Source organism: Cornus florida, unplaced genomic scaffold (assembly GCF_030987335.1).
Source record: "Cornus florida cultivar Cherokee Brave unplaced genomic scaffold, ASM3098733v1 CherokeeBrave_3.0.0_Hap2_Chr08, whole genome shotgun sequence".
Classification (NCBI taxonomy): domain Eukaryota; kingdom Viridiplantae; phylum Streptophyta; class Magnoliopsida; order Cornales; family Cornaceae; genus Cornus; species Cornus florida.
Window position 1 is genome coordinate 77,781,448 of NW_026775578.1, and position 72,089 is coordinate 77,853,536.

At 35.7% G+C, this 72,089-nt stretch overlaps 2 protein-coding genes and 1 pseudogene across 4 annotated transcripts; 2 read left to right on the plus strand and 1 right to left on the minus strand.

Annotated features, from left to right (window-relative positions):
• Nucleotides 1-5,822: 5,822 nt before the first annotated feature.
• On the plus strand, nt 5,823-8,293 carry LOC132268697 (expansin-B18-like). The gene is made up of 4 exons (XM_059769498.1): nt 5,823-6,044; nt 6,365-6,477; nt 7,221-7,414; nt 7,628-8,293. Exons 1-4 carry the CDS (start codon nt 5,870-5,872, stop codon nt 7,956-7,958), a joined length of 813 nt encoding a protein of 270 aa, XP_059625481.1. The 5' UTR covers nt 5,823-5,869; the 3' UTR covers nt 7,959-8,293.
• Nucleotides 8,294-12,110: 3,817 nt separating this feature from the next.
• Nucleotides 12,111-14,290, plus strand: LOC132270491 (expansin-B15-like; annotated as a pseudogene).
• LOC132268163 (Holliday junction resolvase MOC1, chloroplastic-like) lies at nt 14,288-54,585 on the minus strand. 3 transcript variants are annotated; one of them, XR_009469241.1, is made up of 7 exons: nt 53,979-54,585; nt 47,775-47,880; nt 28,813-28,865; nt 27,832-27,963; nt 26,148-26,220; nt 16,898-17,144; nt 14,673-14,764 (listed from the first exon to the last, which is right to left on the minus strand). XR_009469241.1 is itself a non-coding variant. In XM_059768930.1 (6 exons), the coding sequence occupies exons 1-6, from the start codon at nt 54,438-54,440 to the stop codon at nt 14,664-14,666; spliced, it is 927 nt and encodes a 308-aa protein (XP_059624913.1). In that variant the 5' UTR covers nt 54,441-54,580; the 3' UTR covers nt 14,288-14,663. The 3 variants fall into 3 exon arrangements, 2 of the variants coding, with proteins under 2 accessions (XP_059624913.1, XP_059624914.1); XM_059768930.1 differs by lacking the exon at nt 16,898-17,144 and having other exon boundaries at nt 14,288-14,764; nt 53,979-54,580; XM_059768931.1 differs by lacking the exons at nt 14,673-14,764; nt 16,898-17,144 and having other exon boundaries at nt 27,837-27,963; nt 53,979-54,584.
• Nucleotides 54,586-72,089: the final 17,504 nt, after the last annotated feature.

The window sequence follows — 72,089 nt, forward strand, 5'->3', positions numbered from 1 at the left end:
ATCATCTATAAAGTTCTCAATTTTGTAGCAACATTAGTCATCTTAAAAACATACTCATACATGGTAAGAGTACCAACAAAAATGTATAGTAGTGATATAAATTAATAACTTTCATTTTAGATATTTATCTACAATATGAAAAAATTCTTCTAGTCAAATATTGCTTAACACTGTTACTATGGAGAACAATTATTCGCATAACCATAATGCTTAATCTGTTCGATCTTTCCGAAGTTTTATGGAGAAACTTTTCTTCTTCATCGTCTTTATCAGTAATAACAGTAAGTTTCTCAATTTAAAATGCTAAATCAAGATTTAACACATCTAAAATTTGAACTTAACTTACTCATTCCATTATGAGAAATTAGTTCTATTGAGAATCAGAATAGATGTAGCATGCGAATTAAGAGATATAAAAAAGAAATATAATAAGATAAAATATTCATAATAATAATGCTTTGAGTTAACAACACGTATATATAACTTCGAATATAAATACAATGTATAACTATAGTACTCCTTTGGGTGGAAACTATAAAATACTAATAATGATGCTTACGTGTATTTATATGTATACCTTCATTGATGATGCATTATTTAATACCTTCATTGACGATGCATTATTTAATTAAACAGATAACTTACCTTTGGATATCCTATATATCTACCTAATTAAAAATTATATACAACTCCTTTATTTTCATTAAATCACTTGAAAATCAATTCTTTTTGAGGAATTATTTCTCATAATTAAATTAACTCAATATTCATGAATATCAAAAAAAAAAAAATCATAAGCATCATAATTTAAGAAATATTGCAATTATGTTTACTACTAAAATTAATATTCATCAACCATTATGGTGGACCACTTTGTTAGCTACCAACCTTTACATAATATGAATATTAAATTAACTAGTAACTAATTTATTATTATCATTAATTATTTCTACTACAAAATTAATATTCATCAATCATTATGATTGGGCCACTTTGACAGCTACCAACCCTCACATAATATGAATATTAAATTAGACAGTAATTAATTCATTATTAAGTTAATCATTTAACATTATACACACAGACTAATACTAATCGATCCAAATTTAGGTAGGTTAGATCCCAGAAACTTAATAGTCCAGAAATTATATGTTTTATATATACCTAATAAAACATATAATTTTTATTTTCAGACTTAAAGATCATAATTGAATCAATCTAAAATTGATTCTCCATTATGTATGTATGTTTGGGTACAAAATAATAATTTATTTCAATAAAGTCAAATTTTTAGACTCACACATTATTCTAAAAATTTTAATTTGTAATAAAATAAATAAATACACATGCTTTATGTATTTAATAATTTTTTAATTTTTAAAAAATTAAAATTAGAACACTCATTGCTTGAAAAGTCAGTCAACTAAGCAAATATTTAATAGACATTCGGATATTCATGGTCACTTGTATATGGTTATAACTAAAGCATGAATAATATATATATATATATATATATATATATATATATATATCAATTATATATACATATGTACACACAGGGCACATGTATCAGTTACTTCCAAGTGAAAGTAAGTTAACTTTCACGCAATTCATTAGGCTCAAAAATTGAGAAACGCAAACCGAAATTGTTTGGTCCAAACCAAACTGATTAATATAATAGTAAAATTACAGTACTATATTTCTAGTTCTTTCCGGGGTCACATATATTAGAGGACATACTTATAACAACAATTAAAACATACCTAGCGTGTGTCCATATATATGTGTGTGTAGCGATTCCAGACAACTAGATTATACAAATTTTATCTTAAATTTATACATATTATTAATGCAAAATTATAGGAAAAAAAAAATGAGTTTGTAAACCATAAGCTCTGATATTACGTATAAATTATAATTTATTCATGCAAACTATTCATCACAAATTAATAAACACGAATCTCAAATCTTAGAACTTCATTATTCTCACATACATATAGTGCATAAATAAATATAGTTAGATATAAATACCTCGATTTGTGATTGCAAATATCGTAGAGATCAAGTCCAACGTCGAGATCCTTCCTGCGAAGCAATAGTTAAAGCGTGAAAACCGATTTATCTCTCTTGGCCTTTTGTATACATAAACATTATACGTATTGTTTTCATTAAAGTACATAATTAATGGGAATATGTACTTTTATAAAAGAAGAGAGATGATTAGTTTTCCTTTTAGTAACTTTACTTCCACTTTCCATCAAAGTAAGGAATAAATAGGAAAACACTTCTTCAATAATTAGTTACTAAAAAGGTAATTTATAAGTAGACCAAATAATATAATATTAATCTGATATCTATTTTATTTAACCACTAAATAATAAAAATAAATCACATAAATATAAAAAAATATCTTACAATACGAGTTCAAATGCCATAGGTCTACCCACCGAAAGCGTAGAATAAAATATTCTTGACATTTTTCAATCTCTAACCATTTTCTATGTACTTTTGTATTCATTACATTACATTAATTTACTTTAAATGAGACACACACATAAGCACATGCATGTTTATGTCAACAGAATGACATTCTTATCATACCATTGTTATAATCAACATTTTACACGCAAATGATTTGCGTGACCTTTGTCATAATCAATATTTCTACTTTAGCAAAGTCATTATCTTATTACATATATATATATTTTTTTAATTTTGGAGGGCTTAATGAATTGGGCAACTTTAACATTACTCATTTTGAAAGATTAAAGCAAGATTTGACAATTATTAGAAACGATGCCATATTTCTACTATCCTCATCCTAGTGTAAAATGCTCTTACCAATATGAATTCAAACTACAATCTACAATAACCTGATTTTTCTTGGAAAATATCCAACACAAAAGTCATTCTCAAGAAACAGAAATATATTTCAACGCAGAAATGACTAAACAAAATCAAAGAGGAAAAGGAAAGACGAAGAAAGATTCGGTGGGTGAGATTTCCATGTCAATGTAATCTATAAGATTATAGATTAGATGAATAAATACAAAATATACTTGTATCAATATATAGATTACATTTGAAATAACGTCCATTTATAAGAAGGGTCCAAGCTGGTATAAATACAATATCAAATACGTCAATCTCATGGGTATTAAATTATTGTCACGGTCCCATTATGACTCAATCGTGGCCGTCCAATCAACAAAATTCAAAAAAATCACATATAAATTTAAAGAAATTCAAGGACCAATAACCACCATTAACGGCAGGATCAATGGGATTTTATTTTATTCAATGAGGGGCAGACGGTTCTAATAGAAAGATCATTTGGGACCCACCTCTGCCGACAAATTCATTTTTCTTTGTGATTTATTGACGTTACAAGCCATACAAATTAATTATGTGATTTATATCTCAAGAGATGGATGGGTTAATCAAATTTGCTCCCCAAAGTCTACTGAGAAATTTGCAATGCTGTCGTTATTGTAAGATATGAAAGGGTAATCAAATCAAATTTCACTCGGGAAGTGCAGTTTCCACGTATAGCTTTCAAGTTCTCTTTAAACTATTTTGTAATTTTTATTATTCTTAAATTATTTTTACAAAATATAATAAAGTCTTTCAAGTTTTGAATGGAATAGATATTTTTTTTCAACCATTTCCTTATTTGATATAATATTTAAAGTGAGAAGTATCATTCCTTTCATTTCACGTCTGAACTGATGGAATAAAAATTCATTACAACGAATGAAATTCTTGACCACTGTCACCGTCTTCTATCACCATTCACCATCGCCACCACTGCCACTGCCATTCGCCGCCACCATCACATTTTGCCATCTCTACCTTCCACCGTCATCGCCTTCAACCACCACCACTTAGAATTGTGATTAACATTTCATTTTTATACCATTTCATATATGCAATCAAATAAAAAAATGAGAATAACCCCCCATCCCATTCTCATTTCATTGAAAGAACCACTAAATTATAGCACTTATTAGTAATTAAATACTTTACTAACTAATTAAGCCACATCCCCGTATTTAATCATAATGTCAAGGGAACGGATATTCACTTTTTTACACTTTTTAAATCATTAACATTTATTTACAAGTTTTTTTTTTTTTTTTTTTTCTTTTTCTGGTAAGTAAATTTTTTACAAGTTGTTTAATGCTTCATTTGGTAGGAATGATGAAAATTAGATCGAAGGGAGAGAAGAAGAGCTAAATGGAACATTCTTAGGGAATAGATTACGTCTTTCCCTCTTTCGGTTTGGTTGGATGGAAGAGAAAAGAGTAAGATAATACCTTATGTAAATTAATTCTTGGACCGAATAGTTACATTGAATTGTTAGACATACTCTTTTAATTGATCAATTATGTATAACAAATAATGGAATAGAGTCCTCTACTTAGTTATTTTTGGTATAAATAGCCCATTAAAAATTATTTAGTTAAGTAATTTACTGCAAGTGTTCAATATGATTATCACTACTCATCTTATTTTGTTTGTTAAGAAAGAAGAAAAGGGAAAATGTATAAGCAAAGTTTTGTAATTAAAAAACATTTATAATAGCTTCACTATTGTTCCTTCGTCTCTTTTGTCTATATTCGACAAGATGAAACTAAAGCAATTTTTTTCTTTCTTCCTATTTTTCTTCCACACCCTCTTCCTTCCTTAGTACTAAAACAGAGCATAAATATATTATTTAATTTACTGAATAAAGAAGCAAAAGAAACATAATAGGTTTTTTTTTTTTTTTTTTAAGTTAAAACAAGTAACTGATGGAGTGAGAATTTGAACCTGAGCTGATCAGGAGATGGCACATGCCTGGACTTTCACACCACGTCCAAATATAATAGTTACTATAACTATATTCCGGGCACTGATTAAGGATATATAAAAGTAGCCGTTCAAATCACCAAGTATGACCCATGGGAGAGAAGTAAACAGAGTAAAGTGTTTTTTAATGCTGTCCCAGTGTTCCATTCTTTCTATGTCATCATTAGCTCCATAGACAATTGAGGCAAAAAAAATTTAGTGTTGTCAGAGATAGTGGTCACTGCACAATGAATCACTTGTCTATTTGCCTTGATATAACAGCTCCACCTTGAGCATGTCAGGATTCCACAAAATTCATATCCTTCCCAAGTTTGAGAAGCCATAGTTGTGTAGGATAGGAGAAATTATTATACGATTCTGGATCATTAATATTTGGTTAACTAGTTAAATATAGATTTTAAGATTGAAAAAATGATTTCACAAGAATGTATTAATAAATTACTAAGTTTTATAATTAGAGGGTTCTCATTGAATTAGTCCATCAAGTGTTAAATTAGATCAAAACTATCTTGTAATTTCTCGTAGGACAGACCATTCAGGGAAGATGAACCTATGTATTTGATTAATATTATTAGGGGCACTTTTGTTTCCAGAACATAATAGTTACTATGGCTATATTCCGGGCACTGATTAAGGATATATACAAGTAGCCTTTCAAATGTATTTTGTTTTTTTGTACAAGTTTCTTTGTTTGAAAAATTGAAAAGATACCATTCATCTACCTACGGTTTTCCATATATTGCACTTATGGTTAGCCTCAGCTTATATAAGAGCCAAAAACTTATGCAACTGCAATCGTAAAGAAACAAAAATGGAAAAGCTTCCTAATATATATATACATATATATAAATAAATAAATAAATAAAAACAAAATGGTGAACACGGAGTGATAGCAACAGAGCACATGTTCTACATCTATAAATACCATTGATCATTAATTCCGATTATACATACTCATTTAAGTTTGCAAAACACTTTATCTTTGGGTAGTGACGAGTGAGAGTTTAGCAATTAATTAATGGCCATTTCATATTACTCATCTTTGTCCCATTTCTTCTTCCTCTTCTTTTTTTGCTTCTCCAAGTTTTGCTTCTGCTTCAACCCCAAACACTTGAACTTGTCAACTGGGGCAACCCATTGGTCACCTGCTGGTGCAACTTGGTATGGCCCTCCCAATGGTGCTGGAAGTGATGGTAATGTAGAGAAAGATAGTTTCTTATGTTACATTCGAATAGTTGCAGTGAATTGTCAGACCTACTGATCATCTATTCAAGAAATAACCAATCAAAACCTTTAGGTTAGGCAATTCACGGCAACTCTTCGACCTAAATTTCGTTGTACTCATTTACACATGTTGTGTTTGGGAGTAACGAATTAGCGTCTTGAGTGAAATTTGAATCGGATGAAATTTATTTTAAAGATGCTCTCAAACATTACATTAATATTGATTAATGATTTTTTTAATAATTGATAAATATATGATATTTATATATACATTCATGGAATGATGCAGGAGGAGCTTGTGGGTATGGAAGCACAGTGTCACAATCTCCTTTTGCTTCCATGATAACAGCAGCAGGCCCTTCTCTTTACAAATCTGGCGAAGAGTGTGGAGCTTGTTACCAGGTAGAAAAATAGGTTCACCAAGGTGGTTGCATTGTATGAAGCACCATTAATGAGTACTTCTAAAAGGAAGTCCTATCTCTATACCATTTAAATTATATATATATATATATATATATATATATATATATATATATAAATGATGTGTGATTTGCGGGTGGATGATTACACATTTTCGGAATTTGCATATTATGCAAGAGTTCAAAGTGACTAACGGGTGAGTTAATTATTCATTAAAAATTAATAATAATAAATAAAATATTGCTTTCCCAAGTATAATATTACACTATTAGGAAAAGCACTCTAGAAGAGTTAGAAAGATTGAACATTTTTTTATAAAAAGAATAATTGAGTTATAGTGAGAAAATACATGTCTAATTAATTAAGTCAAAAGTTTACGCCCATAGGACATAACTCATAGCTTATTGTTATGTCTAATATTTAATAAATGAATTTGGTGCTTATACATTCCGAGGTGATTTGGATATCCCATTTCGTTGTACATGCTTTATATGTTACACTCTACTGTGTCGCTCACAATAGTTTATATATATTAACTACTTCTATTGATTAATTTAAAAGTTTAATATCGCCAAGGTTCTAGCCTAGTGGTCCCCTTAAAAAATTTATGGGTGAAACAATAAGAAAATCTAAATATGTTCAACGAAATTCATTGATAAGATAAATTAATTAATTTGGTGCTTGATATACATTCTGAGATGATACAAAAATTGTCTATTTATTAGATAAAATGTACCACACACCCATCTTGTTCCGGCAAGCCAGTGAGGGTGGTCATAACAGATTCATGCCCGGGAGGTCCCTGCTTGACTGAATCGGCTCATTTTGATCTTAGTGGAACTTCATTTGGTGCCATGGCAATTCCCGGCCAAGAATACAAACTTCGTGATGCCGGAGTTCTGCAAATTAGTTATGCACGGTAAGCTTAACTTTTAACTTTATTTTCGGAAAATAATTTTTTTTTTTTTTTTTTTTTTTTTTTTTTTTTTTTTTTTTTTTTTCAGTTCTCTCAAAACAAAAAAACAAAACTGGAACCAAAAAGACCCATAATCTTGAAAGAAAAAAAAAATTTGTACCACTATTTTCTTGTAGTGAATTAATAATTAAAAAAAGTAACATTGTTTTGTTCTAGTGTTGCATGTGATTATTCAGGAAAGACCATAGTGTTCCACGTTGATCAGGGGTCTAATCCTGAGTACTTGGCGGTGGTGGTGGAATTCGAAGGAGGAGATGGTGATCTTGCTGGTGTTGATCTGAAGGAGGCGTCGAGAGGGACAGGTGAGTGGAGGGCAATGCGACGATCATGGGGTGCTGTTTGGAAGCTCGACGCCGGTTCAGCATTACAACCACCACTTTCTATCAGATTAAAATCGCAGTACTCTGGCCAGACCCTAGTGGCAAGTGATGTGATACCATCTGGGTGGAAGCCTGGTGCAACTTATCGATCCATGGTTAACTACTAATTTAGTATACACTTCTTATCTGATGATATGGTTGCTGCTACTTTACTTCCCTCTATAGCTTTTGTGTTATATCAATGGCTTTATGTGATATATCAATGATTGTGAGCGTGCATGGTCTTATTATATATTTTTTTTAAGTAATAAGAATATGTAAGCTATAGTATTTAAATGGTATTGTTGTCACTCTTCTATTTTAAGTACAATATAATCGTGGACTGTGAACCCTCTATTTTTTATTTTATTATTATTATTATTATTTTTTGGATGTGAATGACCAAGCACTTGAACTGCCACTTGATGATATATATATATGGATGTTAATATGTAGTGATTGACGGATAATTATTGGAGGCGGTGACTTGAACAATGGTTACAGTGTGATGAAAAATTTTCAACTATCATAATAAATAAAAGAACTGCAAAACTAATTAATATATATATATATATATATATTTTTTTTTATTGACACCCCATTTTTGCCCTCCCCCTTTCATTTTACCAATCACATGAATCTCGAGAAAGAATAGCGTTTTCATCCCCCGAGACCATTCCCCCAGTACGTCCGATCGGATATTGGATTTCACCATCACACTTTGAACATTACGAAACCATAGGAAATACCTCGATCGACCACATCACACGCTTTCTGGCACTCAATCATCAATTCCCCAGAAAGGGCAAAATTGAGACTTTACACTACAACTTTGTCATCCGATTGTCGGAATGACAAACGGACTTCACCATTGAGTCCAAAGCACCCAAAAACCCTAGAGGACACCTCATCTCGAGGTCTTTACCTTTTTCCATCATGTAGTTTGTCCAAACCTCTCGGTGGGGCTCGAACGGTCAACCACGACTTTGACTTTTCACAACGATGGTCAAACTCACCTGCTTAACTTACCATTGTGCTTAGAAGGTCCGAAAAACTTAAAAAGCACTATAATTTTGCTAATCTTCTAGCCCGGGGCTATCTTTAACCAAGTCTCTACGGTAAAGGCCAAATGATAATTTGACTTTTCCAACAAAGAGCCAAATAGATAAACGGACATTGCCAATGGATCTAGAGGTCCAAAAAAACTTAGAAACCATTACAATATTGGCTATATTTCAGTCCGGGGGGCCCTTTGACCTAATTTCCACTCCTAGTGGTAAATCAGTCAATTCACCACTGTGTAGATGATTTCCAGTCCTCAGAAAAGAACAAAGAATGCCACATCATATGTGTGACATTAACGCGCAACATTTCCTAAAAATTCTTTACTCCCTCCATCTTCAGTACCTATTAGCTCTCCATCCTTGGATCATTTGGTACTTTTTGGGAAATTGCACTTTGGACTAATTAAGGAAATTGCACTTTGGTCCTCTTTAATTTGCTCTTTTGTCCATTGAAAATTAGAGTTTAGTCCCTCTTTTGCCTATAAATATGAACCTTCTTCTTCATTTTTAAAGGCTCACAATCTTTTATTAATTCATTAGTTAGTAGAAAGTATCTATCTCTCTCTTTATATATATAATACACACCAAGAACACACACCAAATCTCTACACCTTTCTCACTCTACCACACATACCTTGTGATACCCCTTGATTTCTAGGTCGTAGGTTGATCAAGTCCAAGCCCAAAAGCTAGGGGATATCAAATAATTAATATTTTAAATCGAACACAGAATACAAAGAGATAAATAAATAAAGAAATAATATCGCTAAAAGAAAAACTAATAAATAAAATCCTCTGAACAAAATCCATTAATCCTCAAAGATGAATAAATAAAATCTCATAAAAATAATTCTCCAAAAAAATACAACTCGGGAATCCTCAAACATGGACCCCGATATAAAATCTCATAATTGAAATAAATAAATGTCTAAATACTGAAATAACTAATTAGAAGATAGAATCATACGTTGATAACACCGGAAGAGTGATGATGCCAAATCTCTGATCTGCATGAGTAACTGCTAATACTGCTACTAACGAGGACCTGAAAAATATAACAATGGTGGGTCAAAACCCTTAACAAGTTCTTTCTACGACAACTCAAATAGAGACCCAAAAAAACTACACATCTATAGCTAACTCATGCAATAGCTGCATAGTCAATAAGTATATAAATAAATATACACACTAAAGACCCTCACTAAATTAAGGCAGCCTCAACCGTGTAGTGGGTATCATGCAAATCGCACACAAAGGTGGTCACGAGTCCTCCTTCTACCAGGGTACACACATCCCTAATTCAGCTACCCATCTCACTCAGCAATATACACCTCAATCCTAACCACTGATCCCAAAACGTCAAGCTTGTATCGTGGTACACATAATATCATTATAGATATAATTAACCATATCATGACAATGGTTAACAGATAACAACCACGCCTATAACTTAACAATAGGCTAGAAGTTATAAAAATAAATAAAAGGCATATCCCAACAATGGCATGTCATCCATATCCTCACAATAGCCTGACATAAAATGAGTCTAAACTTATTAGCCAGCTCATCCACAAAATGCCCCCATACCCTGACAATGGTGCATACATAGAACCAAATCCCGACATTGATCCTCAAACAAATCCAAACATATATATATAAGGCTTCAAGATTATAAAATACAGATATGAAATTGATTATAATCATATCATATCATAATATCATGTACATTATCAAATCATAGAAATGACCTATAATTTATTTAAGTTTCCTATATCATGTATCTCACATAAACTGAATCTTAAGCATGCTGATATTTTATTTTACAGCCAAGTAAGAATTCTCCAAATACATCTCCTGCTAAATATTTAATCTTAATTGTTAAAACAAATTAAAAGATTAAAATCATAAATTCTTTATTAATAAATTTAAATTGCATGCATCGTTGTATTGCACACTTTTCATGCTTGTCCACACACATTTTTCATTCACATTGTCCATGTCATGTTCTTAGACTTAGAAGAGACTAAACTTAGTTTTTGGACCATTTGGTATGCATGTATAAGACCTAAATGGAGTCAATGGCCTTGAACCGTAAAAAATGCCATTTTGGAGCCTTTCCTAACCTTCTACCCAAGCAACACCCATTGCGCTGCATTTTTTCGTTCGCGGAAGGAATACTGCCCAAGCATAACTGATTGCTTAAACCGGTTGTGCTACATTTTTTTGTTCACAGATGGAATACTGCCCAAGCGAAACTGGTTAATTGCTTAAAATGCAACCGGTTGCACTTTCTGACCATCTTCCTATTCTGACATGGTGACTTCAAACAACTATATCTCATTCGTTTTAAATACAAATTAGATCAAATTTGTGCTCAAACTGACGATATCTTTTTTTTCCTAGTTAGTACTCACACACACATGTCTCTTTTGAGACTTGAACCCCTGACCTCCCTTTGGGAGGTAAGAAGCCGATACCGCTAGGCCACTGGCCCATTGGTCAAACTAAAGATATTGAAGTAAGCTTTCCAATGGTACTAGTCTTACTCCAAAATTCCAAACACAAAAAGAGTTATACTATATTTGTGAGGACCGGTCATGAAATTCCTTAGGTTAAGAATGCTTATTTGTGAGGAAACTATTCCTCTAATGTCTAGAACCGTATTACAAGTTTTTAAATGTTTAGTATGACTTAAATGGATTTCACTTGACTTGTTTAGAGTCGAATTACCTTCTCTCCTTGCCTTGGTCCGTTGTATGTCCATGTGATCAAAGTAGGCTAAGTTGACTTTGACTTTGTTGTTTCGCTAAACATTTATTTTTCACATGTTCTTGGAATGCATGTGGAATCATTTTTGTGTCGATGATTTCTTATTCATGGTCATATTATGCAGATGGGCTAATTGGATTTTAGCTTTCGTATTTGGGACTCGGGCTTCGTGCCTGGTTTCCTTGGGGTTTGGGGCGTGACAAACCCAATAAGGAGGATCAAATTAATCTTTTTATGTTTTTTTAATGTTCTATTATTGAGGTATGGTCCCTATGTAATTATCCTAGATGGCATAGGAAAACTGCATAAATGGATAAGAGTTGGATATAGCTTCCCACTAAGATTTCTCCGCAATATCTAAAAGGACTTAAAGAATTTATTCAGTTGGCACGTGGTCATACTGACAGTCTCAATGGGGTCCGGTGTCCATGTCGTAAATGCGTAAATATGATATTGATGAAAATGACAGAGCTAGAGAATCATATGTATAATTATGGGATGTACAAGCGTTACACTCATTTAGTAAGGCATGGAGAGGGCATTCAACAAACAAATAATGATCACATTGATCATTGTGGTGATGATGCTATTATGGATGATGAAGATGATGATATATTGATGAGGTATATGAATTTTTGGAAGATAACACACTAGAAAAACCATGCAAAGGGATTTGCCAGATGTACAAGGGAAGCATCATCCAGTGATGCTTCCACTTTTCCAAAAGGGGAAAAGCGAGAGAAGATAGCTTTGAATGTTTGTCCAATAGCACTTGACTTTAGTATTATTCCCTTGATTACTGTAGAAAGATTGATGGTAGATCAACAAGCACTCTATGAAGGTTTTGATCCCTTTAAGCGTGATCTCCTCATCTTTTTCTTCAAATCTGAAATTTTAAAGTAGAAAAACAATACTGCTTTGATGACCGGTAGCAATAAATTTTCAATGAAAATGAACTCTGATCACAAAGAGAAACACATCCTAAATAACTTGTGTGAGTAGTACCTATGTTCTCAAACTAAAAAATACAATCTCTGCAAAAACTCTCAAAGGCTCTTTTAGGGTTTGAAAATAAAGCTTGTTTGTATAACCTTGTCAAAAAGGTAATTGAATTGGTCTTTAAAAGAACTTTCCATTATGGTTCGAGCAAACAGAACCAATTCTGCAAACAATACTGCTATCATGCAGAAAATTTTATTATTAGGAAGTATGTACAACACAGCCATCATGCATATGCAATAATATGATTAAATTATGGGAATTAAGTTGATGCCGAATTATACCTTCCTATATATATATATATATGAATTGTCTATTTACTAGGTAAAATGTACCACATACCGATCATGTTCAGGCAAGCCGATCAGGGTGGTCATAACAGATTATTGCCCCGGAGGTCCCTGCGTGTCAGAATCAGGACATTTTGATTATAGTGAAACTGCATTTGGAGCCATGGCAATTCATGGCCAAGAAGACACTTCGTCACACTGGAGTTGTGAAAATCGATTATGCACGGTAATCCAATCTCTAAATTAAACCAAAACTTATATATATAATTATATATATATACACACACACACACAATTGATATCTTGGATACTGGTGAGCAATGAATTTATCTACATTAGATATTATTATTATTATGTTTTTTTTAAATAAGTGTTTAGATTACAAATTTAATCTTTTACCTACTACCTAAGTTTCTTGCACACTACACCTTACACCTACCATATTACAATTTATAGGTTACTTATTCACCACTCACCTACTCCCAACCTTATCCTATTTATAGACCCTATTTTACTACTTACACACAATGCAATACATATATTTATCTCTCTCAATATTTCTAACAGTAAGTACCTTGTATGACATTTGGATTAGGGCTGATCATGGTTCGGATGTCTCAACGGATTGGCAAATTGTAAAACCAAACCGATCCGTGTGAATACTCAAACCGAATCGAGCCGATCCGTGGAATAACGGATTGGATCGGTTCGGTTTTATGGATTGCACATTTTCAATAGATCGGAGGTCGACGATGTTGTCGTGAGTATAGAAGGAAGAAGATTTGTTGAAGAAGAAAGAAGATTTGCCCTGTTGTGAAGTTGATTTACCAGAGAAGAAAGTAAATTTGTCGGAGAAGACATAGAAGAAAGAAGATTTGCCGGAGAAAAAAGGAGATCTGCTGTGCTCTAGCTTTGGCTGATGAGAGGCGACTCTCCTATGTGAGAGTGTGTACTATGAAATGAAAGAAACTGTTATGAAGTAGTGAAAATTTGGATATGTCACGCTTTTTTGTTTGTGTTTTTCCTGGTGTTCATTGTGACTATTAAAGAAAGACCATAGAGTTCAAAGTTGATCCGGGGTCCAACCCATAATATTTCTTGGCGGTGGTAGTGTTGTTTCAAGGTGGAGATGGTGATCTTGCCAGTGTGGATCTAAAGGAGGCCTTGAGTGGAGAAGACAAATGGAGGGCAATGCAACAATCATGGGGTGCAATTTGGAAGCTCAACGCCGGTGGGTCACTGATGGCGTTCGGCCCTCCTTTTCGGTGCACCATTATGTCAGATAAATTATTTAATACATCTTTTAATTTAGTGGTTAAATGCGGAGAACTCATGTAGTCTCTTAATATCATTACTATTAAACTAATTAAACATACAAATAGGTCAACTGTCAAGGGAGCAATATATTTTTTCTTCCCTCAAAAGAAAATCAACTTACTAAGACAAATCATGTTCTTGCAAAAATCATAGAGACTAGATTACATTTAAGGTACTTAGTAGGAACTAAATCCCACAAAGAATGATTCAATTCAATGACACCACCAATCTCCATGAATCTGAATTACTGCATCAACATTGATTCCTCTTGTCATCCCATTCGCACCTTTTCTTTTTTGCATAAGATAGACCAACTTCCAATGACAAGTGAAATTACAGGATGTATATTGTGAAGCGCATGATGAATATCTGAGTTCCATGCAATTTCACAATTTTAAGGTATCGATTCTTCAATTTCTTCTGATGTGCACGACGAATCAGAGCTAAGCTTCAGGCCTTTGCCATAAGCAGCAATTAGTAAAGCCTCAGCTCGGCCTGCAAGTATCAGAAAATCCAGTGGACATTAAAAATAGTGAAGAAAGGATATCCTGGTGAAAAACACTTTTTAAGACATTTGTTGCAGAAACTCCAACTTTAAAGGTTGTTCGCTTGTCATAAATAATGCTATTATGCAATTTTAACCCAATTTATATACAAAAGCTATGATAAGAGGACTGGTACAAGTCCAATATTCAGCCTTGTTACCAAAAAGTGGCTGCAGCAGGGTTTGGACCTGGGTTTTGAAGACAGCCCATGCTTTTACACGTGGGATGAACAAAGTAAAAATATAAAGTGAAGATAGGAAACCCATCACTTGTAATGATACCATTGTGGGGAAAAATTAAAAAATAAATAAAATAAAATACTCATGTCCTCTTCTTCACGAGGCAATGTTTAAATTCTGTCTACCAGACTGTCAAACAGGATAAGTCGAGTTTTGGGCACATTTTCTACTCACATGTGAACTATGTTTGAGGGTGATTACAATTTCTAGCCCTTTTTGCACAATTATGACAGATTGCATAGTGTGAGATTCCTAAGGTTTGAGAAAGTGTGTTTTAAGGAGGGTTGGTCGCTACGTAAGCGATGATGGAGTTTGTTTTAATGGAGACTTCTGAGACCTTTATATGGAACAATACAAAGATGTGAAACAGGAGGTATTGTATAATTTGGACATCCAATAACCAACACTTTTGCACCATTGTAGGAAACGAAGTTGCCATATCAGTTGTTGCTTTTTAAAAAATAAAAAATAAAAAATAATAAAAATAATAAAAGCTAGGAATCAGTAACAAGTTAGCTTGGCAAGATTTGCTGTGAACACTAAATTTAATACTCTTCGCAATTGTACACAAGTTTTAGCTATATAATGAACCTGAGAGAGCCGATATAAAAGGAAATATCTGCTCAAACAGTTAAGTTCTAGTTCTTTATTTTGACGGAATGAGAAAATGTTAGGTATAGGAAAAGGGTCCAGGACGTCAACGAACAGTGATACAACATTGTGAAATTACGTTGGCTGACCAAATTCCCCAAAGGGAGAAGAGGAATGGACTAATAAAAGAAGAGAAGAAAGGAAAAAAGAAGAATAGATTCTCCACAAGACCTGGACGTACCCTTATGTCTCATCAGCTAAGAATTTCGGATATATTCAGAACTTATTTAAACTAAAAATGAAGGGACTATTTCATTGAAAACAACAGTTTTTTGAGAAGTTCAAAAGAGTACTCTCTAAAGTCTAAACTTAGGTCTCTTATAACTCTTTTCACAGACCAATTTTTCAATTAAAACAAAATTTCAAAACTATTTTCTATCTTCAATTTCTCTGATAACAAAAACCTAATTTAAAAACTGAACTAAATATGCCCTAATAAGGAATAGTTATCTCTAAATGAGTTCTCAATTTAACCTAAAAAAAAAAAAACCATGTGTAGGCCAAGATAAAACCCCAAATTTCATAAAGCACTGAACCAGCATCATGTTGATAGAATTAAAACAAGTAACACCCATAAAACATTGGCTATCAGAATTTATATTGCAGGGAGTGGGTAACTGAAAAAAAACAAAATAAAGTTAAAAAGGAATAAACTATGAAGATAAATAAGATGGCCGAAAACCTTCAAAATGAAAAGTTCCAATTGTTTGAAATAGTGTAGGCTCGTCTAGAAGTTGTTAAAAGAACGTTGAAGAAAGCAAGTTGTTAGAGAGTGGGAAATAAAGAGGTTTCTGGTAGGTTCATCCAAATTCTGTCTTTTACGATTTGCTTTCATTTATGAAATTATGAAAGAGGTACTTTAAGCAAAGTTTTGTGAGCTTTCGGCTGAGCTGGATAAAAGAGTGGGGGTAACACATATTGATAAGCGCCGAATATTGCATATTCAAGCGCCCTTAATTGCATGGTTTAGTCTATTTAGCATGTTAATAAAGTGTGTTTCACATACTTTCTTGTTTATTTGTTATTTTCAGGGCTCATCTCTAAAATGGCGTAAAAGCAGATTTTTACGTGCTTTTTAATGAACAAGGTGTTTGGCGAGCTACGGAACCGGCAAAATGGACTGAAGTTTAAGATCACACTCAGCCTGGGAATGAGGTCAAGCCCGGGAAGCTAAGCAAGAAGGAGAAGTCAACCTTGAAGGATAAAGCTTGGCGTCCAGACGCACTCTCCAAGTGCATTTCTGGCGTCCGAACGCCCTTCATACATCGTGACCAACAATATTCAATTTGCAAAAGTTGAAATTCCAGTAGCCAGAAGAATTTGCATCCGAACGCTCAGACATGCGTCCAGACACCCAATGCCACAAGCCCCGTGAGCCAGAGGCCAGCGCGCGCCATGACAAGCCTATGGACACCTTGCGTCCGGACACAAACCTGCAAACTTTGAAATGATTTGAAATTTCAGTTATTTTTCTCTCTCCTCTCCACATGACTGCACGATTTTAAGGGCTTTTGAACCTAATTCTGCAAGAGGAGTTTATATACACATGTATCATGTTGTATCTTATATCATATATCATTTTAGAATTCAAATTTTGTAAGTTTCTAGAGAGAGAAAGTGAGGAAGAGCTAGGGTCCTTGAATGTTCTTGGGCGTGGCTGCCATAGAGCTGAAGACGGAGGCTTCCTCTTCAACCATTGGAGCTTCAACCACCACCAGGATGAGCTAAATCCCCTCCTAGTGGATTGAGGTAGCCTTGATCAAAGTAGTCATGTAGTCTTTATAATTTAATTTGGGGAATATTATTGTATGTGATGAGTTTCATGAATAAGAAGATGTATTTTCAATTTGTGTATTAATATTGAATTGATTTACAATCTGGGCAGAATATATATATGTATATATATGTATGTATGTATATATATGTATGTATGTATATATACCATGTAACTCTTGTCTTAGAGGCATGATTATATATTTATATTCTTGATAACTTTATATGTGACAATGAAGGTTGAGTTCATGAAATGGGATCATAGGCATGTAATGTATGAATTTAGATAGATTATGCTACACCCCTAGATTAACATAGTTAGGCAGATGGTCCATGCCAACCAAAGATAGTCTATGCTAGAAAATTGATTTCATGTGCTAAAACTTGTAATGTCAAGACCTTCATAGGCCATGCCTAGGGAAGATGGCTCATACCACATCGAGCCATGCCAACCACAGATGGGTTATGCTTAGTCTTGAATTACATGAATTTCTGGAAAATTGTTGTGGTTGTTTTATACTTCTACACTTTAGCATCGCATGTAAATGTTTCCCCAAGTTATTTACAATTAAGCATAATTACGAGGTCTTGGTGAACTCAATTCCCTAGCCTCCCTCTAATTGTTATTTTAATCTTTGAATTCAATTTATTTTTATTTAATTTATGCAAGTGACAAACAAACAAAACAACTCTTCAAACAATCTTTTGTGACATTAACAAACAAGAAATTAGTTTTTGAAACTTGATTGCCATAAGCTTCGCAATCTTCGTGGATTGATACCCCTACTTAGCCGCTTTCTCATAGTTGTTAAAGGCTCAAGGCGCACTAAGGCGCCAAAGGCCTCCTGGAGTCTAAGCGCAAGGCGCAGTATAAGGCGCGAGCCTGATCGAAGTAAGGCGCATGTAGATAATAATGCATATATTATTATATATATCCATAATCAAGCTGTAATTGTAGTTAATGTAAGTAATGAACCATAAATTTATATGTTTTTTGTCAAATATTTCATAAGGTTAAATAATACGGTATATGATATAGAACCTTTTAATTTAGTAGTCAATAAGTAAAAAAGAAAGTGATATGAATAAATGATTAAAAAATACAAGGCACACCTTTTTTGAGCCTGGAGCCTACTAAAAAGCGTGAGCCTGAGGGTTTTATGTGAGCCTGATTGAAGGGGCCTGACCTGAAGTAAGTTGAGGCGCTCTAGCTGAGCCTTGACGAGCCTGGGGCTTTTTTTGAGCCTAGGCGCGCTTTTAACAACTATGCGCTTTCTTAGTGAATTCGTGCTCTAGCTAGTGTGGTTTTATTATTGGAGCGCCCTAGCGGACCTACTACATATCCTCGTAGTTGGAACAATGCCCAACAAAATGAAAGCAAATCGTAATACTAGAATGGCCACTTTATCCTCTTCATCTCTACTCTTTCTAGACTACATCGTTGCTTGATCTAAATAAACCAACGACACAAGTTTCTGTATCCACTGTTGTCAGCCATGGTTCTTCGCCAGTTGAACTTTAGGATTGTGGCATCAATTCTGACGTAGAACAACTCACTCACGATTATCTGAGCATACCAAATCATCGCAAATCAAGGAGGCTGAAAAGGTAAGGATAATAGAAGAAATAAATAAATAAATAAGGAAAAGTCAAAAGGATATTTAGAGTATTTGCCAACAGAAGATATTATTCTCCATTACAAGAATTAAAGAAGATTCAGAAAATAAATAAGAAGATTTGGTGTAGTTGTCAACAATAGAAGATAGTATTCTCCATTGCAAGATTTAAGGAGAATTCTGCTCCATCAAATCTCAGATTTCCCCCCTTTAATATTATTTCAAGCTTTCTTTTTTTTTCTTTTTTTTTTGACTTGCCTATATAAAGGCAAGAGATGTAAGTCTACAGACATCATCATTATTAATATAATTTCAATTTCTCCCTTGTAAGTATGTTCTTTGTGAATTCAAGGGTTTAACCCTGTTCTTTATTGTTTCCGCTACGTTAGTTGGTATCAGAGCAAGGTTCCGAATCCAAGATTCACCTTTGTTTTCGATGGCCGGTTCACGAGATGAAAGTAACCCCTCCAGCGATGGTGATCGTAATGGAGTAGCTCTTTTGAGGGCTGAGTTTACTAAGTTCCAGACCAACATTAATCGAACCTTACTTGATATGCATGAAACTATGCGTCAAGTATTGGCGAGATTGACAACAGAAGAACTTAACCGCGAGAACAACAAGCTGCCCAACGACGGTGATCATGGACTTCCTATTGGTAATCGCAACCCAAACCCACCGAATAGGCAACCAACCTATGAGGAAAATGTCGGTTTTGGTAACAACCGAGCCGTACAGGTGTTTGGAGATAATCGAGGTCAATGGGAAACTGATGATTCCGGGGATTTTCGTATGAAGATGGACTTACCTACCTTTCAAGGTCATCTTTGCATTGAAGAATTCTTGGACTGGATTAGTGAAGTTGAACGGTTCTTTGACTATATGAAAATCCAGGAGGAGAAGCAAGTCACATGGCCTATAAGTTGAAAGGCGCTGCATCAACATTGTGGGATCAAGTGCAAACTACCCGCGAACGTGAGGGTAAAGATCCAGTACGTACATGGGTTAAGATGAAGAAGTTGATGAAAGCTCGATTTTTACCCCATGACTTCGAATAGATTCTTTATCAGAAATATCAGTCCTGCACACAGGGAAGTAGAACGATTGCGGAATATGCTGAAGAATTTTATCGGTTGTCATCCTGTTACAACCTAGTGGAACCCGAATTTAGCATGGTGGCCATTTCAAAGGCGGGTTATGATGGAATATTGAAGAGAAAGTGGCGCTGCAACCGCTATTCAAACTGTCTGATATTGTCACGGCGGCAGAGAGAGCAGAATCATTATTGGAGAAGTCGAAGAATCGGTCTCGTGGTTCATATAATACCCCACGTCCTACACATGACATAGGCAAACAGACCGCGGTAGCCCCTGTTCCAATGACATGGCGAGGCATTGGAGATGGTCCAACAAAGGCCAAACCCGCCAGCACCCATAGGCCCTGCTAGAAGGGGAGCCCCAGCTGTGAGAGAAAATCCCTATGCACACCCAAGTATGGGCAAGTGTTTTTGATGTGGAGAACCTGGCCATAAATCTAATAATTGCCCCAAGCGACCGACAGTAAATCTGGTCGAGCATAAGGAAGGCGAGGGTGAGGAATGTGAGTTCCTTACCTTTGAAGAAGAAGAGGTAACTGAAGGAGACAATGGCGAGTTGTTGTCCCACTCTTTAGTCGTGAGGAGGTTGATGTTCACGCCAAAGGAGGAGGAGCACCCGCAATGTCATAATCCATTCCGTACACGTTGTACTGTCAACTATAAGGCATGTGACGTTATTATTGATAGCAGCAGTAGTGAGAACATTGTTTCCTTAACAATGGTTCGAAAATTGGAGCTTAAAACGGAGAAACATCTCCATTTATACAAAATTGGATGGATCAAGAAAGGCTCAGAAACGCAAGTAACTGACACCTGCACCGTTCCATTCTAAATTGGGAAAGTATATGCAGAGGAGGTGCGTTATGATGTAGTCGACATGGATGAATGCCATATGATATTGGGCAGACCATGGCAATTTGATGTCGATGCCACTCACCGTGGTAGAGACAATGTGTATATGTTGAATTCCGGATTTAGATCCCTATTTTCTAGGGAAGAGATTTTTATTTTAGCTAAGTTGAATTTGTGAATATAGAAAGTAGGAGATTTGGTTACTAGATCTTTTAATTTTCAAGTCCGTTAATTATAGGTTAGTTGTATTTTTCTCCTATAAATTCTTTGTACCCTACGGTTTCCAGAATGAATGAAATAAGGCATTACTTTACCCTTTTTTTCTTCATGGTATCAGGGATTACTTTACCCTTTTTTTCCAGAATGAATTAATGAAATAACCGATAGATTTTTTTTTTTGGTCAAATACGGTGTTAAGTCCAACGAGAAAAACAGTACTATCTCAGATGGTAACTCTCAACCAGAGACGGTCCTTCCCAGCAACGAAGGTGGTGTATCAGAAAGCTCTATTGTTCCCATTATAGGGCATAAACTGAACGAACAGAACTATCTTCAATGGTCTCAGTCCGTTATGATCTATCTCACAGGCGCTGCAAAGGCTCCACCGAAGGAAGATGCAAAGTTCAAGGTGTGGAAATCTGAAAACAATATGGTGATGTCATGGTTAATCAATTCCATGAAAAATGAGATTGGTGATGATTTCTTATTCTACGGGACAGCAAAAGAAATATGGGATGCAGCAAGAGAGACCTACTCTGACAATGAAAATACTGTAGAACTCTTTGAGATAAAGAATCTTCTTCATGATCTTCGACAAGGGGAAATGTCGGTCACTCAATACTTCAACACTCTCACTCGTTATAGGCAACTCAATACTCAATACTTCAACTCGTTTGAAGCACTAGAATGGGAATGCCCTGGAGATAACATCAAATACAAGAAGATTGTTGATAAAGAAAGAATTTTCAAGTTTTTGTTAGGTCTTAATAAATACTTAGATGAAGTGAGAGGAAGAATTCTTGGAATAAAGCCTCTGCCATCCATCCATGAAGCCTTCTCTGAGGTTCGAAGAGAAGAGAGCTGTAAGAAAGTGATGATGGGAAATCAAAGCATCACTGCCCCAACTGAGAGTTCAGCTCTTGTTTCTTGCGGAGTGAACTCTACTGGTAATGACAACCGGAATAACAAGAACAGACCACAGTGTGACCACTGTCATAAAGCAGGACACGCCAGAGAAACCTGCCAGAAGATACATGGCAAGCCCGCTGATTGGAAACCGAAGAACAAATGGCAGCCACCTCCTGAACGTGAAGGCCGCGGTTTTACAGCCACTACCGACGAGCAATCGCCTGCAGAAACAACTCTTTTCAGCAAAGAGCAAATGGACCTTTCAGCCAATCTCAATCAAATTCTATCATTGGAACTGGTTCTATAGCACATGAAGGTAATTTTTGAGTGCTTTAAATGCCAAAAATGAGAAACCATGTTCCTGGATAATGGACTCAGGTGTTTCAATACTAAGGAGTGCGGGACTCTACCTTCTTAGAATTGATGACTCTTTTGAAGAACAAACTCAAAGTGCAAATTGGGTATCCTCTCTTTCAGGTGTTAGCTCTTGTGGTGATAGTGCAATTCGGTTATGGCACTATTGATTAGGACATCCTAGTTTCTCTTATCTTGAAAAACTATTTCCTTCATTATTCATTAATAAAAATTCAAAGTTTTTTCAGTGTGAGATTTGTCAATTATCTAAACATGTTCGAAATGTTTGTCCAACTCAACCTTATAAAGCATCTCATCCATTTTCAACCATTCACGGTGATATTTGGGGGCCTTCTAAGGTCAATAATGTTTCAGGGGCTAGATGGTTTGTATCCTTTGTTGATGACCACACTCGAATTACTTGGATATATCTTATGAAAGAAAAATCAAAAGTTGGTCTAATCTTCAAAAACTTCAACACCATAATCCAAACACATTTCAAGCCAAAATCCTAGTCTTTCGAGCAGACAATGGCAGAGAATATTTTCATTCTATTCTCGGGGGTTACCTAATAAGTAATGGCATTATTCACCAAAGTTCTTGTGTGGACACCCCACAACAAAATGGAGTCACCGAAAGAAAAAATAGACACCTTCTAGAAGTTGCAAGGTCTCTCAAGTTCCAAAACATCTCTGGGGAGAAGAAGTTCTTACAGCTGCCTATCCCACCAATAGGATGTCATCTAGAGTTCTTACAGCTTGCCAAACCCTCACCCGAATCTATCCTCAAACTAGAATCATTTCTTCCTTACCATTAAAGTGTTTGGTTGTTCAACATTTGTTCATGTTCACCAACATCACAGAAGCAAGCTTGGTCCTAGGGCCATAAAGTGTGTATTTCTAGGTTATTCTCCCAATCAGATTTGAAAATTAACCTTTCTACCCCAAAACTCATATTCAGGGGGAGAACTCAAACACACAAGAATATCAGTTTTGGCTTCATGAGGATATTGTCAGCCCTAATTCACCAGTTACATTGCCCATTTCACCCATTCCTCCTTCACACAATACCCAGCCAGAGTCCACTCAAATCACAGATTCCCAGAATAACCAATCTGAACCCACACAAAACACTAGCTCTCAAACCGACACACAGGTCGCTCACGATTATTTGAGCATACAAGATCATTGCAAATCAAGGAGGCTGAAAAGGTAAGGAGAATAGAAGAAAAAAATAAATAAATAAGGAAAAGACAAAAGGAGATTTGGAGTATTTGCCAACAATAAAAGATATTATTCTCCATTGCAAGAATTAAGGAGGATTCAGAAAATAAATAAGAAGATTTGGTGTAGTTGTCAATAATAGAAGATATTATTCTCCATTACAAGATTTAAGGAGGATTCTGCTCCATCAAATCTTAGATTTCCCCTTTAATATTATTTCACGAATGCTTTCTTTTTTCTTTTTCTTTTTCTTTTTTTGACTTGCCTATATAAAGGCAAGAGATGTAAGTCTACAAACATCATCATTATCAATATAATTTCAGTTTCTCTCTTGTGAGTGTGTTCTTTGTGAATTCAAGGGTTTAACCCTGTTCTCTATCGTTTCTGCTACGTTAAATTCATAGAAGGTTCAGGGTTCACGTTTAGTCGTAAGATGATCTCAAACCATTATGGATATATTTAATGCATGAAGCAGATTAAGTTTGTTCATTATAGTTCTACTGGGAAAAAGAAAGAAAAAATAGGTGCAAATTTGTAGATGAGAAAGGAGGTGTGATGCACTATTGCACATTAAACCAGCTAGCTGAGCGAGGATTCTTCATAAATTCAATGCTTCGATGTTTACATTTATGTTCAAATTGGTTACTAGTTGTGATTTCACAAAACAAAAATACTAATCACAAACCAACAGTTTTAGATTCTTCAAAATTGATAATGATTGAAATGATCCCCCACCCCCTCTCTTTCTGATAATGATTGCAGTTGCTAAGGCCCTTAGGGTATGTGGAGGAGGCGAAAGGAGTAGCTAGAGATTCTGCAGCTTGGTGTAATTCGAGCCAAGGTGGAGATTTGTGATATTGTGGCCCGAATTTTGTTCAATGCGACCCGATTCAGAGGGCAGCGCCCCCGAGGAAATTATTTTGACCCCTTTTTTGCTTGTGGGACCATATTTAGTACTCTCTTGTAGCCCGATACATAAGGGCACTTAGGGTTTGGAGTGGGGTGTGAGAGAACACTAAAAATTGTGGACAAGAGAGAGAGACTGAGAGCTAGGGTTTGGGGGCTGAAACGTGTAATATCCTGTTTTTCACATAGTGAAATACGGATTTCCATCATGGACGTAAACACAACTTACGTCGAACCACGCTAAATCTTTATGTCATGTGTGGTGATTGTTTTGTCGTCTTTCGTGATTGTTACTTGGTTTGTGATTGTTGTAACAATAGTTTAGGCTTTGCTATGAGAGACCATGTAGTATGGATTTTATGTAATTGACTAGTGTAGTTGATTATTGAGATTAAGGTTATTGTTATTGTTAATGAGAACTTTTGAGACTTTATTGAGTTATTCAGATTTATTAAGGTGCACTTAATTTTATCATTGATGAAACTATTATGAAACTTATGGAATCAATATTTTACAGCTTAGAATTGTGTAATTTGGATGTGTTATGATCCCAGTCATGCACTCGGTTTTCCTGTTGGACAAGATTGTTCAGTTTTCAAACTTGGGGGCATGATATTTACAGTGCATAAGGTGACTTTTAAATGGATTTTCTATCCACTCTCATGAATAAGGAGACTATTTCAAATAATTTAACAAGACTAAAGAGTGGGGATGCAATACGCTACAAGATATATAAGAACTTTTCAAGATTGGAGGAAAAATTTAATACTATTTCTTGAGATCTCTCTCCTTTTTTCTTTTCATGTGTGGCCAGAAGAGTGGGGAAAGGAAATTCTCATATGAAGTGACACTTTGTAGCATGGACAATAAAGCAAAACATGAAATCCAAGCAATAGAGTGCAGACTTTTGATAATATTATGTGCATTCAAACGATGAAGATGATTTATTAATGTTATGTGCATTAAAGCAATGCAGATGCTTAATTATGTTCTTCATTGCGTAATGACCACCATAGGTGGATTGATTATGTTCTTCATGACCAGGAGCTTTGGACCGTAGCTGCACAAACATGGAAGGGTGTTATTTGTTTGTTTTTGAGTTTTATACCTCTGAGGACAAGCATTTTTATCTAAACATCATAATTCTTCCCATATTGTGGTGTCTATGGAGCATAAATAAAGAATTTTGAACACAAGGAAACGTCTAGTCAAATGCAGCGAGAGGGTCGTCAAAATCAAGTATACGGCATATGATAGTAGAGTTCATCTAATATAAGCCATTGTATAGCACGATTTTCATGTGCTAGTTCTTTCTTCATTCATGCATTTTGCTCTTTTTTCTTCAGAAATACCATTTTACTATGGTAAAAAGGGAAGAAATGAATTATAGGAAAAGTTATTTAAAAGAAAATATACAGTTAGCTCTTTTTTCCTTTTGTTTTTCTGATAGCAAATTAAATTTATTTAATAAGATAATAGACAAAAATATGTATATACCATGATCTTTCTTCCTTCTCAGTAAGGAACTCATAGACGGAAACAAAGTTGCTGCCATCTCCCTGCTATCGTCCTGCCAAAAGCCAACATTTACTTAACATTTTTATACACAATTCTTGTATAAATAGCTTATAAGTTTACTGCTATAGTATGAAGAAATGAAGATGGGTGTCACATTCAGACATGGTGTGGGATCCAACTTCTCAAAATAGACAGAATGACAAGGCAGGCAACTTCTCCAATTCACCCACATGGCACTTCAGGTGCGTGATCATCATTGTACCGTATTGGGGATGCCCATGTCTTTGTATAAATGAAATTGAGCATGCATAAAAGAATCATACAGCAATCAATTAAAGGATGTATCAACTTTATATTAAATCCTGGAACAGAAATGTACACATTTTTTAAATGGTCATTATTTTTTTTATTTCTTTTATTTATTTATTTGATAAATAAGATTGTAAAAAAGAGCATTGAAATGAGGAACGCGGCCCATGAAAACAAGCAAGGACCAAATAGGGCCCCTAATCTCTCAAACTGTCCAAAGACTCAACTATCTCCCTCGTAGATTTACAATTCCTCACATAGACCCAACAAAAAAAGAGAAGAAATGATCAAGAATTTCAATTTCCCAATAGGAGTCTCCTCACCATCGAAGGATCTCCTATTCCTTTCCTTCCACAGACACCAGCACACACACAAAGGTGCCACTCTCCAAAAGTCATGGGCTTGGGACCCACTGTACACCCTCTCCAACCCTCAACCATGGTGGCGTGGACCAAGGCATAACCCACTGAACTCCAAACAAAGCAAGGATCAGTCCCCAATTATTCCTAGCCACAAGGCAATGCAACAGAAGATGATGATTCTTCATTCCTCTTGCACATGAAGCACTAGTTCACTACAATATGTCTCCTCTTAGATTTGTCCAAAGTCAGAATCCTCCCACGACAGCTGTCCAAGCATGACTAAGCAGCCAAAGGAAAGCCCCATCATCTTTGTGTGTGCCGCGCATATCATGGGAATCTTCAGTCCTGGCCCTCTGAGTATTTTCCAATATAAAAACTTAAAATATTTGTTCATGGTGAGAGGATGAGTTTTTATACATCACCTGCCGAAACACACACACACATACCCCTACCCCCTATTGTCCTCACGGGGTCTTGAACCCTCAACCTTCCAAATGGAAAAAGGAGAAGATACTTAGCTAAAGCCTTGTGGTAACCACCATATATAACTTTAGAGAAATCCAAAAGATTGCAGACAACTGTTGAGCATCTTTAGTAATCGGTTAATATTCTAGCCTACTGTATATATTAATATATAACCCAGACAAGCTCAGCCTTGCCTAAGCTTGCTCGTTTAACAATCAAACTGAAAAGGTAGGCTCAAGCCCAGTCATTTAGACAAATAAAAGATAGTCAATATAAAGCCGTTTGAGAACAACTTTATTCTTATGCAACCTTAATTACAGCATACTCTTTTTCAGTAATCTTTTTTTAACAATATCAAGTCAATGTCAATCATATATTTTATAAATTTCAAAAAACTAGGAATGAAATTTTCTAGTAGTCAAAGTTGATCTATAATGCAAGCATCTTGAATCTTCATAGTTCTGACAAGGGAGATCATAATAGAGGTTGAGATAGGCTTAAGCCAGTTTATGAAGGATCAAACAGACCTTACTTGAGCCATTTCCGGAGAGTTTAAAACTGTTCTTCCAAACAAAAGATGGGACGGGAACAACAGAAAATCCTGAAGCAACTAAGCTTCCAATCCATAGCCCATACCCAAATCCTCCACTCCACCATCCCTTTATTGCAAAAGAAAACAAGTTTCAGCATGAAATGTTACAAAATGTATAATTACAAATACAGGCAAACTATGGATGCTATGTTAAGAATGCAAGGAAGTGCAATAGAAGAAAGTATAAAACAGGTAAACTGAAACATAGTAGAGTATTTTTATCACAATAAAACAATTAATGTTCAAAAGGAAATGCACAAAACTATTCTCTAGTGGCATCAATGATATAGGCAAGTTATAGATATTTAAAAGTGACTTAAATATTTAGGGGCTTGATTGGACTTGGTCGTGCTTTTAGTTTCCTATTTTATGTTTTCAAAATTTTTAAAACTCACAATTGTTCCCAAAATTCAATAAACAACAGCAAGTTAGGCAAGCACAACAGAACATGTTTCAGAAAGAAAAAAGTAGACAAAGCACATTTGGAGATGGCAGCAATATTCACAGAGTGGGGTGGTAAGGCACAGAGAGTAGCAATACACTTCAGTTGCAACTAAGCATCGGGCATCATGCTAAATTGTTTCCTGTTTCTAGAAGCAATTATTTTGCTTTATGTATAGGCCTTTTAAAACCTACCAAAACAGATATCAATAATAACAAAAACAACCGTCTATTGTGAATTCCTAAAAGATTGGCTGGAGAAAAATGAAATAAGCATATATATATACACACACACACACACATATATCACAGAAATGTTCTGGCAAAAAATAAATGAACAAAAGGTCTCGGATATCAAGGTAATATGGGGGGGGGGGGGAGATAAAAGACAAGAATTTGTCACAACAATGGAAATGGGTGACAACACCGAAGACAGAAATAATTTCCGTTTCTGTTGGTAAGAAATTGCACTAACCTGTTTACCATCCTGTGGAAATGGGAGTGACTGCTCTATATATGCAGTAGTTCCTGGAGTAACAAAATCTCAATTAAGTACATATATAATTCAGCATGTAAAACTGTTGAAGAACAACAAATTTTGAAATTTATCACGAATAGCACAAGTAATCACAAATACGGCAAATTTTCGAAGAAGAATAAGAGCTAAAGAAACTTCTTTTGAATGAAAGCAAGGGTTTCAGCCGATTTGAGAACTAGGGTTCTATGTGTGGAAGACAATCTCCAAACCTCCATGGAGGAGGGCTGTACCTCCTCCATACAGCCATTGGGAGCGAATACAGTCTCTTCTTCATCTCCCCCATGTAACACATGGAGACTTTTTGAGAAAGACTCAAAAGTCTCCTTCGTGAATCTATCATTCCATGCAGAAAGCAGACAGATGAGGAAGTTGACATCACTGATGGAGATGTCGAGGGAGATATACAGTACTGGAAACACTCCTTGAAAGATTATGTTATGGGGAAAAAATCTTATTTCCCCTTCTTTCAAGCATTCATTCATCGCAGATGGGGGAAGGAACTGAAATTAGTGCAACTCAAGGATGGATTTTTTCTTGCAAGGTTTGATTCTGAATCTAAAGTAGAGGTCGTCTGTTGGTCCCACCTTTGAATTAGGGTTTGCCCTATTAAATGTCAAGAAGTCCATCAGAGGTTCTCTACAATGAGTTCCAAGCATTTCTGGCTTGAACAATGCATTCAATTGACCTACAAGGTAACTTGGTCATTTCATAGTGTTGAGAAGACTTTCCAAATGATCTAAGGTACATTGTATTGAAGACTCTTCTGCAGACATCTCAGGGTTAAAAACCCTAGCACAGACATTGATATTTTGATACAGAGCTTCTAAGGGGCAATTAGGTCTTTCCACAATGTATTATATCATATTACATTTGTGTATGATGGTACATTGTGTTGAATTGCTTAAATTCACAGGTGTTCTAAGTATTCACAGGTTCAACAGCTGAATTCTCTATTTATTGACAATATCTTTGTGAGGGCATTTTGTTCAATGTATATATGCTGAGAACTCTTATGACACGTGTCTTGTGGTCCTGGTATGAGAATATGCAGGTTGTCATTCTTTGCTAAGTGATTAAGCTTGTGATACATGCCTATACATATACATTTTCAAGGCTATCAATAAGGATGCTTATTGAAGATATTTTCTGAAAAGGTGGCAAAGGTATTATGGTATTTTCAAGAGGGAATTTCAGATAATTCCATGGCCAATGATTGGATATTGGTGACACATACATTTCCTCTTTGATGTACTATATATATGCTGCTGTAGCCATTTTAGGGTTTTAAGCCTTCGAGTGAACCCTTATAGCAAGCTGAATAGTGAGTGTATTGAGAGCTGAATAAGAACACACTTTTCTACTATTATATGTAATGATGAAAGCTTGATTTAAGCTCAGAAATCCATTCAAAGAATACACAAGTGTTGAAAATCAAATGAAGGCATGTAGCTGTGAATTTTATTGGTGCAGAAGCTGGATTGAAGGCCTTAATTTGGTTTTGGTTTGAGCTTGCTGTGGTGCTTGTACAAGGTTGAGGCAAGTGAAACTACATATTTTACATCTGTAAAAAGCATGTTTATGACCATCTTTTTTGCTGCATTTGATTTTGATGTCTCATACCTGTATATCAGCTTGGTTTTCTGGTTTAGCTTGTTGATCTGAACTTATTATCACTATATCTTGCTACGAGTTGCATTTTTATCATCTGGGCAAGTTTTATAGCTGAATCAAGGCTATTGAAGTTGAGGTTTGCACAGGATTAAGGTCAATCCAGTGTTTGACTTTGTGAAACCCAAGTTTTCAAGTTTCTGCAGATTTGAGCTTGTACTTGAGTAGTATTTGTATACACATGCTATATTCATCTTGATTATCATCTAAGCATAACTGTAATGAAGATACAAGGCTGTGGATTCCATCTCTGAGATTGTGGGACTCGAAATTCCTATTTTGCCCCTCAAACCCTAGTTTCAGAGGAATGAAGACTGAGTGTCTGTGTTGATACTTTAAGCTTATTTATCACTTTGATCTTGTAATACAGCTTAAGTATTATTGATTGTAAACCTTTTCATGTATTGTTTGTGTGCTGTGAGTGCTCATTAGGTCCAAGCAAGGGTGCTGTGGACAGGGGGAGTGCAGTGTGCACTTAGTGTTACTAGTGTGTGTGTAAAAGCTGTGAAAGCTAGTGTTTCTTCTTGTACAAGGGTGTGTGCAGAGAGTGAGATAGCTGAGTGTGTAACTACTTGCATACAACTAGTGGAGATTTTATTAGCTGAGGCCAAGACCGAGGTTTTCCCTATTGAGAGGGTTTTCCTTGTAAATGCACTGAGTCTTGAAAGTGTATGTGGAAGTTTGTTGAATCTATTGTCATACTCACTACATTGCATTGATCATACAAAGAAGAAAAGTTTATTACAAGAACCAATTCAAACCCCCCCCCCCCCCTCTCTTCGGTTCATTAATTGGTATCAGAGCTTTGGTCTGCCTTTTTGAGATTTTAACCAACCTGCAGAAGATCTTGTGTAATGAAAGAAGGTCAAGTTACAAACAAAGCACCTGATTTTGATGGATCCAATTATGATTTATGGAAAACAAGGATGGAAGCTTTTCTCATGTCTCAGTCCTATGATGTATGGTGATAGGGAAAAATAAACCTAACCTACCTTGACCTAACAATAGAGGCAACTAAGTGTTGACCAGCTGCCAGACCTCTTCGACTTTCGAACGATGATATTTCCATTGGATAAGAATGATAATATTTCATTATCAAGGATAAGATAAGATGACGTGGTTCAACAGGGTAAGAATAACCTTGGCACAATTTGAAGAAGTCAAAGGGGTAAATCATATCCCCGACAAATCTAGCAACAAACGGATCTCCTCTGATCTTGCAAAAACGGATCTCCTTTGATCCCGCAAATGAACTGAGGGAGAGCGGCTATAAGAATGAGATCCTACCAATCAATAAAGGTACGACAAAAAATGATTATTAAATCCCTGCCTTTCTTTTAGACCTCCGGTGACTGACTTAATCGTTGGAGAGCTTTTGGTAGGCACCACACCGGTGCCGTCAAGATTCATCGATCTTCTATTCTCTTCTTTGCAGGAAAACGGTGTCGTATCGGACCGCGTGGATTTCTCCCCCAACATATGGCATGCAACCATTTATGGTTTTATGGTTCTCATTCCAGCCAACCCCTCTGTAGATGATAAAGTTGCTCTAGCTAATGATGGAAGAGCAGGGCATGATCTATTTAGTGCTCTCAAGCAACAAGAGTTCACAAGAATCAAGAACTGCAAGACAGCTAACAGTGTTGTTAAAGGCGCACCCAGGCTCGCGCCTAGGCTCAAGGCTCAGGTTTAGCACCTGCTGTCATCCCAGGCTCATTGATGTTTACTAGGCGCACGCCTCAGTTGCGCCTCATCCTGTTTGTAATATTTGTTTACAAAAATACAATTGTTCTATTTCTTAAGCCAAAAAGGGTACTTTTGGCAACTTAATAAACAAAAAAGAAAGCCCAAGCATACGATAGAAGGAACTTTTGTACAAAAGAATAAAAAAATAAGAAAGCACAAGAATCAAAGTGTTAACTGAAGAGCGATAGAATGAGATTGTGTGACGAAGACGAAGCCATAGTTGCAAAGATAAACAACGAAGCCACTACAGTTCTTTCTTTCTTTTTTTTTCTCTCTTCTCCTCTAGATCTCCCCTCTCTTCTTATCTTTGTTTACATCTCTCTCTTCGTTTAGTTCCCCTCTCTGTCTTTTTTTTTTTTTTTGCTCTGTTTTTTCTTTTGTCTTTTTTTTTTTTTGGTTAACATATTTATTTCTTTTTGTTCTTTGTTTTGCCATACAAAAAAACACATTTTGCTTTTCCTTTCAAGAAACCAAATTTGTGCTCTGTTTTATGGTTGATGGATTTACTTTTTTATATTTGACTTATGAGATATAAATGTTATTATTGTAGTTTTAAATTTTCAATTGTGCGCCTCACTTCACTCAGGCGCGCACCTCGCGCCTAAGCTTCAAAGAACCTCTAGCGCCTTGGTGCGCCTTGGGCCTTTAATAACACTAATACCTAAACAATGTGGGATTCTCTCAAGGCTGCACATGAAGGGAATAATGTTATCAAGAACAAGATACAACTTCTCAAGGTTCAATATGAAAGCTACAAGATGGAAGAAAGGGAAGTTGTGTCAAAGTACTTATTCAGGATCAGTGAAATTGTAAACAACATGAAAGCTCTTGGTGAAGATGTAAAAGACGCTGAAGTGTGCAAAAAGATATTAAGAACCTTAACTTCAAAGTTCAATGCTAAGGTCACGATTCTTGAAGACAAAGACCTCTCTCAGATGAAAATTGATGATCTTCAAGCCTCACTCACCGCATATGAGATGAGAATTGGTGCTCCTACACAACATAAAAGAGAAGTTGCTCTTAAGGCCAAAGAAGTGGTTGAGGATGCTGAACCTAAGTCTGAAGATGATGATCTTAAAGAAGATGAAGTTGCTTACCTTGCCAAAAAGTTCAGAAAGTTCAGGTTCAAAAAGAAGTCTCAGTCATAACAAACCTGTTATGGTTGTATGTAGCCAATTGTACTAATTCAAAAGGTCATCCTCAGAAGAAGAATGAGAACTTCAATAACATAGGTAGATTTGGAAGGAAGGCTCTTGTTTCAGATTGGGGTGCAAGCCCTGAAGAAGAGAAACCTGAAGAAAGTCAAGGAGATGAGTGCTTGTTCATGGCACTACTTGAAAACCCTATTTCACATATTGAAGAAGACAAGGATAGTGACACTGAAGTGGAAGAAATCCTTGAAGAATGTGAGAGATTGGCTGTAAAGTGTGATCTACAGAAGGTCAAAATCACGAGACTCAGCTCAGATTTACATAAGTCCAAGGGTTTACTCATCAAACAGATAAAATTGAAGCTGTTAACTCTGTGCTCCATTTCATTAGTTGTGTTCTGTGTTTTGAAGTTTCAATCAAACCAGAATGTGTGGACTACCAAAAGATGTAAGGAAGAATTATCACAGGCTCTAGAACAGAGATCACTGAAGATGACTGAGATTTGGAAACACTCTACAAAACAAATTGGAAAAACAGGCTCTGGTGAAGTGTATGCTAAGTTTCCTATTGTAAAGGTTACTAGGTCTAAACATGATTTGCTTGACAAGACTTATCCTACACTGAAGTTCAACAAGTATGATTTTGTCACAGCAGCTATGAAAACTAACAAACTCACTCCTGTGTATATGAAGAAGTCAGACATTTTACAAACTCAGAAATCCAACGAAAGAAGATCCTTTGTCAAGACCAAGATGATGTGGATTCCCAAAAAATTAAACTCAGATAGTATGTTGGTTTACAGCTTTTAAAGCCTGTAACACAAATGACAGATGGTATATTGATAGTAGATGTTCTAGACACATGACAGGTGACTGCTCTAAGTTCCTGTCTTTGAATAAATTTGATGGTGGCTATGGTATTTGGAGACAATCAAAAGGCTAAAATTGTTGGTATTGATACTGTATGCAAGTCTGAAGATCTACCAGAAATCAATGAAGTGTTATATGTAGAGGGACTCAAACAGAATCTCCTAAGTGTTAGTCAATTGTGTGATACAGGCAAGAAAGTGTGCTTTGACAAAGACAAGTGTAATGTGGTGGCTCTTACCTCAGATAAAGTCCTTGTCTCTGCAAACAGATCCTCTGGAAATGTGTACAATCACTAAAGACACTCAACCAACACAGTGCAATTTATCAACTGTAGATGAAGCAATTATGTTGCACAAGAGGCTAGGACATGTTCACTCAAAAAACATCTCTAAGATACTGAAGTTCAAGGCTGTAAAAGGCCTACCTAAGTTAAAGTTCAAAGAAGATCATACTTGCAAAGCCTGTCAACAAGGGAAACAGACAAGGGTTTCATTCCCTTCCAAGGAAGTGAACACTTCAAAGGCACTTAACCTAATTCATATGGATCTCTGTGGCCCTACAAGAACTACAAGCATTGGTGGAAGTAAGTACTCCATGCTTCTTATTGATGACTTTAGTAGAATGGTGTGGGTTTACTTTCTAAAAGAAAAATCAGAAGCAATTACACACTTCATAAAGTTTGTCAACCTTGTTGAAAATGAAAGAGGATGCACTATCACGAAGCTGAGATCAGATTTTGGCACTGAGTTCACCATGAGAGAGTTAGAAAGTTATTGTGATGTTAAGGGAATTATGAAGGAGTTCTCTGCTGTGGCCACACCTCAGCAAAATGGTGTTGTAGAAAGGAAAAACATAACTGTACAAGAAATGGGGAGAACAATGCTACTTGAAAAAGGCCTTGCAAAAGGTTTTTGGGCTGAAGCTGTAAATACAGTTGCCTACATAATCAACAGAGTGCTTCTCAGACCAAATTCAACCAAAACACCCGCCTGCAACTGTTCATTACTTCAAGGTTTTTGGCAGTTTATGTTACATTCTAAATCACATTGACAGCCTCGGAAAGTTTGATTCAAGGGTTGATGAAGGTATCTTTTTGGGGTACTCAATCAAGAGCAAAGCCTATAGGTGTTACAACCTAAGAACCTCTAAAATGGTTGAGTCAATTCATGTGAAGTTTGATGAAAATCCTCAATCCACAGTCTCTAAAGACGAAGGTTTACCTGCAGGGTCAAATGAAGCAAGCTCCTCATCATTAAAACCTGTTGTCCATAGAGAAACCACATGTCCTTTCCCATAGAAGCAAGTACAACTTGAAAACATCATTGGAAGTCCCGAGGAAGGCATTCAAACTAGGGCTAAGAAAAGACTTAGTGAACTTAAACAAGAAGATGATGAAGAATACTGTCACTTTGCCATGCTCTCTTCAATTGAACCAAAGTCTTACAATGAAGCCAAAAATGATGAAGATTAGTTTTTTTTTTTTATAAGTAAAAATATATTAGAAAAGCATTCAAAAGGGGAACGCATCCCTAATACAAGGAGAAAAAAGATCTAAGGACCAATAGAATCCAAGAGATCAAAGAAATCATCAATAGAGGAGCATGCATTTCTACTTACATAACAGAACAAAGAACGAATATGAATTTTTAAAGTAGCTAAAGACGATTCTTTTCCTTCAAAGGATCTGTTATTTCTCTCACGCCACAAACACCACCGGACACAATGTGGAACAATCCTCCAATAATCACGAGCTTGTTCTTTAACAGGATACCTTCTCCAAGCGTTAATCAATTGTGAGGAGTGCTTAGGCATTTTTCAAAAAACGCCAAACATGCAAAAAATAAAACTCCAACAGTCATACGCCACAGGACAATGCAAAAGAATGTGATCCACGGATTCACTATCAGCTTTACATAAACAGCACCAATTAACAATGATGTTGCCTCTCTTTCTCAAATTGTCCAATGTCAAAATCTTTTCCAATGTGGCAGTCCAAACGAAGAATGCGATTCGAAGAGGAGCTTTAGAACTCCAAACAGACTTCCAAGGGAACTCGTGACCAACGAAATTGGACAAACACAAGAACATGGATCGGACGCCAAACCTACCATGAGCTAAAGGAACCCACAAAATATCATCACACCCTCTGCCAATATCCTTCTGCCTATACAACGTATCCAAAAAAACACAAGCTTCATCCATTTCCCAATCCTAAAAGGGGCGCCTAAACTGCACATCCCACGTAACTCCATTGTTATCAAGTTGATAACAATCAATCACGTAATCATGCTTATTGGCTGCAATACTGTAAAGTCTAGGAAAGGAGTGAGATAGCAATTGATCTCCGCACCAAAGGTCCTCCCAAAAACGAACATGGCTGCCATCACGAACTTTGAATCTAATGTGTGTGGAGAAAACATCCCAGCCCTTCCGAATGTATTTCCACACACCAACGCCTCCCGTAATAGTGACTGGAAGGGATGACCAGCCCCCACTCTCCTCACCAAAACAACACGAGACAACTCTTCTCCACTGACGATAGCGTTCCCTTCCAAATCTCCATAACCACTTTCCTAAGAGAGCACGATTAAAAGAAACGATTTTACGAATTCCTAACCCACCTAACCTCAACGGTTGGCAGACTTGATCCCAATTAACAAGATGATACTTAAACTCCTCTCCCCTTCCACCCCAGAGAAAATCCCTCTGAATTTTTTCAATCCTTTCAGCAATAGAGCATGGAATTTGAAACAAAGATAAAAAATAGGTAAGTAGGGATGAGAGAGTACTCTTAATGAGTGTGACTTTCCCCCCCTTAGATAGATACTGCTTTTTCCATCCTGCTAATCTTTTCTCATATCTATTAATCACTGGATCCCAATTCCCAACTCGTGTAGAAGAAACTCCCAAAGGCAATCCTAAGTAAGGAAGAGGAAAAGCACCAACTCCACACCCAAGGACAGCAGCTAAGGAGGAAATATCTGAAACATCCCCCACTGGGACAAGCACACTATTTCCGACGTTAATCTTTAACCCAGAGACCACTTGGAAGCAAGCAAGAATGCACCTCAGATATCGGAGTTGAGAAACTTCAGCATCACAAAATACCAAAGTATCATCCGCGAACAACAAATGGGAGATCTACATCTGATGTTCAACATCTCTGCCAACTCTGAACCCCCTGATGTAACCCAAATCTTCCGCTTTTCTCATTAATCTGCAAAGACCTTCCATAACAATAAGGAAAAGAAAAGACGATAATGGGTCTCCTTGTCGCAAACCACACGAGCTAGCAAAAAAACCCGCAGGTGAACCATTCACGAGCACAGAAAACATAACTGACGAGATACAAGTTTCAATCCATTTTATCCACCTGTCACCAAACCCCATCTTCCGAAGTAGATACAGAACAAACTTCCAATTAACATGATCATAAGCTTTCTCAATATCAAGCTTACACCAAACGCCAGGAACCCCACTTTTTAATCTAGAATCAACACATTCCCCTGTAATAAGAACAGAATCCAAAATCTGCCTCCAACCAACAAAAGCATTCTGTGATTCTGAAATGAGACCATCCAAAACATTACTCATACTAGAAACAAGAACCTTGGCAATAAGCTTATACATACATCCAATTAAGCTAATTGGCCGAAAGTCCTTAATATCAGAGGCATCGCCCTTTTTGGGAATGAGAGCAATAAAAGATGCGTTCAGAGATTTCTCAAATGTACCATGAGAATAAAAATCCTGAAAGGTGCCCATCACCTTAACTCGCACCACCTCCCAACTCTCCTTAAGAACTGCATAGTAAACCCATCTGGCCCTGGAGCTTTGTCCCCGTTACAACTAGAAAGTGCCTTAAGTACTTCCTCCTCCGTGAATGGAATCACAATCCTATCACTATCCAACGCAGATATAGAATTAAAAGGAAAACCATCAAGAGTAAGTCTCCAATCCAAAGTCTCAGTGTAAAGCTGCTAATAAAAAGAAACGATTCCCCCGCGCACCTCGTCCTCCCTCCACAATTCAGAACCATTGACCCGAATACGCCCGATGTGATTACATCTTCTGTGAGCATTGGCAAGTCTATGAAAAAAATTTGTATTACAATCCCCATCTTTTAACCACAAAGCCCGAGACTTCTGGCGCCACGAAATCTCCTCCATAAGAGCAATCTCAGCAAAAACCGCTTGGCAAGAGGCTCTTTTAGAGGGTAATGATTCCCCACTCTGTCCCACCTCATCAAGACGATCGAGCTCAGCAATATCAGCAAGAGCTCTATTCTTCTTCCATTCAAGATTCCCAAACACTTCTTTATTCCACCTCTTTAACTCAATTTTAAGAAACTGAAACTTTCTAGCTAACACAAAACTAGCAGAGCCTGTGAAATTCGCTGCCTCCCACCAAGACTGAACCTTCCCATGAAAGTCCTCGAATCTAAGCCACATGTTTTCAAAACGGAAAGGAGTGCGTCTAGAACTCAAACCACCACAATCAAGAACTAAAGGCACATGATCAGATGTGACTCTAACCAACACAGCCTGAGAGATATCCGAGAAATGCTCTTCCCACGCCCCAGAAATAAGAAATCTATCCAACCGGGAAAAAGTAACCGGTTCCCTACCATTAGACCAAGTAAAGGCCGCCCCTTCCAATGGTAAGTCAATGAGGAAATTACTTTCAAAACATGGTCATTTCTGAAGACCACCTGCCCCCTGTGGACTTCTCAAATGGGGATCTGACAGAATTAAAATCCCCACCTAAACACCAAGGCAATGACCATAAATCCATAACATAGCAAAGCTCTTCCCACAGGACTAGTCTATAGCTATCAGTAACAGGCCCATAAACACCTAAAAACACCCACCTGAAATTGTCTTCCTCCAGCTGAAACAGACAAGACACAGAGAAGATACCCTTCCAACAATTCAAACTCGACAACCACCTTTGATCCCACATAAGAAGAATACCACCTGAAGTGCCTATTGCGTTCAACACTTCCCATTCCACAAACCTACCTCCCCAAAGACTCCTGACAATCTCAACGGTGATAGTAGCCATCTTAGTTTCCTATAAACAAACGACATGAGCACTCCACTTCCTCAAAGCTACCTTGACAACTCTTCTTCTTTTCGGATCATTTAGACCCCGAACATTCCATGTTATAAGTCGTAGCTTCATTTAGAACCAAAAACGATCAATTCTCCTCCTCCTCCCCATTTACCACTTCTGGTTCTTCCCCTTTCTTTAGTCGTCCCATTCTTCTCGTCATAATTAACACAAGAAATCAAATTCTTCACTTCCTGTTCTCCTTTCCGATGGGAATTTCTGGCTTTGACTCCTTTTGTGCCACGATTAGGTTCAGTACTACCATTTCCTGCAACAATTTCGTGAAGAATAGACAAGGTTTGTTCTTCATAACCTTCTGCAGAGACACCCAAAGCTTCGCTTACTGCTCCAATATTCTCAATAACCCATTCCATACCCAGGTCACTGGTCGTCTCCAAACAATTTGGCCGCACAACTGCCAGAGGTTCCATTAAATCCACTTCAGATTGATCAAAATCCGTCCCGGAAGAAGAATCTTTAGGGCAGTGCTGCTAAGTAGGAACATCAACCACTCCTAACTGCATATTTCCCTCTGTTTCCGAAGCATCATGTTCAGTTGACAAAATCACCTCATTCTCAGATGAGTGACTGTTCAAACCTTCAACCGCAGCAAAGAGCCGAAGCTCTTTAAGCAGAGCTACAGCTGAGTCATTATTCAATTTGAAATGTAGATCTTTCCCAACGCACACTATCACTCCATTGAAAAAACCCACACTCCCAGTTGTGACTTTTGAGACATCCAACTCTGACCCATCACACCCTGAACCTGAAGACTCAAAACAACTCCTCTGTCGATTCGAAACATCCTCCACAACATCCCTATTACTTACCACTCCACCCGAAGAAGAAGTAGAAGTAGAGAGAGCATTTTGATAATGATCAGAGCTCAAACCTAGAGAAGAAGTTTGAGATCGTGCAACCCATTTCTGTTTTTCAATCCGAGTCCACCGAGAACCATAGTGACCGACATCCATCATCCTCCTCTCTGATTTCTGTAAATGAGTTGAAGGCTTAGCATGGGCTTGTACTTCTTTAAATGGCTTAGGGCCTGGTTTGATGTTTGGGAAAGAGATAAATAAAGAATTTGGCCCTTTTCGCACCGTTCTATTAGGCCCAACCTGAGTCCGCCCACTTGGCCCGAATCTAAGCGGCCCTTTCTATACCCGCCGAAAAGGCTCAGAACCAAAATTCGCTCTATTAGGTTTAGGCTGAATGAGCCCCAAGATTACCAGGCCCAGTCTTCCTGAACTGTAATGGCATCTTCTGGCCCATCACACCGCCATCCCCAGCCCAAAAAGGCAAATCATCCTCTACCTTATCATCAAAAGATAAGGATAAGGTCAAATCTGAAGGAGCACCCCATCGATCTCCACGTCTACTCCTTTGCTGCTCATCAACGACGCGTTTGGCCGGCGCGTGAAGATCACTTCGTCGTCTACCTCCTATGAACTTCACTGCTTGTTGAATTTCGCGATCCTTCAGCCGCTGCTGAATTTCGAGAACCCCCTCTTTTCCTTTACTGAGAATCTCATTCCATTTCTTTTCCGACATAAGATAAGATCCATCACTACCTTCAAGACTCTCCGCTGAAGGAACAAGCTCCGGCGAGATTTCTTCCCAAATAGCGACCTTGTAACAGAAGGTGTCATCGTTAATAAACACGAACTTCGGATAATCACGACCGGATCGCACTGTTATCCGAACGCTTTCAGCATCCCTAGTCTCGTCCGCATCAGATCTCACATATCCGCGACAAAGCTCTCCCACTTCGACGAATAAAGCATGACACCAGAGATGCAAAGGGAGGCCAAACAACATGATCTGCTTGAGACCTTGATCACTAAGAACACCACAACACCCAACACGAAAGGACCACACGTCGATCCTCAAAGTTGCAGAACCCCACTGTCGTTGCCCTTCTTTCAACACACGTTTGGCCTCTGCCTGAGAAGGAAACCAGAAAAGTAGTAGTGAGTCGGATAACGGTGTTACCCCCACTCCACAACTTGTATTCCAAGCCCGCGCTGCCCATTCTTTCACACGATCACAACTCCCCACCTCCTTATCAAATCTTCCGACCAAACAAGAGGAGAGAACTGACTTCCTTCCTCCGACGGACTCCCCATCAATGTACAGCGACGGTCCTCGGTGAGGAACTGCCGACTTCACTTCCCCACCAAGCGAGATTCTTGGTAATCTTGTAATTTCCAGAAAAATTTCATCCCAACCTAACAAAACACAAATCGCCCCACAAGATGCCCCTAGTGTGGTGAAATCGCACATAGTGACATCATACAGCGGTTAATCTTAATAATCCAACTACAAAGAATTTCCTTATTATAATGAAGATTAGTTACCTGCAATGAAGGAAGAAATAGATCAAATTTAGAAGAATGACACTTGGACACTTGTGCCAAGGCCAGAGAACAAAAATGTCATTGGCTCTAAATGGATTTTCAGGAACAAGATGAATGAAGAAGGTGCAATGATCAGAAACAAGGCTAGATTGGTGTGTAAAGGGTATGCTCAACAAGCTGGAATTGACTATGATGAGACCTTTGCTCCAGTAGCCAGAATGGCATCCATTAGGATGCTTCTATCCTTTGCTTGTCACAAACAAATCAAGGTTTATCAAATGAATGTGAAATCTGGTTTTCTAAATGGAGATCTCAATGAAGAAGTTTACTTAGAACAACCTGAGGGCTTTGAAGATTCACAATCTCCTTTATCTGTGTATAAGCTAAGTAAGGCCTTATATGGTCTTAAACAAGCCCCTAAAGCCTGGTATGAGAAGTTGCATAGCTTCTTGGTGGAACAAGGTTCTCACAGAGGCAAGGTTGATAGTATCTTGTATATCAAAACATATCAAGATCGATTCCTACTTCTGCAGATTTATGTTGATGATATCATGTTTTGTGGTTCAGACTCTTCTTTAACCTCTGAATTTGCAAACCTTAAGAAGACAAGGTTCATAATGTCCATGCTTGGCACTCTAAGGTACTTTTTAGGCCTTCAATTTCATCAATCTTCCACTTACATTTTCATTTCTCAAGAGAAATATGTCGCTGAATTGCTCAGAAAGTTCAATATGGCTGAAAGCAAGATTGTATCCACCTCTGTGCCCTAACACAAAGCTTACACTTGAGTGTACCACAGAAAGTGTTCCTTCCACTCTTTACAGGTCAATCATTTGTAGTTTGTTGTATCTCGCAGCTTTAAGACCTGACATTATATATTATGTGGGCTTAGTGGCAAGATTTCAAAGCAATCCAAGGGCTTCTCACCTACAAGCTGCCAAAAGAATCCTCAGATATGTCAAAGGAACTCTCTCCTATGGTCTTCGGTATCTTCATTCACCATCCTTGCCTGTTACAACTTATTCTGATTCAGAATGGGGTGGTTCTCTACCGGATAGGAAGAGTACTTTAGGTGGTTGTTACCTTCTTGGCTTAAACATAGTCTCTTGGCTAAGCAAGAAGCAAGACACAGTATCACTTTCAATTGCAGAAGCTGGTTCACAGTTACTCTGGATGACGACCACTCTTTCAGACCTTGGAATCCTTTCTTAAGTCCTCCAAAGCTCTACTGTGATAATCAAAGTGATATAGCCATTAACAAGAATCCTACTTTGCACTGGAGGAGCAAGCACACTGATATCAAATACCATTATCTCAGAGATAAGGTTTAATAAGGGTTGATCAACATTACATATCTGCCAACAGAAGATCAACTTGCAGATATCTTGACCAAGCCATTGCTACCACAGAGGTTTTTAACTCTCAGAGATCTTTTCAGTGTTGCTCCTAATCCCTTCTAGCTCTTTTTATTGTTGGTCCTTTCACCTTTTACTTTCAATGTCAAAAAGGGGGAGAAATGGACCTTAATCAAGGATATATATATCCTTTAGAATGCTTTCATTACTGCTCTATTGATGCATTGTTGTTTATTTAAGTTCCTTGTTGATATTCAAGCATATTTTGGTTTTTGACATTCAAAGGCAAAAGAGGGAGATTGTTGGTCCCACCTTTGAATTAAGGTTTGCCCTTTTAAATGTCAAAAAGTCCATCACAGGTTCTCTACAATGAGTTCCAAGCATTTCTGGCTTGAATAATGCATTGACATTCAAGGGTAGCTTGGTCACTTCACATTGTTGAGAAGACTTTCCAAATGATCTAAGGAAGGTAATTTGTATTGAAGACTCTTCTGCAGACATCTCAAGGTTAAAAACCCTAGCACAGACATTGACATTTTGATACAGAGCTTCTCAGGAGCAATTAGGTCTTTTCACACATGTATTATATCATAATACATTTGGTGTTGAATTGCTTAAATTCAAAAGTGTTCTAAGTGTTCACAGGTTCAGCAGCTGAATTCTATATTTATTGACAATATCTCTGTGAGAGCATTTTGGTCGATGTATATATGCTGAGAACTCTTGTGACATGTGTCTTGTAGTGAGAATAAGCAAGCTGTCATTCTTTGCTTAGTGATTAAGCTTGTGATACATTCATATACATATACATTTTCAAGGCTGTCAATAAAGATGCTTATTGAAGATATTTTCTGAAAAGGTGGCAAGGGTATTATGGTATTTTCACAAGGGAATTTTAGATAATTCCGTGGCCAATGATTGGATATTGGTGACACATACATTTCCTCTTTGAGATAGGATTTGTATTGTTGATGTACTATATATATGCTGCTATAGCCATTTTAGGGTTTTAAGCCTTTGAGTGAACCCTTACAGCTAGGGATGGCAATTTGACCCGCCCCCGCGATTACCCGCCCCGCCCCGTTTTTGGCTGTTTTGGGGGACCGTTTAGCTTATTTGGGCAGGGATTGTTTGATGTAATAAAAACCCGTGCGGGTCTGGTGCGAGGGCGGGGAGAGGTCGCCCCGCCCCATCCCACCCCGTTTAGATCGACAAATTACTTAAGTACCCTTATTTCATTAATATATATATTTCTCAGTATATATATTAAGTACCCTACATAACAATATTAAAGTAACAAATAAATTTGATTAGAAGGAAAGTTGCAATGGTGAAGAACTGAAGATGAGGGGAAAAAAAAAAAGAGCAAATCTATTTCAACAATAAATAAATTATGGTCTAAAACGAGGCGAGGCGAGTACCCGTGGGGGTAAAAGTGTTAAACGGTTACAGGGATGGGGTGGAAAGTCGCCCCGTTTTTGCGGTTTTGGGCGGGGACGGGGACAAGGTTTTTAAACGGTTGCGGGGGCGAGGGCGGGGGAGGGTACACCCGCCCCCGTTGCCATCCCTACTTACAGCAAGCAGAATAATGAGTGTATTGAAAGCTGAATATGAACACACTTTTGCAAGATTATATGTAATGATGAAAGCTTGATTTAAGCTCAGAAATTCATTCAAAGAATACACAAGTGTTGAAGATCAAATGAAGGCCTATAGCTGTGAATTTTCTAGTGCAGAAGTTGGATTCAAGGCCTTAATTTGGTTTTAGCTTGTTGTGGTGCTTGTACAAGGTTGAGGCAAGTGTAATTACATATTTTACATCTGCAGAAAGCATGTTTATGACCATCTTTTTGCTGCATTTGATTTTGATGTCTCAGACCTGTATATCAGCTTGATTTTCTGGTTTAGCGTGTTGATTTGAACTTATCATCACTATATCTTGCTACGAGTTGCATTTCTGGCTTGAATTAAGGTTGTTGAAGTTGAGGATTGAATAGGATTAAGGTCAATACAGTTTTTGACCTTGTGAAACCCTAGTTTTCAAGTTTATGCAGATTTGAGCTTGTAGCCTTGTACTTGAGTAGTATTTGTATACACAAGCTATATTCAACTTGATTATCATCAGAGCATGATTGTAATGCAGATACAAGGCTGTGGATTCCATCTCTGAGGTTATGAGACTCGAAATTCCTATTTTGCCCATCAAACCCTACTTTCAGCAGAATGAAGGCTGAGTGCCTGTTTTGATACTTTAAGCTTGTTTATCACTTTGATCTTGTAATACAACTTAAGTATTATTGATTGTAAACCTTTTCATGTATTGTTTGTGAGCTATGAGTGCTCATTAGATCTAAGCAAGGGTGCTATGGAAAGGGGGAGTGCAGTGTGCACTTAATGTTACTATTGTGTGTGTATAGGCTGTGAAAGCTAGTGTTTCTTCTTGTACAAGGGTGTGTGCAGAGAGTGAACAGCTGAGGATATAACTACTTGCATACAACTAGTGGAGATTTTATTGGCTAAGGCCAAGAACCAAGGTTTTTCCCTATTGAGAGGATTTTCCTTGTAAATGCACTGAGTCTTGAAAGTGTACGTGGAAGCTTGTTGAATCTGTTGTCATACTCACTACATTGCATTGATCATACAAAGAACCCAATTCAGCCCCCCCCCCCCCCCCCCCCCCCCCCCCCCCCTCCGCTCTTGGTTCGTCGTTGTCCAACCATAGTGGAAAATGAAGAAAAAAAATGTCAATCTAGAGAGAGATGTTCTGTTTCTCTTCCTATTTGGATTAAGATTTCGGGGTTGCAAATACATTACTACAATAAAACAGTTCTATCCCAGGTTTGCTCGAAATTTTCTTGTCCTTTATTGATAGAAGAATCTCATGCTCGTGAACGGGGTCAATTTGTGTGTGTTATGGTAGTGGTCAATGTGCATACTCATCTTCCAGAGTCTATCAATATTCTTGTGCGTGGAGTGAGTTGGACTCTTTTTTTGGAATAATGATTGGAGACCTAACTCTGTAACTACTACAAGAGAATTGATCATGAAGAGAAGCGATGACCGAGGAAGGTAATTGACAAACCTAATCCAAGGTCGTGGGTCAATGAGTGATTCAGAAGAAGGGTAAGGAGATAGCAGTGAACAATGATGCTGCTGATATGGCAAAGGGTGTTGAGATCCTCCAAAAGGTTGATCAGATTGGAAATTCAGTAAACATTCTATCTTCTAATCCTTTTGCAGCTTTGAGTGAGGATTGTGATCCTGTAACTAATCCAGTTAATGAAGATCCTCAGTTTCAAGCCACAGATGTTTCAACTGATGCAGTGGAAATTAACTCAGTTCCAAAGGATGCTTATTCTGGTCAGGTTACTGATCCTTTTCCATCTGAATCAAATTTGTTGGTCTCTTCTACTCCAGATGTAGTTCATCCAGTTGGCCATTCTACTCAATTGGAAGGTCCCATTGTTCAACTCCTGAGTCCACTGGGAAGGTTTCTTCGGCATCAAAACCTACTGGGAAGGACAATTTCAATGCAAAATGTAAGTAGACCAAAACAAAGCAAATGCCAGTCGTGACTGAAAGAGTCACGAGAAGCAAAATTGGAGATCTTCCTCTTACCAATCTAGTTCCCAATGATTGGCTCCACAAAGGAAGGTAAGGAATTGCATTAATTCTTTTTCACTTCATCTGGTTTGTGTTTTCTGAATTTTCCTCTAGAATCCATAGAAATTGAAGATGGATCCATAATTATGATTCTCATAGTATTGGCAGAATTTGGATTGGCTGGAACACTTTGATGTTTAATGTTAATGTTTTGGGAGAGAGTCCTCAGTTTCTGATGCTCAAAGTTACTCATCCCAGCTCTCAACAAGTTTTTCACTTTACCTTAATTGATTCTGCTAATTTGTTGAGGGAGAGGGTTATTCTATGGTATGATCTTATTCCGTGGAACAATTTGATTTCTGGCCCTTGGATTATTCACAGGAGAAGAGGGTGGAGTCTCTATTCCTCAAGCAGTATTAGAGCAGTTCAATGATATGATATAAAACTGGTTTTGGGGGACTTACCTTTGATCAATGGTTCATGGACTTGGTGCAACAAGCAGGTCTAAACTCCAGAATCTATGCTAGATTAGATAGGGTTCTAGTCAATACTGGTTGGTTGTTGACTTTTCTTTCAGTGGCAACTCAGCCTAAGCCATTCAAGCTTCTCAAGGGGTGGTGCCTCCAAGAAAATATTGTTCCTTTTATCAACCAAGCTTGGCAGATAAAGGTTTCTGGTAATCTATTTAATCAACTTCAAAAGAGGCTTAGAAATGTTAAACAATCAGTGGAAGGCTAGAAAACATTTTTGGGGATATTGGAGAACAGGTGGAGGCTGCTAGAGTTAATCTTGATGCCCTCCTATCTCTTGTACTTTATTGCTTAGTCTTTTGCCTTTTTCCACTATGTACAGTGAAGGTAAGCCCTCCTATCTCTTGTACTTTATTGCTTAATCTTCCATAAAACATCTCATTTAGGTGGGGTGGGGTGGGGGGGTGAATAGCATCTAACTGAAATTCACGTTAGTTAATTAGTCCAGAAAATTCTGAGATGAGAAGAGACAAATGAAAAACCTTTACTGGCAGAAACTATAACATACCAATTGGAGCATCAAAACTCCGGAGCAACTGAACAATAGACTTCACATCTAAACGTCGTTTGATACTTTTGCCAACTAATACTTTCAAGTGAGGAGAATCAAATACCTACAAGGTGAAAGATAATGCTTTAACTTTCGAAATAAGATTGTAATATGATGAAAAAGATACCATATGTAAACAAGATAAACTGATAGAAGAAAGCCATATTTTTTATGCCTAAATAGTCAGCAATCTGTATCAACAATTCCCATCAACAAAGAACTAAAACAAAATGTCACTCCTAAATTACAGAAGTTCATAATAAAACATTGTAAGTACTCAGCCATTTAAGTTGCCATCTTTAATAATTCAATACAACAGCACCCATCAACCTTTAGAACCTATTAATAATTGGAGTTGTCTAATGATATACCTCAATAAAGTTTTCTCCATATATGTTATGAAATGTGTTGTTCTTTCAAGTGCCCTACTTATATCATTAAACTAATCATGCTAAATCAATTTATAAGATTCAAATAAAATAGTGGACCGCTCAGTAGGATTCAAACCCACATGAAGTTCTGACAAAAATTAAAAATGTATGTTCATTATGTAGGCTAGTAGGGACCCAAAGTAGTTATGCTTGCAACCACAAGAACCTCGGGACTGAGTTAAATCCAAACCAGACCATAGCGAATAAAGATTTCAAACAGAATGGCCCATGTTGAACCAACCAACACTGCCTATTTGTCTTACCTTTGTACATTTAAGATTTTTCCTTCAGTAGTTGTCTATGATTCTAGCAACTCGTGATCCTTTCTTATAAATTTTAAGCTAAATAAAACAAGATTGATATTCATTCATCAAAATCTAAAGCACACTCCTATGTGTTTCTTCTTTGGATATATTATATACAACAAGAAAGCATTTTTTCCAACTACTTGGGGTCCGCTATATGAATCATATTTTATCATTCTGCTCTATCAACGGCCATTACATCAGTCAAACCACATACTATCATATCCTTACTAACTCTACCCACATTAACTTTGGTCTTCCCCTTCTAGCATTACCCTCAACGTGGCCCATGTCACTCTTCTTAACCGGCGCACTTAATGGACTTCTGAGCACATGTGAAAACCTTCTTAATCGATTTTCTCTCATTTTATCTCCAATTGGGGATTCTTTTTTCTTTCCCTTTTTAGGTGGTTGTTTCCACTTTGGAGTTGTTAGATCCTCCAAATAAACACAAACTGGCTGATTTTTGGGTAAGAATTGGAATTATTTCTTCATTCAGTCACATTCAACAAAATTCTACGTTTAGATGGATCGATTTTGGTTCAGTTTGAGGGAACCTCTCGCTTATTCCTCGGCCGGACAATTTTGGTTCATTGTAAAGAGAAAGCCCCAGTATCTTTTTCTTCTTTTTGGTGGCATATAGAACCTCATTAACATTGCTTGTATAGTTGTATATTTATCAACCTTTTTAAGAAATGAATATTTTTAGGAAACAATAACAAAGTTTGGTCAGAGGACCAATAAATGTACAAGTATGCAAAAGTCATTGATTCAAGTTAAGGCGCCACAAGAACAAGAGAAAGGTTACCAACAGAAGAGATGGAAGTCACTGAGAAAAGACATGGTGCTATTATTTTTATCATTTTACTCTCCTGTATTTTTGCAATTTTCTCTATATCCTTCCTTTTCCAAATGTGTCTAATATGAGGATGTGTCTCTTCCATTTTCCCTGTTTCCAGAGAATGATAGACTTCTTTGTCTGCAGTATTCCTTTTTTCTGGTCTTGACTCACTCCCACTTAACCTCCAGCCACCATCGCATAACCACAAACCATTGACTAAAATACCTTACCAGGTCCTTCCTCTACAACTAAAACCTGCAATATTTTCAGCACCAAGCAACCCCACCATGTAGCAAGAAAAGCTCATCAGATAATCCCCCAACGAGAAATGTTCAGCCTTTAGCTATGGCCTCTGTTCCTTCAACTAGTATAACAGCTTTTGCGGCATAGAATGGGGGAACTTAAACCTGGAAGCCTGTGGAAAATAAGAGCTAGAGAATAGAAGAGAATGAATTCTTGTATATATTGTTATAATTTAATCCCTTTCGTATCAACACTGATACAATTTGTTAGGAATTAATCAGCCCAGGATCACACACACAAGTATACAATGACAACAAAGAGAAAATAAGATGGAAATAACACACTCAACAAAGAACAAGGTTTACACACGAATGAAGAACCACTCACTTTTATTACAGAAAAGAGAAGATTACAACACTCAACAGATTACCAAGAGGTATTCCACACACACTCACTAAAAGAAGACACACTCTGTTCTTAAGGAATACACTCACTTCAATAATCTCTCTACTCTTCTTACTCTTTTCTCTCTACTCTTCACTCTCTTTGTTCTTCACACCCATTACACAGTTTATCACTCCATATATAAGCAATGCTACCGACTTCACACCGTCTTTGAAGGAACAACACATTTAATATGCCAACACACCACAACCAATCACAACGTACCTTTTTACTTTTTCTTACATTCCTTAACCATTACTTTTTCTTTGGTCAACCATTTCGGCTCTTATATTTGTATAAACCCATCAAAAGGGATTCTCCAATGTGATTTCCTCTTCTATGGGCATTAGCAAGGTGGTGAAAGAACTTTGTATTCCAGTCACCTTCTTTAGGCCACAAGGCTCTAGACTTTTGTCTCCATGATATTTCCTCCATCATCACAATTTCTTCAAACTCAACCTCACACTCATCCCTCCTATTCACCTCCTTCTCACTGAGACCCTCCACTCCCTCCTTCCTATCCAAATCTGAAATTTCAACTAGAAATCTATTCTTACGCCATTCCAGATTGGCAAACACTTCCTTATTCCTAATCTTAACATCTCCCTTCAGTCGCCTAATTTTGGTTGCAAGTTGGAAGATTAGACTGCCCCTAACCTCATAACCAGACCACCAGGCCTTGACCCTTTCTTTGAAGTCCTCAACATGAAGCCACATGTTTTCAAATCTAAACGGAGTTCTTCCTCTCCTCAACTCTCCACAGTTAAGGAGGATGGGAATATGGTCAGAAACTGCACACGCCAAGGCCACCTCAGAAACGTCTGGATACTTCTCCTCCAAATCTCCAAAAACTAAGAATCTGTCCAGATGAGACAGGGTAGGGGATTCCCGCCCACTGGACCATGTGAACTGGCCTCCCTCCATTGGGAGATCAAGCAACTAATGAAACTCAATAAAATCAGAAAAATCAGTCATAGCTGCAGTCCAAGCACCCCTTGAAGATCTTTCACTGGGAGTCCGAATAGCATTAAAATCCCCCCTAAACACCACAAAACTAACCATCTCCTTCTAACAATCCCCAACTCCTCCCACGGCCCTCTTCTCTCCACATCCCCCCCTGGACCATACACTCCAGAAAAGAGCCACTGTGAACCATCTTCCTCCAGTGTAAACAAAAGGGATAAGAATTATCTCCCTTTCCACAAATCAACTTTCGAAACCCACCTTTTATCCCAGAGAACCACAATACCCTCTGATTTAATAACCTCCCAATCCACAAATCTTCCTTCCCACAAACTTTTTATCTCCCTATCTGTTGCGTTAGCCAGTTTAGATTCCGGCAAACATACCACATGCGCCTCCCATTTCCGAACCAGAGCCTTCACCACCTTCCTTTTGTTCGGGACACTAAGGCCCCGAACATTCCATTACACTAGTTTGAGCTTCATGGGCACACAATATCTCTTCCAACCCCCCTCTTTCCCCCACTCCTCTTCTCACTCCCTCCTCCACTCCTCCCCTCATAATTCACATAGGAAATGAGATTTTTCAGCTCTCTTTTCCCCTTCCAGCATAGACTTTTCTTATGTTTCACCAATGCCCACTCATCATTCACCGCTTGGAACATGCCCTGAACTTGCTTATCTTCTCCAGCACATGATAGCCCCAAAAGCTTGCTTTCCCCCTCAATACAATCCATGAACCACACATCATTCGATCCTTCCAAGTTAGATACCCTCTGCACCTCTCTGATTCCCACCTCAAGTAGCCAAGGAGCATTACAACGGCATTCTTCTAGAATATACATCTTTTGTAAGAACTCAACCTTTTAAAAGGAAGAAGTTTTGGGGACCTCAAAACTGCGCTTAGACTTGGAGGGAACTGCTACAAATAAGACTCATATTTAGACCTTGTATTAGACATTCAATGGGTGATGGGAAGACTAGTCCCTTTGGTTTAACTAATATATACTAATAGGCCCTATCCATTAACATTTTTTGGTGAGAGATCATCTATGCCTCAAGTCCTTCCAGAACTGATGCAGTGAGCACTATCAACAGATAACCAACCAATATGTATGGCCAGGTAACAGCCATAGATTGACCCTTTTATCCAACCTCCTTAATAGCCTTCCTCCTTTCCTCTCTTGGAACCCTAGACCAGATTCCATAACTTGGTTTATTTCCTTAAATGGATTGTTCATAACCAAACCTTCTTAGCAGTTCCGTAATGCTCTGGCCTCTAAAGTTCCTTGGAGCTCTCTCTCTTATTTCCCTGATGTGATCCCCAGATTCATTGAAACACAAACTTCCCCTATTTCCTTTCTTTATTGGAAAGAAGTTAAATGAGTTGACTAGATAAAAATAAATAAATAAATAAATAAATAAAAATTCAACATTCGGATTGATGAACTAAACCAATTAATTATATGAGTTGAGAGAAAATCTCTTATAAATTCGCAGTAAAAATAAATAAATCAAACCTCATTTCCTATGTACAAGAGTTAAGTGAAAGCAAACATAAGCAGGTGAGGCTTTTTACCCTAAGATTGGTTGATTGGGTATCATGTCTTGAAGCGGCTCAAAAGATCAAGTGTACGGTGTTTTTATTATTTATTATCATACATGTATTATATTGGCTGATTGAGCAAACATGAGTGGATGGTTAGGAACACCAAGGTAAAGGATTAGTAAAAGAGATTATGTAAGTTATCCAAGGGGATATTTCTGCATGAAAGGAATTTTAATAGTTTCATATTGTGGCCAGCAATCAAACATAAACTTACAACTCAGGACATACCTCTAAAATTTGGCTCCATTGATGCAACCAGCTGTGTTTTCTCCAGAATGCCTATTGAAGATCATAATATTTATTCCTTCAATGTCCTGTCCCAGCCAGAATTTGGTCATATCTCAAGTAAATACAGCATCCTTAGACCTAGACCCTATTCAGATCTGGGTATAACTGTAATTCATAGCCTCATAGGATGCTTCATCTCTCAAGGACAATTTTCCCACATTTTAACCTTCAAATTAGCTCTGACCCCTACTGTCTATCACCTACTACTGGAAAATGACTACAAAGACAAACATAGGTCAATGAATTCTCTATCAAATGCAAACTTGCCTCCCACAAAAAGCTGCCAAGGAATGGCCTCTCCAAGCATATTTTCACCACGTGATATCTGTCCAACTCATGTTGATCAGGCCCTGATAAATATAAGGATGTTCTTTTTTGCTAAGTTGATGCATTCTCTATGCTGCAAGTCATTATCTTCTATGTTTCTCCCCTTAAGTTGTTTTCCATAGTCTTTGCTCCTGTAATATAGGGCGTATGTCCCACTTGATCCGCGTACATATTTTTTGGTCTAATAAAATCTAGCTTATCAATTAAGAAACACATTAAAATTAACATTTCATTTTATAAACTTCCCAATCATCTCCAGACTGAAAAATCGCTGACTTATTGACCATTTAAAAAGAGTCACCAAAACATACAAACAACCTCAATCATCTTACAGTAATTCACTGAGAAAATTCATTGACAAATACACAATTCTCACATAACAAATATACAGCAAGTTCCACCGGTCTTTCACCTTAAAAATTTTATACATGGGCAATAAGAGCTGAGGTATCCATCAGCAGCATCACTAAAACTTTGTAAAACAAAACAAAGAATCATTTACCATTCATCAGAACTAGAAGCTAAAATGAAACGCAACTAATTCTATCCTATTTTATCAACGGTAAAATAAAAAAGTAGAAGAAGACATTGCGCATTGCCACTATTTAATTTTGAGGGAGTGTGTGATTTCGACTGTTTGTGTGATACACAAATATATATATAGACACACACACACATATGCAACCAAAAAAAAAATTCCCCAATACCTGACCTGAACATTATAGCCCGAATCATCGGATTTCAAGAGCGCCAAGGCTCCAGAAAGATCTGGGTCGATGCCAATTACCCATTCATTAGTGGGTCGAAGGTGGGTTTTGTCAGTGGAAAGTGAAATATTCTCCTGAGGGTCGGGGAAGGGGCAGGTGAGAGAATCCAACCAGTTTTCTTTCAGCAGAGCATCAGAGACCTTATTACGACCATTAGCCTTCACTGGTACTCTTCCACTGTCACTCCTCAACACACTCTTTCTGCTGCAACTTGGGACGCCAATTAGCTCTTCACTAGTACTGCTTGTTAAATTTGGGCATAAAGACGACGCCGACGACGACACGCAAAAACTCCTTCTAAATATACCAAAACTTGAGCAAAGTGTTGCTCGTAATTTAGCACAAATCGGAATCATCAAATTCGATTCTGAAGCTAGTGGTTGCCACTGGATTTGGAGAACTTCCATCAAAGTAGAGAATCGGAATGAGTGCGAGAGAGAGGAGAGAGTACAGTTCACATTGATTGTTGGTTTAGCCAAATACGCTCACTATGCATTTGATAAGCGCCGCTTTTCTTTTGAATCCTCAAAACAAAAAATGTTGGGCTGGTTCAAAACAAAAAACCGGGGGTTGGGCTTGTTGAGGTGTCAACCCCAAAGTTAAAAGAAATCCCAACCCTATCCTTAACTCACAAATTATCAGATGTTCTTAGAAGATTTAATATTTAGTGAATTAATTGAATGATAATTAATATTGAACTTTTTAATAATATATTTATACACGGTCGTTAAAATTATTTTCTCAATTAAAGAGTTTGAAATGAACTGATCATATAATAATTTCTTGAACTCAAACAAATTGAGTGTGTTGGAATTGGAATTTTTTTTACCAATTGCTTTGTAGATTTCTTCTACTTTCTAAATTGAATAGTACTCCCAAAGTGAATGGTGAAAATTTAATGTGTCAATTTTATCTAATTTTAAGCCAACAATTTCATGCTATAAAATGTATGAAAGAGTTTAAATTGAGTTTTGAATTTAAAATCAGATATTTTGTTCCAAATATTATATCGAGTTATATAAATAATTATGAGATTACATTTATTTTGAATTTCACATCTCGATCCCACAACTACAAATCTATATCCAGAGATAATATCTTTAATTTCAAATCACTTTAGAATTCAATCAAAAAGAGAGTCTATCATTCTCTCGACTCTTTTTTATAGCAAGAGAACTCAAAAATCAAGCCTAGCAAGTGATTGAAGAAGATTACCTACTCTAAGAGCAGGTGCAGCGGCTTGTTTAAGCCCCAATTTCGCGAGGAAAAGACCCTTTAGACACACAGCAGCCCAACTAAAGTAGGCGGGACCCACTAGCAATCGCGGGCCGGCTCGTGGTATTCAGCGAGCCGGCCCGTGATCGCTGTTTTATTTTTTTTGTTTTTTCCTCCATTTTGCATTAGCCCTTTTTTGTTTTTTCCTCCAACGGCAGTGCACAGTGGCTGAACAATGCCTTAAGGCACTATTTGGCAAATTTTTTTTTTTTTTTTTTTTTTTGATAAAACCTAAAAATAGATTATTTAGAGCTCTTTTTTTAAAAAAAATAAAATAAAATAAAATTCATTAAATAAAAAATATGTTGTTTAGGCACTTTTTATCCAAAAAAAAAAAAAAAAAAAATTATTTGGGTCAAAAATAAATTAAAAAACCTTTTTTTTTTGTTTTTTCCCCTTAAAATTTGGTTTTTTTAAAAAAAATTTTGCTTTAAATTTTAAATGTGTACCACAAATAGTGTATTTGACTGTTAATGCACTGTTTGGCTAACATAAACAGTGCCTTAACGCCTATAATTTAAAAAAAAAAAAAAAAAAGTTTAAAAATTCAAATTTTTTTTACTTTATTCAAAAAAAAAATTTAATTAAAAATTTTAAAATCTCTATAAATACCCCAACTCCTACCATCATTCATCACATCTAACACAACTCTATTATCTACCATTCAACTTATTTCTTCTTCTATTTTCTCAATCTTAACTATTATTTTCAAACTTATTTCGATTACATGGATCCTTAACATCCATTTTATTACAACACCCAATTCAACCCATCAAAAGATGAGTTTTTGTCATTTCCCGAAGACAATATCAATTATTATGAAGAAGATTCTCAATTTCCTTCACATCAACATCAACCATTCCAAACTTCTCATCAATATTGTGGTACTAATGTTCCACAATCAAGAAACTCAAAACCCTACCTTCCTAAAAAAAAAAAAAAAAAGAAACTCAAAACCCCCGCCAAAACAACCCGTTATCCGACATAATAATTGGACCAAGGCTGAAGATAAGGCTGTATGTTGGGCGTGGATGTCCATTACCTTTGATGCGATTACGAAGGCAAACTAAAGTAAGAAGAAGTTATGGGAGTGAATTCTGGAACAATATGTACAACATATTGGTGTTCCTCCAACTGAGCGAAATGATGGAGGTTTGATGAATCGCTGGTCGGTGATCCAACAAAAAATTAGCAAATTTTTTGGGTGCATGACTACCATGGAAATGAATCATCCTAGTGGCTGATGTAGTGATGATATGGTGAGTTCTTTATTGTTTAAATATAACTCGTAAATATTTTAAATAGTCGGCTTTTAATTTTTTATTAACTTTTTTCGTGTAGATGATAGCGGCTAAAGACCTGTTTCATAGCCAAACAGGTGGTGAATTTAAGTTAGAAAGTTGCTGGGAGATCTTGAAGCATAACAATAAATGGCATTCACATTGTGCCGAACAAGTAGAAAAAGGAAAAAAGAAAAAACAGCCGAAAAAGATGAGTGGATTTGAATTTGACATTAATGAGTCTGCTGGGCACTCATTACCATCTACTCCGTCAAGTCATGCAGTCACGACAGAAGGAGCTTCAACTGAAGAATCACCACACGCAGGGGAAAATGATTCACCTGGTGTGGAAGAATATCAACAACTACAAAGACCAGCAGGAAGAAAAGGGCAAAGCAACGCCGAGCAAAAATTAATTTAGCGAATGACTTGCAAACTTCATTCATTTTGAATTCTAATAATCTCACCAGCCGTTATGAGAGTCGTCATGAGAAAATAAAGGATGCCTAAGTGGCACGAGAGGTAAGAAAAATGGAGAAAGAGAAGACGAGGGCAGCAAGAGATTCTAGAAAAACAGAGACTTGAAGAGAAGAAGATCATGTTAACAGATCCAAATTCGGCACCAATAGAAGCGGGGAAAGCTTAGATTATTGCACGACAAAATGAGATATTGGCATCTTTGAATTCACGGTCCGCCCCAAAATTCCTATAGGATTTTGTAATCCTTGGTCTATTTATTTTCTTATCCTAATTTAGGATATTGTATTGTTTAAATTATTTTTAATTTTTTTGTTTAATTTTTTTTTTAATTCATAATGGATAATGTATTGTTTCAAGTTACAATATCAATCGTAGTTTTTTTTAATAATTTGTAAAAATATTGCTTGATTGAAAAATATTGCCGTTGAGAAAATATAGCCGTTACAAATATAACCGTTAGGAATATTGCGGTTAAAAATATAGCCGTTAACAAAAAAATTTAAAAAATAATAATTATATATATATATATATATATATATTTTATTCAGAGCGAAAATTCGGAGAGCCTGATGGAGTACATATTTCTGGAGAGCAAAAGTTGCTGACATGGCTCTTGGGATTGCTGACGTGACTCTTAGAAAAGCTGAAGTGGCCTTTTTGGAGAGCCAAAATCCGAAGAGGCTGGTACAGATGGCCTAAAAGTTGCTGACATGGCTCTTGAAATTGCTAACGTGGTTAAGGCCATCTACACCAGCCTCTCCGGATTTTGGCTCTCCAAAAATGCCACTGCAGCTTTTCCAAGAGCCACGTCAACAATTCCAAGAACCACGTTAGCAACTTTCACTCTCCAGAAACATGCACTCCATCAGGCTCTTCGAATTTTCGCTCTCCAAGTGAATATATATATATATAAATTTAAATTTTCCTAACGGCTATATTTTTAACCGCAATATTCTTAACGGTTATATTTGTAACAGCTATATTTTCTCAACGACAATATTTTTCAATCAAACAATATTTTTGCAATTTATTAAAAAAATTAGGATTTATATAATAACTTGAAACAATACATTATCCATTATGGATTAAAAAAAAAAAAAAACAAATTAAACAAAACAATTAACAATAACTTAAACAATACAATATTCTAAATTCGAATAAGAAAATAAATAAACCAAGGATTACAAAATCCTATAGGAACTTTGGGTTGGACCGTGAATGCAAAGATGCCAATATCTCATTTTGTCGTGTAATAATCCAAGTTTTTTCCGCTTTTGTTGGTACCGAATTTGGATCTGTTAACATGATCTCTTTCTCTTCAGCTCTCTGTTTCTCTAGAATCTCTAACTGCCTCGTCTTCTCTTTCTCCGCTTTTCTTTCCTCTCGTGCCACTTGAGGCATCCTTCATTTTTTCCTGACGACTCTCATAATGGCATTTGATATCATTAAAATTTGAAACGAATGAATTTTGCAATTCAAATGCTGAATTAATTTTTGTTCAGTGCTGTTTCGCCGCTTTTCTTCCTGTTGGTCGTTGTAGTTGTTGATATTCTTCCACACAGGATGAATCAGTTTCCCCCATGTGTGGTGATTCTTCAGTTGAAGCTCCATCTGTCGTGGCTGCATGACTTGATAGAGTGGATGGTAATGAGTGCTAAACAGACTCATTAATATCAAAGTCAAATCCACTCCTCTTTTTCGGCTGTTTTTTCTTTTTTCCTTTATCTACTTGTTCAGCACAGTGTGAATGCCGTTTATTGTTATCCTTCAAGATCTCCCAACAACTTTCTAACTTAAATTCACCACCTATTTGGCTACGAAAATAGGTCTTTAGCTGCTATCATCTATACAAAAAAATTAACAAAAAATTAAAAGCCGATTATTTAAAATATTTACGATTTATATTTTAACAATAAATAACTCATCATATCATCACTACTGAAGCCGCTGGGATGATTCATTTCGATGGTAGTCATACTGTAATGACCTAGTCATTTTCCTTCCTTTCTTTTTTCTCAAATTTTACGAGTAAATTTTTTCCGTTTAATTTTCTTTTTCGAATTCTGTTTCTCATTACTGGGTGTCATCTCGAGTGCTTGGAAATGGTTTCGAGACTCTTTCATTTGGATTGATAACTTCTTTTAAGGACCGAGTCATTTTCACATTTTCACTTTTCGAACACTATTCATTTTTCGTCTTTTTCCCTGTTTGTCACTTTTGGCACAACCTCACTTTTCATGCTCGAAGTTGGTTTTTGACTTCATGTACCTTCATCCTAAGTGGTTTTCACGAAATATGTATCTTTACTTTTATAGAAAAGTATTCTGGTTGCTCCTGGTGTCTATAGGGGTATGGATGTAAAGTTCTTCAGAAATATTTTCTTTTCTTAGGGTGTTTTTGATAAATATCTTTTGGAGATATTTTATTTCAGGGGTTTTTAAGAAAATACTTTTGGAAGATATTTTCATTCTGGGTCATTAATGCAGTTAACTCTTTTTGGAGGGTCCATTGTGCAATTAACTAAAGTTATTGCAAAAATACCTCATTTTGAGCCTAGATTCTCGTACGGGATTCATTTTCACTTTTCGTTGAGTCGTGTACTCTTAGAATTCCCTTTCGATCGTTTTTCTTAGTTTTAGGGTTTTCGACCCCAGTTGCCGCTGAACTTGTTCTGGTATATCTCTCTACACGGGACTCAGTTTTAGACGCCATTTCTTTTATTGTTTATTTTTTTTTCATTTCAGTTCTTTTTCATTCACGGTGTTTTACCGTCTGAGTGCGTCTGTGCAAATTTCACTTTTCTGGACCCGTGGGGACCCTTTCGGGGCACTTTTTGGGATTTCTATAAATAGGTTGCCCTAATTTAAAAAGACAACTTTTCAGCCCTTCTTCCTCTTCTTGGCCGGCAGCCATGGCAGCCCAAGGGGCTGCCACCACTCTTTCTTCTGCTCCATTTGCATTCCTTTGTTATTTTCCTCCCACCTTAACGTTTATCGTTGGCCTTATCGTGCTCAACCTTTCCCCCGTATTAGATTTCATTTCCGACCACTTTTGAGTTCGGGTTTAGATTTTCATAGTGCCTCAAAGGTTAAAGTTGCTCCCTTCGTTGTCCTCGACATAACCTAGGAGTATCTTCGGATTCAGAGCACTTTTTTTTTCTGTAGGGATTTGAGATTTCATCTCAACTTGAGGTAGGGGATATCTTAGGTTTATATCTTGGTTATATTGAGTGTATTCCATGCTTACACAACTTAATCACATGCCTTTGTATTAAATTTAGAAACTTTATTTATTTATTTTCTTGTATGAGATTTGATTCTCCCGGTTGGTTATGGCTTGGTTTAAACTTGTGACATGATATTAAATTACACCTTGATATGTTCATTGACATATATTAAATTGAGAGCATTTGGACAAGTATTAAAGTTTTTATTTAATAAGTTTCTTGAATAAAAATTTAATTCATGTGGCCTTATCTAGCTTTAAATCAAAATGTGATGTCATATTATATTAGGCCCTAGCATACTCTTCGACATATGTGAATTTGAGAGTATTTGGAGATGTTTTAAAATCTAGAGATAATTAATTAATTTGATTAATTAATTTATTCTAAGTGCACTATTCACTCTATTGGATTTCCGACTTGATATTGTTGATGTGTAAGTCATATACTTTCATATATATTAAATCGGGAATATTCGGTTAGGTTTTGAAACTTTTCATTTTATTATTTTCTTGTATGAAGATTTAATTATCATGGTTGTAGCTTGCATGGAAATCATTTGTAATATGCTATTAAATTAAGTCTTGGCATGTTTCATAACATACTTTAATTTGAGAGCATTTGGATGAGTTTTAAAATCTAGAGATTGTAATTAAAATAATTAATTAAAATCTATTCAATGGTTCCATGGACTTGATTAAGTTTCTAGCTTGGTATTCATGAGTTCCTTGACAAATTTCTTCACGTGTATCAAATCGAGAATAATTGGATAAGTTTTGAGACTTAAATTTATTTACTTCCCTTGTATGAAATTTAATTCACATGGTTGTAACTTGTATGAAATGAACTTGTGACTTGATAGTAAACTTGTCTTTGACATGATCCTTGACATGCCTCGTTCGTGGAATATTTAGAGTTACCTTGTAGTCTTGAGAATTTAATCCTTTAAGTTGATTAAATTCCATTTTATGCTTCTATCAAGTTAATTATGCTTTGGTATTGAACTCTTGTCAAACTTATGAATCGGACTTGTATTTCATGGGTCTTTTAGTATTTTATCATGTATCTAGACTTCTTGTAACTTGACTTCATTAATGTGTTTAATGAACTAGCACAATTGTCTTGGAATGATTTAATTATCTATGTATTGCTTAGTAAATAATTAAATCATTAATCTTATACTTGTGGTATAGTTACATCAATGGATTCATTGTGTATTAAATCTTAGTTTGTAGTCTATATAGATACATGCTATGATTTCTTGACATTTGACATGCCATCATAGTTGAGGACTTAGGCATGATTTGTGTGTTTCCAAAATCTTGGTTGTGCATGAAATGTGATTAATGCATTACCTGTATCTTAATACTATATTGACTTGCACAACTTGTTGATTTTGGAAACTCGGTGATATCAATCAAGATTTGACATGACTAGGACTTGGTTCTAGTACGAGAGATAGAGAGCTCCCTACAATGAGTACAGTTTTAATCCGGGCAATATCCGAGTATCCACATTGTTTGATTTTTTCCTTAAATTTCAAGTGTTATTCCTTGAAGATTTAAGAATCTTTTCGTGTCATTTCTTTCTTAAATTTTAAGTGTTATTCCTTGAAGATTTAAGAACCTTTTCGTGTTATTGATTTCATCCTTAAGTTTCAAGTGTCCATTCCTTGAAGACTTAAGAACCTTTTCGTGTCATTAATTTTATCCTTAAGTTTCAAGTGTCCATTCCTTGAAGACTTAAGAACCTTTTCGTGTCATTGATTTCACTCTTTAAATTTCAAGTGTTGCATTCCTTGAAGATTTAAAATGTTTCGTGTTATATGGGATGATCCAACCTTGTTTAAATTACATAGACATCATGTTTTGCTCTTGATTTCCCTCTTTAAATTTCAAGTAGTATTTCTTAAAGATTTAAATCTTGTCGTGTTGTATGGAATGTCCCAACCTTGTTCAATTTCATAGATATCTTGATTCATGTTGCTTCATGTTGATACAACTTAGGAATAATCCTATGTAAGCATCTTGACTTAGATTCTAGGTGGCATGAGCCCCTTTGACTTGTTTCACCTTAAGGTAATAAATTTGTAAAATGCTAGGTTTATGTATGCTCATCTCCTACGAGTAGCTTTATGTTACTCACCCCAAAGTTACCGGGGAAATTTTTCAGGTACGAAGACTTGGTTCGTGATGCTTATTATTCTTTGGATGACTTATAGATTTTAAGTTTCCATTTCATACAAACGTTAGCATGAAATGTCATGTTGTAGCCTTATATGTCAAAACTTGTATCATTGATTCCATATATGTAATGTGTACATAAGTACACCTTTTGTAATATATTTGACATGTATAAGATGAGGCCAGAGGTCAATGACATGTATCTTATATCCTATGTAACTTTTAACTTCATGAAATATTATAAAAATATTGAAAAATCACAAGTCATTGTCTCACCATGGTTGCATCGGGTGTGAGAATTCCATTTTTATTCTTTTATAGGGTCTCATTAATCATGTATGAAGTGTGGCCAAGGGCCAAACGGTAATTTGACTCCATTTTATATTTTTGGATTTCAAAATTTCCATTTTAAGTCTATTTTCGCCATTTTTGGCCGTCGGGGGGTCAGATTTTGAATCGGCCATTTTCGGGAGTCGCAGACCATTCCCGCGCGCTCAAAACCACTATTTACGTTTGCGTGCATGATCGTTTTCAAGTTTAGAATCATATTTCACAAAATGAGCACTCTATGGATTTATTTTTAACATTTTCAGCGCAATCTGATCTAGGGGCATTCTGGTCTTTTCACAATAGCTTTATTTTCTTCTTTCAACATAATCGAGTAGAAAATGTGATTTTAGGGGGGTTTATTCTTCGTGTTTTTCCAGAAAATGTCGTTTTGGTACCGGAAATCCCTTGTGAAGTTCAGATTTCTGCTATGCATATAACAGCCTTTTACCCTCTTGACCTATTCCGATCTAGGGGCATTTTGGCCATTTCACAGTGTGTTTTTTTCATTTTCTCTCATGCGGCCGGATAGAAAATTTGATTTCGGGAGGGGTTTCCTTTTCGTGTTTTTCTAGAAAAATTCGTTTGATAGCCCGTTTTTGCTCTCAGTTGTGGACAAATCCTATAGCAGCTTTTTGGCCCTCTTGACCTCTTCTGATCTAGGGGCATTTTGGGGATTTTACATTGAGTTTTTTTTCGTTTTCTTTCGTTTTCTTTGACATTGTTGGGTAGAAAATTCAATTTGAGTGGGGGTTCCTTCTTCGTGTTTTTCCGAAAAAATTCGTTTCGGATCTCGTTTCAGCTCTCAGTTCTGGCAGAACTTCTTTTTTCCCCTAGCATGTCAGGATTCTCGTGGGAGTGTTCGTGGGGTGCTCGTGGTGCCCGTCTCGACGTCCTAACGTTGATTTTTGTTTTCGCTCATTCTTCTTTGTCCGGACTCTAAATCAAGTGAACTTTTTTTTTTTTTTTTAACTTGACTAATTTTTCGCTGTCTTTCCAACGATGTGCTCGGTTGCACCCAGATCTTCCTGGATAATTACCAGTTTACCCTTTTAGCCTTAAGTGCTCGTTTTTCTTCGTCATGCCGTTTCTCATTCGTCCAGACTCCGAATCATACGATTCTTGAGTCCATCTTAATTAGTTTGTCGTTTTCTTTCCAGAGGTGTGCTCAGTGGCACCTGAATCCATATTTTCAGAAAATGACTATTTTGCCCATGGGGCTATCTTTGTTCGGTTTTTCTTGCTTTTCGCTTCCACTACTTTCTTTTGAGTTCCGTGACTTCATGGGAAGTTACGGATGTGTTTCAGGAATGATATACATTCTAGGAACGTCATTTCCATGTAAAATGATTATTTTGCCCCTGGGGGCTTAATTATTATTATTTTTGATCTTTTAATCCGCGTCAGTTCTCATTGAGTTCAACGACCTCGTGGAAGGTCATCAAAGTGTCTTAGAGGGGTGTTGTGCCTTGGGGAACCATTGTCTTGTTTCTTGCTTCCGTATCTGGATCCGTTATTTGATCAACCTTCGGTTCATCACAGAATGCACTTGCTTGAAAAAATAGGGTCATCACACATGCACCCTAAAAATTTGCTGATTTTTTGTTAGATCACCGACCAACGATTCATCAAACCTCCATCATTTCCCTCAGTTGAAGGAACACCAATATGTTGTACATATTATTTCAGGATTCGCTCCCATAACTTCTTCTTATTTTGGTCTGCCCCCGTAATCGCATTAGAGGTAATGGACATCCACGCCCAACATAAAGCCTCATCTTCAGTCTTGGTCTAATTATTATTTCGAATAGCCGGTTGTTTTGGCGGGAGTTTTGAGTTACTTGATTGTGGAACACAATTACCACAATATTGATGAGAAGTTTGGGATGATTGATAAGAAGGTTGGGATGGTTGATGAGAAGGAAATTGAGAATCTCCTCCATAATAATTGATATTGTCTTCGGCAAATGGCAAAAACTCATTGTTTGATGGGTTAAATTAGGTGTTGTAATAAAATGGATGTCGAGGATCCATGAAATCAAAATGATTTTGAAAATAATAGCTAAGATTGAGAAAATAGAAGAAGAAATAAGTTGAATAGTAGATAATAGAGATTTGTTAGATGTGATAAATGATGGTAAAAGTTAGGGTATTTATAGAAGAGAAGTGATTTAAATTTTTTTTTTTTTTGAATAAAGTTAAAAAAATTTGAATTTTTAAACTTTTTTTTTTTAAAAAATTATAGCCGTTAAGGCACTGTTTGTGTCAGCTAAACAGTGCCTTAATGGCCAAATACACTATTTGTGGTACACATTTAAAATTTAAAGCAAAAATTTTTTTTAAAAAAAAAACCAAATTTTAAGAGGAAAAAAAAAAAAAAAAAAAAAGGTTTTTAAATTTATTTTTGGCCCAAATAATTTTTTTTTTGGACAAAGAGTGCCTAAACAATATATTTTTTATTTAATGAATTTTATTTTTTAAAAAAGAGCTCAAAATAACCTATTTTTAGGTTTTTTATTAAAAAAAAAACATTATGCGCACTGTTCAAGGCCGTTTGAGAAAAAACAAAAAATGGCTCAGGCAAAATGGCACCATTTTGTAAAAAACAAAAAAAAAACATGACGATCGCGGGCTGGCTAGTGGAACCGGTAGTTGGCCTGCGAGGCAAAGTGGGCCCCGCATTTTTAAGCTAGTCCGCTGCACTGCATTTGGGCCACTATCTCGCCAAAATTGGGCTTTAGCTAACTCGCCGCACATGCTCTAAGTCCTAACTATTTATCTTCATATTTAATGGATATAACTTCAATATGGTATTGTATTGAGTCTCAAATTTGATATTGATAGAATCTTTGAACACATTAGCTTACATTTGAAAACTATAATTATTCGTGTTAAGCCATTCATCACAAATAAACATAAATTTCATAATCTTAGAACTTCATTATTCTTACATGGTCTATAATACATAAATAAATACTAGTTAAATATAAATGTCTCGATTTATGATATCAAACCTTGTTGAAATTAAGTCCAACATCCAGATCCTTTAATCACGAATTAAACTGCAACTCTGATCAATAGGCAAAGCGTGGAAACTGGTTTATCTCTTTTGGCCTTTTCCACATATAAAACTTTTACGTGTTATATTATTAGCGTACATAATTGATGGGATATATGCACTTTTATAAAGGCTGAGAGATGATCGGCTTTCCTTTTTAGTAACGTTAATTCCACTTTCCATCAAAGTAAGGAATAAATAAGAAAACACTTCTTCAATAATTAATTACCATACAAGTAATTTATAAGTTGACCAAATAATATAATATTAATCTGATACCTATTTACTTAACCACTAATTAATGAAATATATCACATGTCCAAAACATGTGGGCCACACAATTAATAAATAATCTTACATTCTCCCACTTGGCTCATATGATAACTTCTGTAGTGCTTTAGTAAAATAGTTATTAGTGTGCACCATAAATCAGATTGAGTCCTTAAATTAGTCATTATAAATACCATGGTAAATAAATTACCAATGCGAGTCATGACGGTTATATATCACTAAATAACACAGTCCCTTTCATGTAGCATAACACTAGTAACCTATTCAACATAGTCTATAAATGAGAAGTATCAATAATGATCTAACAATAATGTCTTTTCCAAGACTATTCCTATTACCACTTATTAAAGCAATACGTACATGTATATTAATTAATAGGAAATATCAGAAATACATTTAATGAGCGCAAAATGTCAAATATATATAAGCACTATTAAACAATCCACAATTAAAATAATAATCATCATTGACTATATTCAAGACTCATTCTTTCAATATGTCCATAAATGTCTTGAGTGATAGTCTATTCGTCATTGGATTGCAATCATAAGTTGTGTGCTTATATGTTCAATAGACATTCGTTGTTTCTAAATATCTTCTTTAATGATAAAATATTTCAACTTTAAAATACCTATCATTTTTCATACAAGAAGATCAACAATTGCAGCATAAATTTTCAGCAATCTGAAAATGATACCCATAACTCCAAGTCCTGAAATGAATTCTGCAACAATAAATTGTAACATCAAAGCATGCTACAAATTAAAAATTCATAATAGACAAAGTAATAATAAATTACTTTGCATTTTTTCATAATATTGTTCCTACAGCCAAAATGAACAAATAAGCAATTGTGAATAATTATTATCCACATATTCATAAAAATGTCTTCCTAAGTGTGAGCATATAACCTTTTATCCCCTACCAACTTGTATATACAGCAAACTCCACAATATATGCATAAGGAATATTTTTCGTTTCTTTACCTTCTAAATAACTTATTCCTTGGGATTGCATTAGGCTAAATTTATTCCCTTTTATGTATTGAGCAATACTGGTTGAACAATGTTCCATACCAAATCTTTCTAGAATTCTTTCAATATATGCTTTCTGAGACAATCCTAAAATTTCACGTGATCTATTCCTATCACGTAAGATACCTCATCCATATATTTCATTTCAAAGTTCTTAGAGATAACTTCTAATTTCATATATTAAATTAAGATCACTACTACCAAACAAAATATCATCAATATATATAGAATCATAAATATAAACTTACTCACACTAATCTTATAGTATATACACTGATCAATAGTGTTTTACTTAAAACCAAAAGAAATAATGGTATCATTGAACTTAATATACGATTGTCAGGAAGCTTGTTTAAGTTTATATATTGATCTTAAGTTTACAGACCATGTATTCTTTACTCTCTAATATAAAGTATTCAGGTTGTTCCATATAGACTTCCTCTTTTTAAACTCCCATTCAGAAAATTAATCAAAATCAAATTCTTGCAGATATACCACATAGTCATCTAGAATAGTAGATCTCCTTTTTGAGATCGTCTTAATGTTATTCCTTGTGTTTCTTTTACAATCTATTCATTGGTGACAATCTCATTATGGAGTTATTGATCATTCAATTGTTCTTCGTTGTTATACGATTCAACAACTGAATGAACAATTATTTCCTTATAAGTTATAGGTAAAGAAATTTATACCCTAATTTCTTGAATGATCGCATTCTTATTTTTATCACTCCCACTAATTTCACAATTCTCAATGAATCTGACATTTTCGGTTTCAACAATTCTCATACTATGTTTAGGATAGTAAAACTTGTACCCTTTAGATTATAGGTAACAAGAAATTACTGAACATACTCCTAACCATATCTATAAGAGTACGATTACGCCTTTCAGCTATACGCTTCTACTGTGCCATGCATATCATAGTGTATTGAGTACAAATGTCATGCATTTCAAGGAGTTTAACAAACGGTTAGAATATTAACCCATTTTATCATACTTTCTATAATATTCACCACCTCTATATAACCTTATGATTTTCACTTTTCTATCTAGTGGTTTTTCAACCTTATTTATGTATACTTCAAGAGTACCCACTGCTTGAGGTTTTCATGCAACAAATATATATATCCATAATGTGAAAAAATCAGCTATAAAGGTGATAAAATACTTTTCTCCACCAAAAGATGGAACATTAGAAGGTCTACAAATGTCTGTATGAATAATTTCAAGAAACTCTATACTTCTTGTGACTCATTTCTTTGTGTGTTTGGTTTATTTACTCTTAATACAATATACACACATCAAAATCAGTAAAGTTTAGATACAGAAGAATCATATCCTTTACTAATTTTTCTTTACCTTTCACTGAATATTATCTAGTTTTTTATGCCACAAGATAAATGAATTTTCATTAATTGAGCTACACTTAATTCAAACATTACGATGCAAGGTCAAAAGGGTTTTTAATAAATAAACTATCAAGTTTGAATTTACAAAAATCATCAACAATAATACCATAACTCACAAATTAGAATTTCTTGAATAAACATCATTATCAAACTAAAAGGAAAAATCATTAACATAAAGTTTTGAAATAAAATCAAATTAGGAGAAATTAAAAAAATATAAGTAGTTTAAAACAATTTAAATAAAATCCATTGTTTAAGACTAAACAAAATGTTTCAATGATTTTAAAATAGTTTCAACAAAACTTTTTCCCAATTCTCATAAATAAGAAATTCTCATTTAAATTTGTAATTTAGGCCATAAGAAATCATTTCATTTATTAGAAACATAAACATTAGTACATAAGTCGACCTATCATGTATTAGAAGGAAATCAATAAGTAATTCGAAATATACAAAAGTTAAAAGATATATTTTTCTTTTTGAATCATTCTTTATGTTTCATGTAATCTTTCTAAAAGTGTTCAATACATAAATGACACTTTTATATTATTACATTCATTTCTTTTAGTAAATTGACCTAAATCTTTTAATTTTGGGGGTTGCTCACTTAATGACATTTTAGGCTTATTCCCAAATTTCTTTCTGGTTTCTTGAGTCATCAGATGAATATAATGATTACATTGCTGCTTAAGCCTTGTCTCCTCAGATGAATATAATGATTACATTGCTGCTTAAGCCTTATCTCCTCCTAAATTAACATAATGGTCAATTCATTTACTTCCACTTGTCTTAATTCGAAATGACCCATACTGAGTGAACAAAAAATTGAGAATAAATTGAATAAGAAAATGCTCATCCACAATCATCCATAAGGTTCTCAATTTTGTAGCAACATTAGACATCTTAAGAGCATACCCATACATGGTAAGAGTACTAACAAAAATGCATAATAGTGATATAAATTAATAATTTTCGTTTTAAATATTTATCTACAATATGAAAACATTGTTCTAGTTAAATATTCCTTACCACTACCACTATGGGAAACAATTATTCGCATAACTATAATGCTTAATCTGTTTGATCTCTCCTAAGCTTTATGGAGAATCTTTTCTCTCTCACTGTTTTTTATCAGTAATAACAGTAGGTTTCTCAATTTAAAATGCTAAATCAAGATTTAACACATCTAAATTTTTAACTCAACTTACTCATTCCATTATGAGAAGTTGGTCCTATTGAGAATCAGAACAGATGTAGCATACGAATTAAGGGATTCAATAAAACAAACATAATAAGATAAAATGCTCACAACAATAATGCTTTGAGTTAACAATACGGATATATAACTTAAAAATATAAATACAATGTATAACTATAGTACCTCTTTGGGTGGTAACTATAAAATACTAATAATGATGTTTACATGTATTTATATGTAAACATTCATTGGTGATGCATTATTTAATTAAATAAATCAATTACCTTTGGATATCCAACATCTACCTAATTAAGAAATATATACAATCCCTTAATTTTTATTTAATCACTTGAAAATCAATTCCCTTTGTAGAATTATTTCTCATGGTCAAATAAACTCAATATTCATGAATATCACAAAAAATTATAAGCATCATAATTCATGAAATATTGCAATTATGTTTACCACTAAAATTAATATTCATTAATCATAATGGTTAGGCCACTTTGGTAGTTACCAACCTTTACATAATATGAATATTAAATTAAATAGTAACTAATTTATGATTAATTATGCTTACTACAAAAAATTAATATTCATCAATTATTATGATTGGGCCACTTTGGTAACTACCAATCTTCACATAATATGAATTTTAAATTAGACAGTGACTAATTCATCATTAAGTTATATTTACTACTAAAATTAATATTCATTGACCATTATGGTTAGGCCACTTTGGTAGCTACTAACCCTCCCCATTTAACATTATACACACATACTCATACTAATCAATCCAAATTTAGGTAGGTTTGATCTCAGAAACTTAATAGTCCGAAATAAAAATATCCTTTTACTTTATATACCTAATAAAACATATAATTTTTTTTTTTCGGACTTGAAGATCATAATTGAATCAATCTAAAATTAATTCTTCATCATGTATGTATGTATGGGTACAAATACAATAATTTATTTGTATGTACAATAAAATTAAATTTCTAAACTCACATATTATTTTAGAAATTTAGATTTTCACTAAAATAATAAATACAAATATAACAAATAGAATAGCTAGTGCACATAAATTGAATACGTTAATATTCGATGCATATAGAACAAAAAGTCAATCAACAAAGCAATGTTTGTCACCTATACTTGAATTTAAAAACAAAAAAGCATGAATCAGTTATAATTGCCATAGCAATCACTAGCTTTTCCATGTTCATATATACTGTCATGTGGATCTCCTTTATTCCCCACTGTTTCTATTAACATTTGTATATATTAATGATCTCGTAGGCACTTGACATATATTTAACTTTCATGCAATTCATTAGGCTCAAAATTCGAGATAACAAATCAAAATAAATTATTTGATTTACAAACTAATCAAAACAAACTCACTGATCAAATTCAAAACATACTAGGAGACTAATCAGATAGATTATATAATCATTAAATATATATGTGTACGGATTTTATAAAAATAAATTATTTAATTATTTAATTTTATTTTACGCATATTATTTATGCAACGTTATTGAAAAATAATGAATTCATAAACTATAAGCTCTGATACCACATGAAAAATATAATTATTCGTGTTAAGCCATTCATCACAAATAAACATGAATCCCATAATCTTAGAACTTCATTATTTTTACATGGTCTATAATGCATAAATAAATATTAGTTAGATATAAATACCTCGATTCATGATATCAAACCTTATTGAGATTAAGTCCAACATCCAGATCTTTTAACCACGAACTAAACTGCAACTTTGATCAATAGGCAAAGCGTGAAAATTGGTTTATCTCTTTTGGCCTTTTGTACATATAAAACTTTTACGTGGTGTATCATTAGCGTACATAATTGATGGGATATATGTACTTTTATAAAGGTAGAGAGATGACCAGTTTTCCTTTTTAGTAACCTTAATTCCACTTTCCATCAAAATAAGGAATAAATAGGAAAATACTTCTCCAATAATTAATTACCATAAAGGTAATTTATAAGTTGACCAAATAATATAATATTAATCTGATACCTATTTACTTAACCACTAATTAATGAAATATATCACATGTCCAAAACATGTGGGCCATACAATTAATAAATAATCTTACAACATACACGTGTATTATATATATATACATAATTTCTATTTTGTATATATATAATAGATATATATGTGTGTGTGTGTGTGTGTATATATATAATATAATTTATATTATGTAGTTCATGTATTTAATTAGAGTTTGAACTTTTAAGTATAACTAGTAAAAGGCAC

Coding starts and splice junctions, on each gene's coding strand:
- LOC132268163 (XM_059768930.1), bottom strand. CDS start 54,440: ATGGAAGTTCTCCAAATCCAGTGGCAACCACTAGCTTCAGAATCGAAT. Junction 26,221..27,831: donor CCGGAAATGGCTCAAGTAAG/GTCTGTTTGATC, acceptor GGCTTTTGGCAG/GACGATAGCAGGGAGATGGC. Junction 14,765..26,147: donor GAGAAGGAAGAAAGATCATG/GTATATACATAT, acceptor TGATACTTGCAG/GCCGAGCTGAGGCTTTACTA.
- LOC132268697 (XM_059769498.1), top strand. CDS start 5,870: ATGGCCATTTCATATTACTCATCTTTGTCCCATTTCTTCTTCCTCTTC. Junction 6,045..6,364: donor CAATGGTGCTGGAAGTGATG/GTAATGTAGAGA, acceptor GGAATGATGCAG/GAGGAGCTTGTGGGTATGGA. Junction 6,478..7,220: donor AGTGTGGAGCTTGTTACCAG/GTAGAAAAATAG, acceptor TCTATTTATTAG/ATAAAATGTACCACACACCC.